Source organism: Triticum aestivum, chromosome 2D (assembly GCF_018294505.1).
Source record: "Triticum aestivum cultivar Chinese Spring chromosome 2D, IWGSC CS RefSeq v2.1, whole genome shotgun sequence".
Taxonomy (NCBI): Eukaryota; Viridiplantae; Streptophyta; class Magnoliopsida; order Poales; family Poaceae; genus Triticum; species Triticum aestivum.
The window spans coordinates 12,505,928-12,577,841 of record NC_057799.1 but is presented as its reverse complement, the minus strand read 5'-3'; the positions used below and the strand labels follow the sequence as shown (position 1 = coordinate 12,577,841).

Genomic DNA, 71,914 nt, shown 5'->3' with positions numbered 1-71,914 from the left:
TTGCACATGCTATGTGGGTGAAATGATGATACCATGCCAAGTTTCAACCTTTTCAGAGTTCATTTGTAGAGCTTTTCAATTTCATGGCCATTTAGCTCAAACAAATCAGTAAATGCATTAAAAATAGCAAATTATGTCAGAAAGGGTTGAAAGTTGATGACGTGGCTTTGAATGGTGCATGCTGAACGCAAAAAAGTCCGGAGTTGTAATAAGTTATTAAAATTTTGAATTGCCGGTGTAACAGATGAGTTTTCGTCCGAAACCCTCATACTTCGAAAGAGATTGTCCAGTTTGTACACGAAGTGCATTCAGTTTTTGCCGTGACCCTCTCTACTTTTTGCACATGCTATGCGGGTGAAATGATGATACCATGCCAAGTTTCAACCTTTTTAGAGTTCATTTGTAGAGCTTTTCAATTTCAGGGCCATTTAGCTCAAAACAAATCAATAAATGCATTAAAAATAGCAAATTATGTCAAAAAGGGTTGAAAGTTGATGACATGGCTTTGAATGGTGTATGCTAAATGCAAAAACGTCCATAGTTGTAATAAGTTATTAAAATTTTGAATTGCCGGCGTAACAGATGAGTTTTCGTCCGAAACCCTGATACTTCGAAAGAGATTGTCCAGTTTGTACACGAAGTGCATTCAGTTTTTGCCGTGATCCTGTCTACTTTTTTGCACATGCTATGCGGGTGAAATGATGATACCATGCCAAGTTTCAACCTTTTTAGAGTTCATTTGTAGAGCTTTTCAATTTCAGGGCCATTTAGCTCAAAACAAATCAGTAAATGCATTAAAAATAGCAAATTATGTCAGAAAGGGTTGAAGGTTGATAACGTGGCTTTGAATGGTGCATGCTGAACGCAAAAAACATCGAGAGTTGTAATAAGTTATTAAAATTTTGAGAGTGAGGGTGTAAACATGTAAAAATATACATAAAAAATACATTGATCATCAATGGTCTTTTTGTGTACAATCTGAATTGTCGATATGAGTCATCAACGGTTTAGAAACCAGTGAAGACTCATATTGCAGCCAAAAATTCTACACATACAGTTCAATGAAGACCAAGTGCTTGTGATAGTTTCAGAAGTAACATATTTAAGGTGGTAAAAACCTTGTTAGGGGAGCGAGGTGGGACTAAAAACAGCCTGTCACAACCTCTTTAGTGCCGGTTCATGCCAAGAACCGATACTAAAGGGGCTGGTCGGGCCCCAGCATGACAACAGCTAGCCACTGCCTCTTTAGTACCGGTTCGTGCCATGAACCGGTACTAATCAGCGCCGCCCGCCTAGCCGTTGGAACCGGCACTAATGGTCACATTAGTGGCGGCTCAAATACAAACCGGGACTAATGAGCTGAACATTAGACCCTTTTTCTACTAGTGTCATGATCCAGGAATCATAGGCTTTCCCTTAAACCCATGCCGGCTAAGTGTTCCTTGAACACATTGCGTGGTAAGCCTTTCGTAAGCGGACCCGCAAGCATATCCTTTGTCCTTATATGCTCGAGACTTATAGTGTGATCCTGGATTTTATCTTTCACAACATAATACCTTATCTCTATTGTTTTGGCAGCATTACTCGACTTGTTGTTGTGAGCGTAGAATACTGCGGGCTGGTTGTCACAGTACATCTTTAGTGGTTTTTGAATACAATCTACCACTTTCAAGTCGGGTATAAATTTCTTTAACCATATCTCCGGCCCTGTGGCCTCATAACATGCTATGAATTCTGCATACATCATGGACGATGCAACTATTGACTGTTTGGAGCTTCTCCACAAAGTAGCCCCTCCAGCGATAGTGAACACGTATCCTGACGTGGATTTTCTATCATCCCTGTCCCCCACAAAATTTGCGTCTGAATACCCTCTTATCTCTAGGGAATCAGATCTCCTATATGTTAGCATGAGGTCCTTCATGCCTTGCGCATAACACAATGCTTACTTTACCATCTTCCAGTGCTCTATGCTTGGATTGTCTTCATATCTATCGAGTACCCCAGTGATAAAAGCTAAGTCATGGCGAGTGCACACTTGTGCATACTGGAAGCTTCCAACAGCCGAAGCATATGGTACTGCTTTCATTTGATCGATCTCGTACTGGTTCTTGGGACATTGGAATTTCCCAAAACTGTTGCCCTTGACTATAGGAGCAGGTGTGGTTTTACTCACATGCAGATTATACTTTTTAAGAACCTTTCCTAAATATGCCTTATGCGAGAGTCCTAAAACTCCATTTTTCCTATCTCGGTTAATTTCTATGCCCAAAATATATGATGCTTCACCAAGATCTGTTATGTCAAAATTTGAGGACAAGAACTTCTTTATTTCTTGTAGCAGACTAACATCGCTGCTAGCAAGCAAGATATCATCCACATACAAGATTAGGAAAATATATTTCCCATTTTTAAACTTTGCATAAATGCAGTTGCCCTCAATATTCTCTTTAAATCCAAAACTTTTAATTGTTTCATTAAACTTTAGATACCACTGTCTAGAGGGTTGCCTTAATCCATAAATAGATTTCTTCAGGCGGCATCCCATATCTTCCTTGCCTTCCATGATAAAACCCTTGGGTTGTTCATGTAAACCTTTTCTTTTAAATCCCCGTTAAAAAATGTCGTCTTTACATCCATTTGATGTAACTCTAAATCAAAATGTGCAACTAATGCCATTTTGATTTTGAAGGAATCCTTGCATGAGACTGGGAAAAAAGTCTCATTGTAATCTATCCCTTCTCTTTGTGTAAATCCTTTTGCCACAAGTTGTGCTTTATACTTTTCTGCATTCCCTTTAGAGTCATACTTAGTTTTGTAGGCCCATTTGCAGCCTACTGTTTTCGCTCCTTTAGGAATATTCTCTAAGTCCCAAACATCTTTGGAACTCATCGATTTCATCCGTTTTCCATTGCCTCCAGCCACTTTGATGAGTGAGGGCTTCTCATGGCCTCTTCATATGATGTGGGATCTTTTTCCGTAAGAACTATTTCTGTGTTATAAACTTTATAATCAGTAGAAGTAGCTGACTTTTTGTGTCTTGTAGACCTTCTAATGGCCTCAATTTCCGGCACATCTTCTAAAAGTGGCTGCTGCTACTCCCTTTGATGCTCAACAATGGGTTCAATCGGCTCCTGATGGATAGGTTCCAGATCTTCTCATATAGTTGTCATGGGTGGAGTTACAACAGGTGCTTGCACCACAACCTCTGGGATTGTCGGTGCAGGTACTGTAGGTAGTGAGCAAAATGGCTCCTGAATCATCGGATTAGGTGCATGTACCCTCTTCTCCTCAAGATCAATTTTCTGAGCTACCGTGCTGCCCCTCATCATTTCATCCTCTAAGGAGACTGCATGTCTTGTTTCTACAAACTTTGTGTATCTGTCTGAACAGTAGAAATGAACCTTTGATCTATCAGGATAGCCAATGAAGTGGCAACTGACTGTTTTGGGATCTAACTTTGCAATATTTGGATTAAACACTTTTACCCAGCTGGGCTCGCCCAGACTCTCAAGTGCTGTAGAGAGGGTACTCTTCCTGTCCACAGCTCGTACGGTGTTTTGGGCACCGACTTGTTTGGTACTCTATTGAGACCGTGAATGGCGGTTTTAAGCGCCTCCATCCATAATCCCAATGGAAAGGTGGAATAACTCATCATACTGCGCACCATATCCATAAGTGTACGGTTACGCCTTTCAGCTACTCCATTTTGCTGAGGCTCGCCCGACATTGAATACCGGGCCACTATGCCAGTCTGCTGTAAGAACTTTGGAAAAGATCTTACTATCTTTATTCTTTTATCATGCTGATTTTCAACTTCAGCTTTGAATATTTTAAATTTATCCAACGCTTCAGATCTTTCTTTGATTGGATAAACATAACCATATCGGGAGTAATCGTCTGTGAATGTTATGAACGAGTCATAGCCATCCACACTTTTCACCGGAAATTGTCCACAAATGTCAGAGTGAATTATTTCTAGTGTTCCTGTGCTATGATTTGCACCCTTTTTGATTTGTTTTACATACTTTCCTTTAATGCAATCTATGCATTGCTCTATGTCTGAGAACTCTAATGGAGGAAGATTTCATTTTTAACTAGTCTTTCTATTCCCCCCCTCGAAATATGGCCCAAGCGACAGTGCCATAATTTTGACGAGTCATGAGTTCTCTTTGTTTTCTTTTGTTCTTTATTCGACGTGGGAACATGCTCATTCACATTACACATAGAATATACTTTTTCACGTAGTGATCATAAATAAAGCTCATCGTGTAGGAAAGCAACACCCACATGAGTATTATTAAACCATATGGCACACTTGCTATGTCCAAAGTGACATTCATAATGATCTTTATCCAAACATGAAACACTAATTAAGTTTCTGTGACATGACAGAACATATAAAACATCTCAAAGTAGAAGCATGAATCCATCAGCTAACTCCAGGGAGATGTCGCCGACAGCTTCAATTTCTGCTTGAACTCCATTTGCAACCTCAATGCATCTTTGGCTTCTTTGCATAGTCCGCGTCGAATGGAATCCCTGTAATGAATTTGCAACATGAACGGTTGCACCTGAGTCAATCCACCAAGTAGATTTCAAAAACTGTGTATACAAGGATTCATTTACAAAGGAAACAATGTTGTTACCCCTCTTTGCCATTATGGACTTCAGCCAAACAGGGCAGTCTTTCTTTTAGTGCCAAGTCTGCTTACAATGGAGACATGTGTCTTTGTCCACTGGAAAAGACTTTTGCTGATGCTGATGCTGCATGGAAGCTTTTCCATGTGGCTTGAAAGGGGAACCTTTGCCACTAGGAGACAAGGTGTTGACTACGATGAGATTTTCTCACTCGTAGCGATGCTTAAGTCTGTCTGAATCATGTTAGCAATTGCCACATTTTATGAAATCTGGCAAATGGATGTCAAAACTGCATTCCTCAATGGATTTCTTAAAGAAGAGTTGTATATGATGCAACAAGAAGGGTTTGTCAATCCTAAAGGTTCTAACAAAGTGTGCAAGCTCCAGCGATCCATCTTGGACTGATGCAAGCATCTCTGAGTTGGAATATACGCTTTGATGAGTTGATCAAAGCATATAGTTTTTTACAGACTTGCGGTGAAGCCTGTATTTACAAGAAAGTGAGTGGGAGCACTACAACATTTCTGATAAGTATATGTGAATCACATATTGTTGATCGGAAATAATGTATAATTTTCTGGAAAGCATAAAAGAGTGTTTGAAAGGAGTTTTTCAAAGAAAGACCTTGGTGAAGCTGCTTACATATTGAGCATCAATATCTATAGAGATAGATCAAGACGCTTGACAAGTTTTTTCAATGAGTACACACCTTGACAAGATTTTGAAGTAGTTCAAAATGGAACAGTCAAAGAAGGGGTTCTTGCCTGTGTTGGAAGGTGTGAAGTTGAGTAAAGACTCAAAACCTGACCACCGCAGAAAATAAAAAGAGAATGAAAAGTCATTCCCTATGCCTCAGTCATAGGTTGTATAAAGTATGCTATGCTGTGTAGCAGACCTATTGTGTACCTAACCATGAGTTTGTCTAGAGGGTACGATAGTGATCCAGGAGTGGATCACTGGACATCGGTCAAAATTATGCTTAGTGGAATAAGGATATGTTTCTCGGTTATGGAGGTGACAAAAAGTTCATCATAAAGGGTTACGTTGGCGCAAGCTTTGACACTGATCCAGGTGACTCTAAGTCTCAATCTGGAGACATATTGAAAGTGGGAGCAATTAGATAGAGTAGCTCCGTGTAGAGCATTGTAGACATAGAAATTTGCAAAATACATACGGATCTGAATGTGGCAGACCCATTGACTAAACTTCTCTCACAAGCAAAACATGATCACACCTTAGTACTCTTTGGGTGTTAATCACATGGCGATGTGAACTAGATTATTCACTCTAGTAAACCCTTTGGGTATTGGTCACATGGCGATGTGAACTATAGAGTGTTAAATCACATGGCGATGTGAACTAGATTATTGACTCTAGTACAAGTGGGAGACTGAAGGAAATATGACCTAGAGGCAATGATAAATATGTCATTTATATTTCCTTGTATCATGATAAATGTTTATTATTCATGCTAGAATTGTATTAACCGGAAACTTGATACATGTGTGAATACATAGACAAAACAAAGTGTCCCTAGTATGCCTCTACTTGACTAGCTCGTTAATCAAAGATGGTTAAGTTTCCTGACCATAGACATGTGCTGTCATTTGGTGAACGGGATCACATCATTAGGAGAATGATGTGATGGACAAGACCCATCTGTTAGCTTAGCATGTTGATCGTTTTGTTTTATTGCTATTGCTTTCTTCATGACTTATACATGTTCCTCTGACTATGAGATTATGCAACTCCCGAATACCGGAGGAACACCTTGTGTGCTAGCAAACGTCAAGACGTAACTGGGTGATTATAAAGATGCTCTACAGGTGTCTCTGAAGGTGTTTGTTCAGTTGGCATAGATCGAGATTAGGATTTGTCACTCTGTGTATCGGAGAGGTATCTCTGGGCCCACTCGGTAATGCTCATCACTATAAGCCTTGCAAGCAATGTGAGTAATGAGTTAGTTGCGGGATGATGCATTACGGAACGAGTAAAGAGACTTGCCAGTAACGAGATTGAAGTAGGTATGGTGGTACCGACGATCGAATCTCGGGCAAGTAACATACCGATGACAAAGGGAACAACGTATGTTGTTATGCAGTTTGACCGATAGAGATCTTCGTAGAATATGTAGGAGCCAATATGAGCATCCAGGTTCCGCTATTGGTTATTGACCAGAGATGTGTCTCGGTCATGTCTACATAGTTCTCAAACCCGTAGGGTCCACACGCTTAATGTTCGATGACGATTTGTATTATGAGTTATGTGATTTGATGGCCGAAGTTTGTTCGGAGTCCCGGATGAGATCACGGACATGACGAGGAGTCTCGAAATGGTCGAGAGGTAAAGATTCATATATTGGAAGGTTGCATTTGGACATCGGAATGGTTCCGAGTGGTTCGGGCATTCTTCCGGAGTACCGGAAGGTTACTGGACCCCCCGGGAGAAGTATTGGGCGTATTGGGCCTTATTGGAGGAGAGGAGAGAGGCCACGTGAGAGGGGCCCCCCTTGCCCAAACCGAATTGGACTAGGGGAGGGGGCCGGCCCCCCTCTTTCATTCTCCCTCTCTCGCCCTTCCCTTTCCCTCCGGTGGAAGAAAGGAAAAGGGGGGGGGGGGGCGAATCCTACTTCAACTAGGAGTCCAAGTAGGACCCCCCCTTGGCGCGCCCAACCTGGCCGGCCTCCTCTCTCCCTCCCTCCTTTATATACGTAGCCAGGGGGCACCCCAATAGCACAAGAGACAATCTCTTAGCCGTGTGGGGTGCCCCCTCCACAGTTACAGACTCGGTCATATCGTCGTTGTGCTTAGGCGAAGCCCTGCGTCGGTAACTTCATCATCACCGTCACCACACCGTCGTGCTGACGGAACTCTCCCGCGGCCTCAACTGCATCAAGAGCTTGAGGGACGTCATCGAGCTGAACGTGTGCTGAACGCGGAGGTGCCGTACGTTTGGTGCTTGGATCGGTTGGATCGCGAAGACGTTCGACTACATCTACCGTGTTACTAAACACTTCCGCTTTCGGTCTAGGAGGGTATGTGGACACACTCTCCTCGCTCGTTGCTATGCTTCTCCTAGATAGATCTTGCGTGATCGTAGGATTTTTTTTTTGAAATACTACGTTCCTCAACAGTGGCATCCGAGCCAGGTCTATGCGTAGATGTTATATGCACGAGTAGAACACAATGAGTTGTGGGCGATAATAGTCATACTGCTTACCAGCAACGTCTTACTTTGATTCGGTGGCATTGTTGGATGAAGCGGCCCAGACCGACATTACATGACCGCGTTCATGAGACTGGTTCTACTGACGTGCTTTGCACACAGGTGTCTAGTGGGTGTCTGTTTCTCCAACTTTAGTTGAATCGAGTTTGACTACGCCTGGTCCTTGTTGAAGGTTAAAATAGCACATTTGACGAAAACTCTTTTTGGTTTTGATGCGTAGGTAAGAACGGTTCTTGCTGAAAGCCTGTAGCACCCACGTAAAACTTGCAACAACAAAGTAGAGGACGTCTAACTTGTTTTTGCAGGGCATGTTGTGATGTGATATGGTCAAGACGTGATGAGATATAAGTTTTTGTATGATATGATCATGTTTCGTTAAAGTTATCGACAGCTGGCAAGAGCCTTATGGTTGTCTCTTTATTGCATAAGATGCAAGCGCCATATAATTGCTTTACTTTATCGCTATACATAGCAATAGTTGCAAAAGCAATAGTTGGCAAGATGACCATGTGACGACACGTTGATAGAGATCAAGATGATGGAGATCATGGTGTCATGCCGGTGACGATGGAGATCATGATGGTAGTTTGGAGATGTATATCAAAGGCACAAGATGATGATGGCCATATCATGTCACATATTTTGATTGCATGTGATGTTTATGTTTTATGCATCTTATTTTGCTTGGTACGACAGTAGCATTATGAGATGATCCCTTACTAAAATTTCAAGGTATAAGTGTTCTCCCTGAGTATGCACCATTGCGACAGTTCTTCGTGCTGAGACACCACGTGATGATTGGGTGTGATAAGCTCTACGTTCACAGACAACGGGTGCAAGCCAGTTTTGCACGTGCATGATACTCGGGTTAAACTTGACGAGCCTAGCATATGCAGATATGGCCTCGGAACACTAAGACCGAAAGGTCGAACGTGAATCATATACTAGATATGATCAACATAGTGATGTTCACCATTGAAAGCTACTCCATCTCACGTGATGATCATACATGGTTTAGTTGATATGGATCACGTGATCATTTAGATGACTAGAGGGATGTCTATCTAAGTGGGAGTTCTTAAGTAATATGATTAATTGAACTTAAATTTATCATGAACTTAGTCCTGATAATATTTGCATATCTATGTTATACATCAATTGCTCGCGTATAGCTTCCCCGTTTTATTTATGATATGTTCCTAGAGAAAACTAAGTTGAAAGTTGATAGTAGCAATGATGCGGACTAGGTCCGTAATCTGAGGATTATCCTCATTGCTGCACAGAAGAATTATGTCCTTGATGCACCGCTAGGTGACAGAACTATTGCAGGAGCAGATGCAGACGTTATGAGCGTTTGACAAGCTCGGTATGATGACTACTTGATAGTTTAGTGCACCGTGCTTTACGGCTTAGAACCGGGACTTCAAAAATGTTTTGAAATGTCACGGAGCATATGAGATGTTCCAAGAGCTGAAAATGGTATTTCAGACTCATGCCCGAGTCGAGAGGTATGAGACCTCTGACGAGTACTTTGCCTACAAGCTGGAGGAGAATAGCTCAACCAGTGAGCATGTGCTCAAAATGTCTGAGTACTACAATTGCTTGAATCAAGTGGGAGTTAATCTTCTAGATAAGATAGTGATTGCCAGAGTTCTCTAGTCACTATCACCAAGTTAATGGAACTTCGTGATGAACTATAATATGCAAGGGATGATGAAAACGATTCCCCGAGCTCTTTGCGATGCTGAAATCGGCGAAGGTAGAAATCAAGAAAAGCATCAAATGTTGATGGTTGACAAGACCACTAGTTTCCAGTAAAAGGGCAAGGGAAAGAAAGGGAATTTCAATAAGAATGGCAAGAAAGTTGCCACTCCCATGAAGCAGCCCAAAGCTAGACCTAAGCCTGAGACTGAGTGCTTCTACTGCAAAGGGACTGGTCACTGAAAGCGGTACTGCCCCAAGTATTTGGCGGATAAGAAGGATGGTAAAGTGAACAAAAGCATATATGATATACATATTATTGATGTGTACTTTACTAGTGTTCATAGTAACCCCTGGGTATTTGATACTGGTTCAGTTGCTATGATTAGTAACTTGAAACAGGAGTTACAAAATGAACAGAGACTAGTTGATGGAGAGGTGACGATGTGTGTTGGAAGTGATTCCAAGGTTGATAAGATCACCATCACACACTCCCTTTACCTTCGGGATTAGTGTTGAACCTAAAATAATTGTTATTTGGTGTTTGCGTTGAGCATTAATATGGTTAGATCATGTTTATTGCAATACGTTTATTCATTTAATTCAGAGAATAATTGTTGTTCTGTTTATATGAATAAAACCTTCTATGGTCATACACCCAATGTAAATGGTTTATTGAATCTCGATCGTAGTGATACACATATTCATAATATTGATGCCGAAAGATGCAAAGTTGATAATGATAGTGCAACTTGTTTGTGGCACTGCTATTTAGGTCATATTGGTGTAAAGCGCATGAAGAAACTCCATGCTGATGGGCTTTTGGAATCACTTGATGCTTGCGAACCATGCCTCATGGGCAAAATGACTAAGACTCCGTTCTCCGGAACAATGGAGCGAGCCACTGACTTATTGGAAATAATACATACCGATGTATGCAGTCCGATGAGTGTTGAGGCTTGCGGCGGGTATCATTATTTTCTGAACTTCACAGATGATTTGAGCAGATATGGGTATATCTGAAACATCAGTCTGAAACATTTGAAAATTTCAAAGAATTTCAGAGTGAAGTAGAAAATCATCGTAACAAGAAAATAAAGTTTCTATGATCTGATCGCAGAGGCGAATATTTGAGTTACAAGTTTGGTCTTTATTTGAAACAATGTGGAATACCACAGCGTAATGGTGTGTCCTAATGTCGTAACCGCACTTTATTAGATATGGTGCGATCTATGATGTCTCCTACCGATTTACCACTATTGTTTTGGGGTTATGCATTAGAGACAGCTGCATTCACGTTAAATAGGGCACAATCTAAATCCGTTGAGACGACACCGTATGAACTATAGTTTGGCAAGAAACCTAAGCTGCCGTTTCTTAAAATTTGGGGCTGCGATGCTTATGTGAAAAAGCTTCAACCTGATTAGCTCGAACCCAAATCGGAGAAGTGCGTCATAGGATACCCAAAAGAAACTATTGGGTACACCTTCTATCACAGATCTAATGGCAAGACATTTGTTGCTAAGAATGAATCCTTTCTAGAGAAGGAGTTTCTCTCGAAAGAAGTGAGTGGGAGGAAAGTAGCACTTGATGAGGTAGTTGTACCTTCTCTCGAGTTGGAGAGTAGTTCATCACAAAAATCAGTTCCATTGATGCCTACACCAATTAGTGAGGAAGTTAATGATGATGATCATGAAACTTCAGATCAAGTTTCTACCGAACCTCATAGGTCAACTAGAGTACATTCTGCACCAGAGTGGTATGGTAATCCTGTTCTGGAAGTCAGGTTACTAGACCACGACAAACCTGCGAACTATGAGGAAGCGATGATGAGCCCAGATTCCGCAAAATGGCTTGAGGCCATAAAATCTGGGATGGGATCCATGTATGAAGAACAAAGTGTGGACTTTGGTTGACTTGCCCGATGATCGGCAAGCCATTGAGAATAAATGGATGTTCAAGAGGAAGACATACGCTGATAGTAGTGTCACTATCTACAAAGCTCGAATTCTCACAAAAAGGTTTTCGACAAGTTCAAGGTATTGACTACGATGAGATTTTCTCACTCGTAGCGATGCTTAAGTCTGTTTGAATCATGTTAGCAATTGCCACATTTTATGAAATCTAGAAAATGGATGTCAAAACTGCATTCCTTAATGGATTTCGTAAAGAAGAGTCGTATATGATGCAACAAGAAGGTTTTGTCAATCCTAAAGGTGCTAACAAAGTGTGCAAGCTCTGACGATCCATCTATGGACTGATGCAAGCATCTCGGAGTTGGAATATACACTTTGATGAGTTCATCAAAGCATATAGTTTTATACAGACTTGCGGTGAAGCCTGTATTTACAAGAAAGTGAGTGGAAGCACTACAACATTTCTGATAAGTATATGTGAATGACATATTGTTGATCGGAAATAATGTAGAATTTTCTGGAAAGCATAAAGGAGTGTTTGAAAGGATTTTTTCAAAGAAAGACCTCGGTGAAGCTGCTTACATATTGAGCATCAAGATCTATAGAGATAGATCAAGACGCTTGATAAGTTTTTTCAATGAGTACATACCTTGACAAGATTTTGAAGTAGTTCAAAATGGAACAGTCAAAGAAGGAGTTCTTGCCTGTGTTGGAAGGTGTGAAGTTGAGTAAAGACTCAAAACCTGACCTCGGCAGAAAATAGAAAGAGAATGAAAAGTCATTCCCTATGCCTCAGTCATAGGTTTTATAAAGTATGCTATGTTGTGTACCAGAACTATTGTGTACCTAACCATGAGTTTGGCAAGAGGGTACAATAGTGATCCAGGAGTGGATCACTGGACAGCGGTCAAAATTATCCTTAGTGGAATAAGGATATGTTTCTCGGTTATGGAGGTGACAAAAAGTTCGTCGTAAAGGGTTACGTCGATGCAAGCTTTGACACTGATCCAGGTGACTCTAAGTCTCAATCTGGATACATATTGAAAGTGGGAGCAATTCGGTAGAGTAGCTCCATGCAGAGCATTATAGACATAGAAATTTGCAAAGTACATACGGATCGCACCTTAGCATTGTAGACAGAGCATTGTAGACATAGCATTGCAGAGCATTGTAGACATTGAATATGGCAGACCCGTTGACTAAACTTCTCTCACAAGCAAAACATGATCGCACCTTAGTACTCTTTGGGTGTTAATCACATGGCGATGTGAACTAGATTATTCACTCTAGTAAACCATTTGGGTATTGGTGACATGGCGATGTGAACTATATAGAGTGTTAAATCACATGGCGATGTGAACTAGATTATTGACTCTAGTGCAAGTGGGAGACTGAAGGAAATATGCCCTAGAGGCAATAATAAAGATGTTATTTATATTTCCTTATATCATGAGAAATGTTTATTATTCATGCTAGAATTGTATTAACCGGAAATTTGATACATGTGTGAATACATAGATAAAACAAAGTGTCCCTAGTATGCCTCTACTTGACTAGCTCATTAATCAAAGATAGACATATGTTGTCATTTGATGAACGGGATCACATCATTAGAAGAATGATGTGATGGACAAGACCCATCCGTTAGCTTAGCATGTTGATCGTTTAGTTTTATTGCTATTGCTTTCTTCATGACTTATACATGTTCCTCTGACTATAAGATTATGAAACTCCCGAATACCGGAGGAACACCTTGTGTGCTATCAAACGTCAAAACATAACTAGGTGATCATAAAGATGCTCTACAGGTGTCTCCGAAGGTGTTTGTTGAGTTGGCATAGATCGAGATTAGGATTTGTCACTCCGTGTATCGGAGAGGTATCTCTGGGCCCACTCGGTAATGCTCATCACTATAAGCCTTGCAAGCAATGTGACTAATGAGTTAGTTGCGGGATGATGCATTACGGAACGAGTAAAGAGACTTGCCATTAACGAGATTGAACTAGGTATGGTGATACCGACGATCGAATCTCGGGCAAGTAACATACCGATGACAAAGGGAACAACGTATGTTGTTATGCGGTTTGACCGAGAAAAATCGTCGTAGAATATGTAGGAGCCAATATGAGCATCCAGGTTTTGCTATTGGTTATTGACCGGAGATGTGTCTCGTTCATGTCTACATAGTTCTCCGCATTACGAGCCATTGCTAAAAGTGATCTGCACACTTAATGTTCGATGACGATTTGTATTATGAGTTATGTGATTTGATGACCGAAGTTTGTTCGGAGTCCCGGATGAGATCACGGACGTGACGAGGAGTCTCTAAATGGTCGAGAGGTAAAGACTCATATATTGGAAGGTTGCATTTGGACATCGGAATGGTTCCGAGTGGTTCGGGCATTTTTCTGGAGTACCGGGAGGTTACCGGAACCCCCCGGGAGAAGTATCGGGCGTATTGGGATTTATTGGATTAGAGGAGAGAGGCCACATGAGAGGGGCGCCACCCCCCTTGCCCAAACCGAATTGGACTAGGGGAGGGGGCCGGCCCCCCTCTTTCCTTCTCCCTCTCTCTCCCTTCCCTTTCCCTCCGGTGGAAGAAAGGAAAGGGGGGGGGGGGGAATCCTACTTGGACTAGGAGTCCAAGTAGGACTCCCCCCTTGGCGCGCCCAACCTGGCCGGCCTCCTCTCTCCCTCCCTCCTTTATATACGTGGCCAGGGGGCACCCCAATAGCACAACAGACAATCTCTTAGCCATGTGCGGTGCCCCCCTCCACAGTTACACATCTCGGTCATATCGTCGTAGTGCTTAGGCGAAGACCTGCGTCGGTAACTTCATCATCACCGTCACCACGCCGTCGTGCTGACGGAATTCTCCCTCGGCCTCAACTGGATCGAGAGCTCGAGGGACGTCATCGAGCTGAACGTGTGTTGAACGCGGAGGTGCCGTACGTTCGGTGCTTGGATCGGTTGGATCACGAAGACGTTCGACTACATCAACCGCGTTACTAAACGCTTCCGCTTTCGGTCTACGAGGGTACGTGGACACACTCTCCCCGCTCGTTGCTATGCTTCTCCTAGATAGATCTTGTGTGATCGTAGGAATTTTTCTGAAATACTACGTTCCCCAACACGTTGCCGGCGTGTTCCCTTTGCGGTGAGCGCGCCATCGTCAAACGGTCTGGCTGCGGTGCTCTTTGCCCCTTTCGGGGTAGGTTCTTCTTCCCGATCGCCTTGACTTGCCGATGCGCGATGGGATCGAGAGGAACGGCGCGGCCATGACGTCGGCGCTACTTTCTCCGGTGAGGATTCTCTCTTAGCCCTGTTAGTTAGGGTTCTTTGGGGAGGGGAAAAACTTTTGCTTTGATTTCTTTCTACCTGAAAAAACTAAGCCTAGATGGCTCTGAAACCATTGATGGATTCTTTGGATCGGGGTAGGCTAGAGATTCCGGTAGTCCTACCTTCGCCTTGGCTCGACGAGCTCGAGCCGGTGGCCATGGTGGTGCTGTGGTGGTGATGGCATAGAGTGGACGAGGTGGCGGCGGCTGAGCTTCCCGTCAGCCTAGCGCAACCCTAGATCGGATTGGGGTGTTGGTGGTGTTGTGGTGCACGGTCAACTTCGTGATGCGTGCCCCGGCACCCCACCTCTTTATATAGCGCTGGCGACAGGGGCCCACCAACCATGGTTTGGTCGGGCGCCCCTGATCAGGGCGCGATGCAAGGGCCCGTTCGTACCGTTGGGCTTGAACGGGAGAGAGATCAACCTAACAGCTGCCCCTTTTCCCTGTGTCGCCCTGTCCCTGGCACACCGACATGTTGATGCCGCTCCACTTGTTGTCGGAGGCCAGTTGTGCCCGTTGTTGAGCATGCAGAGCATGAAAACACACGTTGAGCTATTCGATGCATACGATGGCCCCGTGGGAATGTACCGTCGACAGGAAGAGAGCCAGGCAGCAGCAACGTCCCCGTGCCAAGAGGACCATGGCATTGGCAGGACCGCGAACGCTGTTGCCGGTGAAGACCTGGTCGGCATGAGCGAGGTTGGATGCATTCTTGCCTACTTTCTTAAGATGCAATTGTATACTGGTGGCCGTGTGTGATCACCGGTTATTTTCGGCCAGTTTTGAGTTAGTTTTTGACAAGTTTTCAGTTGGAATGAAATGAAACTTTCGGCCATTTGGCCCATTTCAGTGATTTTAGCACTAGGTGATTTTTCTTTCAAGAATTGCACCGCCGCCGCAGGTGTACACAACTTTTTTTCCATTTAATCCATGGTTTTAAATAGCGCGGTATAACAGAGCGATAGCAATGCCATTGCGTTTAGAAGAGGTCCTTCCCTAAGGGACTTAGGTCTAAACACATAAACAAACATTTTTTAATAGCACTCAAAACATCACCTCCAAGTATCTATGCCATTTTGTTTTTGCAGGTGAGGTATCGATTTGATTGACCAAAAAGGTTCAAACCACATGACGGAGATCCTTTCATGAGTTGCTGCCCTTTTACTAGCGACATGCGTAGCAATCAGATCTCGGTGTGAGAATCCTGACAACACCATAAGGAATGCTTGATTATTGTTCTGACTGAGCATCCAAAGGACTGGTATGTTGGAGTTTGAGTGGCTCTCGGAATATTGCGTTCATCGTGCGGAGCATTTCCTTGGGCGAGGAAAATCCGTCAGTCTGACAGTAGAACAAGTGAACTGTCCTGCAAAACCTCCAGAACACCTCCTTGCATACCCTAGGAACTACACGGTCTTCTCTAACAACCATCCTTAGCAGGTCTCTCCGACATGAGGCTATAGACTCCTGTACCGCCTCTTGAGCAGCTTCTATGGACATGGAACCTCCACTCTGAAGAACAAGCAGTGAGATGATGTTCAGTTTTCCCTCACTGGACTCCCTCTGCAACAAGTAGATCATTTATCATATTAGAAACTACCCAGTGTCAAGATTAATCTGCATGACAGTGATAACTCATTGCTATGAATATTTTGTTAGAACAGGAACGGAAAATACCTCGAAGCCCCTAGTATCATTCAGGAGACGGCCACAGTTGCCCTTTATTCTAAGCAACTCATGGTACTCCGGGTCTTTGATTATGTACTCCTCGAGTTTTTGTTGGACAAAATATAGTGATGTTAGCATAATGGGCCCCTCTGCGAATGAGTTAACCGCTTCTATCATGTATTCCTCAACTGTTGGCACATATTGATTCCGTTGCCATTCCGCCTCAGTCGCTGCAGACCTCAAGTAATGTAGCCACTGCAGATGAATATAACTTTTTAATATACGGTGTTTCCTATTTATTTTGTACGTAGCTAGCCTTAGCTTCAACATGGTACGTACTTATCAACTTGGGTCTCGATATAATGCATCTCACAATCAGAAGGTCACACAAGAAACTCACTGTTTCATTCAGGTGTTTTGTAACATCGCGCTTTTGCACTGCGGAAGCCATTTCTCCAATGTGCTTAACTGTACTATAAAAAGCAGAAAATACTATTTCTACTTGCTCAGAGCAGAACTCAACTTCGTCATGGTGATCCCACCTAAGACAACCATTGGAAAAACAGGGAGGATGACTCATTAGCAATGCATAACACGCCAACACAACTTCGGAAAGTGTAGACAGTGAAATAAAGTTAAAGGATTGTACTTCTCTACTAATGCTATGAGGTTTTCTTGTTCTTCTTTCGATGCTCCAACATCAAAGAAGTCATCAGTAACAAGTACGAGCGCAATAGTTTTCGCACATGCAATGCGAGCATCAGAGAGTTCATGAGTGGATAGGGTGGCAGCAGCAGAGAGATAACAATTTATCAGACTCCCCTTGCGTAGAAATTTAAGCTGTTCCAGCCTGTTTTCTTTCTCCCAACTGCCAGTGCAGAAAGTAATTCAAATAATCTACAAATACATTTGTGAAAGCAAGTGATGAAATGACAGTCAAATTACCTCTCGAGGTGGCAGAGTTCATCCTGGTATATAGATTGAGAAAAACTGAAATCTTCAACGGCAAAATCTAGAAGATCTTGATTGACATGACATGGCCTGAATCATAAAAATATTTTCATTTATTTAACATATATTGACATCATATCACAGGCATATTTTTTTTTTGAAAAGAGAGCCTTACATGTTTTTTCTCTTTAGCTGCTGAGTAACCCTAGAATCAAAATGTTCAATGTTCCTCTTATGGTCTAGAGGTTCTACTGTCGCATAAAAGGGAAATTTAAGAGTATATTCTACCTGAAATTACAAAGAACCAAGTTAAATTTCAACTGAACTGCCAAATGAAATGCAGATTTTAACTTTCATGCACTTACCTCTCCAAAAATTGGCATTCTTTGTGTCCCATCACAGCGCAATTTCTCTGCCAATAAGTGGCCTGACCAGTTGCTTATGTTCTCCAGGATCAATTCATTTTCTGACAAACATACTTTTGAAGCCTTGTATAACTCCAATAAAGATTTTGTATGATTTAAATATCCTTCAAGTGAGCTATGGAAAGTGGAGGCTTCAGCAACATGGGACAAGTCATCTGTGCAAGAATAATTTTGAATTGTAGTGAGTTAAATCAAGGCCAGAAGAGAAAGATATTAGGACATGGAATTTTGATCAAAGTATATATGTACCTGACGACACATCATAACCATTCATCCGTAAAAGGCGAAACGCCATTGCACATGTTTCTACATCTTGCATGATCTCCTCGTCTCTCTGTAACCAGGAACTGCAAAGTGAATACAGTCAAGTTGACATACTAGCTACTAGGGTATCAGGTATTTACTCCGGATTATTACATGTATGCCTTGTCCAGGATGCTGTTTGTGTCACTCGAAAAATGGCGAGATATTCCGATCTTTTCGAGCATATCCACCATTGAGAGCTGATAATATATATTCTGTGGGTACGCTGTTGGTACTGTAAATGTATAATGGCATTAAGTATATAGCAACAATCTGCACCCTTGGAGATGCCCCACAAAGTAAAATAGAGAAATACACACCTGCACCACCAAATATACTGACAATGGAGTCGAGGTACTGGAGAGCTTTATTATCATAGTAGTGCACTAATGCAGCAGCAGTTGCGGCAGGAGAGTTGAACAACGACCCATTCTTTCGCTGGAACTTCATCACTTGATTGTAGTCCAGCAGGTTTACTAACCCTTCTTCAGCAACATAGGCCAAATATGCATCTTTCCCACACGATTTCTCCTCACTTAATCTAAATAAAATCAAGTATAAATCTGTTATTATATATGTTACATCAAAAGAACGTATAATTGATACTCTACACCCTTTTCCCGTGTCAAACTTGATTCCTACAAAATCACACCAATAGGCATGGCACCCTTCTCCTTTTCATTTCATACCTTGTCAGCTCCATCTCACGGAGGTGAAGTATCCCATTGATATCAGCTTCTGTGACTGGAATTATCAAACCCATCCCGAAAGCATGGTTAAGCATACCAGGGAAAATGAGATTGAAGCCTACTGGAGAAACAATTTGATCATCCATGACAGTGGAGAAATTCCTTCCAATAAATTCTAATCCTGCGAGTGTCATTTTACGCGTGTGAAGATCTTTCAAAGAAGAAAGTTAAAAATACAAGTATTAAGACAATACACGTACCTCTCCTTATGTGGTCGGAGCCAACGTTCCACTTATGAAGTGCAATGATACAGGCCAATGTGGATAACATAATATCCTTGTTGGCTAATAAGCCAAATTCATTGATTCCCCAAGACCCACTAGAGTGTTGATTTTGCAATATCCATTCAACACACTGAGGGAAGCATGGAGCCTGCGGATCGAAGTCCGGCAATGGCACCATAGCCACCCATGCCGTGTCATACGCAGACGGCGAGAGTTCAGGGTTTTTGAGATGCTTTCGTATTCTAGCATCCCGTTCCTAATTTATATTCATGAAAGCAACACAAATCTCATCATGGCACGAACTTCAAATGTTTAGTCGAAACAAGAGTTGGGAGAGCGATGGTCATACCACATCACTGCGCGGTCCTATGGTTTCTTCTGCCAACATTGCCTTGAGGACATATGCTGTCGGATGGAATATATGCCACAAATCGATTAGATTGGATATGACTCTATGTTTAAATATAAATATCAAGTAGCAAGCTTAAGTACAAAAGTAACTTTAAGAAAGCCCAGATTTCAAGCATTGGTAAACAGAGGACAGTTATATTTCTAATTTAATTTTTATTATTTCTGGTGTTCGTTGTACACTTGTACTGCCAGGATTGATGATGAATAGATTGGAAGTTTTCTCATAAAAAAACAGAGTATTGTTATATTGCGTATCCCTTGGGCGGAAAATAAGCAACGACTACCTCATGTTGTGCGAAAATGCTCCGGCCAAAGAAGACCATAGTTTTAAATAGCGCGCTAAGCCTCTTAGCGACGGACCTTTTCTAAATGCTATAGTGTGCTATAGCGAAGCTATAGCGAGCTATTTAAAATGTTTGTTCATTTATTTGGATCAAAGTCTCTTAGCGCAAGACCTTCTGTAAATGCTATAGCGTGCTATAGCGGAGCTATAGCGGGCTATTTAAAACAGTGAAGAAGACTCCATCCAAGCAAAGCTATGGACTCTTACTCCCTAGCAGAAGGAGAAGAAATGGAGAGGTAGCGCACCTGGTTCGGTGCAAGGAAGGTTGGAGGCTGAGCAGGCGAGGCTGACGCGCGGAGGCTTGCTTCTTCCATCATGGTGCATCTGCAACTCACACTTTGACGCAGATGGTGGAGCAGCCGCCGGGAGGCGGACGGCCTGGTGAGGTGCAGATGGCAGGAGGATGGAATAGGCACCAACTCGTGCAGGATTCGCCATGGGAAATGGGGCGATCACCTCACTGGCTCAGGGTTTTAATATAGCAGCAAACAGAGGGGTCGGCTGAGAAGCTAACTGTGCCTCTGCGCCAACTTCAGAAATATGGTGAATGGGATTCGTTGATGTAGCTCCGGCCGCCGGTGAAAGGAATACATGTTTTATAAGGTGGTAAGCATCCTGCGACTCTTCTTCAGCTAACGCATATTTTTCTGCGCCAAACCGCTGAAAAGTCCAAGTATAGAAGAAATTTGGACTTGCCATACATTCCTTGTATGTGACGTCTAATAGTGATGTTCCAGCTGTTCGTCGACCACTTTGACAACTTCAGGAATATGGTAAAAATGGGAAATGCAGATGTAGCTGCATGCAGTGACCAAACGATTTGACCTCGCAGCTTGACTGCAGCTCTTGCATTAATGATCCATGGTGAGAGATGTTTGTGGTAACATAATATATTACTATTACATAACGCTTTTTAACAATAAATTAGTCTATAAGCTAATAAATGAAATTATCTATGATAGTATTAAGTACAGTATAAATTACTTTCCACTATGACCAGCCTTAGCCCGTCCACGTCGCAACGTCAGTCGCACGAGTTTGAAAAATACGAGGACTAGCTGGTCGAGCTGATTTGAAATATCTCCTTACTTCAAGCAGTTTGTACTGAAGCTCAGGCCAAAGTGAGAAAATTCACACCAATGTTCCTCGGTACGCACGCCCATTCATCCTTGGACAATCTGGCTAACACGCATAGAAAACGGTGGCCCTGCTGAATCGCGTGGAAGACTGCTGAAACATGTGTGGAAGACTGCTGAATTGGCTCCAAGACTTTTCAACGAACTGTACAGTAATAAATCTCCATACAAGATTTTTCAATTTAAGTCTGTAGTTTTGACAATGACTTCATTTTTCTTTTGACATGACAGCGACTTTATATACACAGCAGACAACTGATTTGTCCACACAGGGTGACCATTATGCGTCGACCAGATAGACCGAATGCACATTCCTTTTCCAACGGTATTGCTCTTATGAGTTGTGACCATTCAAACATATTTTGAAGATTCCACATGCATATTGCAAATAATGGAAATTGATGGTGGGTCAAACATGCATTATTTTCGGCCCAGCAAAATGCATCTAGCTTCCCCATACAGGACAAAGAGGAACTAGATGTCAAGAGGCATGAGAGGAAAAATGCTCCACCGTGTCACCATTCCAATAAAGAAGTCGCTGAGAAACAACAAGATACATGCACATGACTTTTCTCTTACCTCTTACACAAGTGACATCACTTTCTTTTTTTGACAGACCTGAACAGTGTACATATAGTAGTTTTCCCAAGGGAAAAGATATGGCTTTCTCAACCATACCAATTGTTTTTCACTAAAGGATGAACTTAATTGACTCAAAATAGAGCATCAAGTGGATACAAACACCATGAGCACACATCCGGCCTCTGCATAGTTAAGATGCATATAGTCAACACCAACGCACACACACAGAAAACACGCCGGCAAAGAGCAAAGTCATATAGGACCAAAGCTATGCCTAAGCGAGATTTTTTTCCCCTAAAGGGATCTAAACAGTGATCAACAAACTACAACGTTGACCATATCCGCACCAACCATTTCTTGACACCACAAAGACAAGGATGTTCTTCAACAAAAACACCTTCAAGAAGAGGAAGATGCACAAGCGTCACCATCCCCGGATCCAACCACCAAAGGCTAGAATTTTAGGTTTTCACCTTGAAGAACCACTCTGAGCATATCTGAGCAATGATTCTTCAAGGTGACAATGCAAAAACATCATAATTACCAGGTAAAACCAAATCGAGCCACTTAGGTTTTTCAACCCAGAGCTCAAGAAAGGGTAATCGAGAAGCACCACCAAATTGAAGTCAAGCACGCGTTATCACCACCACTTTCTCAACAATCACAACCACTACATGCGCTGGGCTAGAAATCCCACTGTAGCTCTCGCACAACCATACCCTCTGCACTAAGCCACCATCCATAGATTGCTTCTCACCATCGAAGGGACAATGGCCAGAGTGAGAGCTGCCAAAATCCACAAAAGAGTCTTCCGATTGCATCTCACTACCTTGCCAGGACAAGCTGTCGGTAGCAGCCACCAAATCTGAAGAGAGGAATCCTCAAGACGACTCTTTGATGGCCACTGTAATCTGCAATCTGACTAACCCACTCCACTATCGTGTGGGCCCAATAGCCAAACCGCTCACATATGTTACCGGTGGACCCCATAATTATGTATACTAAATTACTATATATTTCGTGTACTTTACTAGGGGTGTAGAATAAGCTAGTTTTGAAGAGCTCGTCGTGGGAGGTCCATCAGTAGCGCTATTCTATGCATGAGTATAAAATGCTTATTCTACATCCCTAGTAACACTATACATAATCTAGTAAAACATTGTGCAAAATGTAGTAATTCCGAAATAATTTATTTATAACCCAAGTTACTAATTTACTACATTACAAATTAAATTATTTTATGTACATTTTACTAGGCGTGTAGAATAAGCTGCTCCCTCCATTCCATATTAATTGTCCCTCAAACAGATGCATCCAGCACTGACATATGCTTGTTTTGAAGAATACGTGAAAATATATTTTAATTTCTAAATGCGGTTTAAAAGTTATAGGTCTTATAATTTTTTTGAACCAGAGTAAACTGCATGGCGTTCTCTTATCTCTTAGTCCTTCCGTTTTTATTACTCCGCATATTAGGTTTAGCTGAAGTCAAAATTTATAAAATTTGACCAAGTTTGTAGAAAATAATATGAACATTTACAGTAACAAATTTATATGATGTGAAAATATATGCAATGATGAATCCATTGGTATAGGTTTGGTGGTGTATATATTCATATATACTACCTCCGTTTCTAAATATAAGATCTTTTAGAGATTTCAATATCGGAGCAAAATTTGTGAATCTACACTTTAAAATATGCCTATATACATATGTATGTAGTCGTATTGAAATTTCTAAAAGGGCTTATATTTAGAAATGAAGGGGGTATTTTTCTACAAACTTGTTGAAAGTATATAATGTTTGACTTTAGACAAACCCAATATGCGGAGTAAATAAAAATGGAGGGAGTACATATATAAAAACTCATCCCTACTGAATACTACCTCCGTCCTAGTTTATTGGTCCCCTTAGTATTTTGTATCAGACTTTGACCATAGATTTAACTAAGAAAATAATAATGCATGTCACCGAAAATTACATCATTGGATTCGTATTTGAACAAGTTTCCAGTGATATTATTTTTGGTTACATGCATTAACATTTGGTTAGTTAAATCTAAGATCAAAATTTAGCACAAAATGCGAAGGGACCAATAAATCAGGATGACGGAGGTAGTGCGTAATTGCAGCCACAGGGGTGGAGACAACATGAGGCATATAACTTGTTTCTATTTTTAGTCATCGCGTTTCTGTTTTGGAGTGTTAGCTCTATTTGTTTGAAAGTGCAGCTCTCGATCGAGCTGCAACTTTTATAATTTATTACTAGGACTAGGATATTTCAATAGATTGGACCGGACAGATGCATGGGATGTGTTGTAGAGAGGCTAGCTAGCTTATAAAAGGCCGGCCAGTTGTTGTTGTTGTTGTTGTTCTTGTTACCAAGCAAGCAAAATAGCAAAATACTAGGAAAGCATCGATCATGGAGATGGAGCTAAGCCTAGGCGTAGCCACGTCCCTGTTTTTGCTTTCTGTCATCTCAGTGGTGGCCTTAAGCTTGCTTAGCCGCAAAAGACTGGCAGCAGCAAGTGGCAAGAAGAAGAAGAAGCTTGGGCGGCCTGCTCCTGGGCCATGGCGTCTACCCTTGGTGGGCAACCTCCACCAGATCGTAACGTCCAAGCTGCCGGTGGTCCTCCGGGACCTGGCGGAGAAGCACGGGCCGGTGATGTGCCTCCGGCTCGGGCAGGTGGACACGATCATCATCTCCTCCCCGTCGGCGGCGCAGGAGGTGCTCCGGGAGAAGGACCTCAACTTCGCGTCGCGGCCGAGCCTGCTGGTGTCGGAGGTGATGCTGTACGGGAACCTCGACATCGGGTTCGCGCCGTACGGCGCGTACTGGCGGACGCTGCGCAAGCTGTGCAGGATGGAGCTCTTGAGCGAGCGGAAGGTGCGGCATTTCATGCCCGTGAGGGAGAGCGAGACCCTGGCGCTGGTGAGGGCCGTGCACGAGGCGGGCCAGGGCGGCAAGAGGCCCGTCAACCTCGCACTGCTGCTCGTCTCCTGCTCCAACGCGATCACCGAGCAGACGGCCTTCGGGCAGGTCGCCGGGCGCGAGCTCCAGGAGCAGTTGCTGGCGGCCATTAACGTTGGCATGACGATCAGCAGCGGGTTCAGCTTCGGGGACCTCTTCCCGGGGCTGGGGTTCATGGACACCGTCACCGGGCTTACACGCCGGCTGTGGCAGGCGCGCCGTCAGATGGACGCCGTGCTTGACAAGATCATCGCTAAAAGCGACCAGAAAGGTGATGACCTTCTGAGTGTCATGCTTAGGATCAGGGACGGGGGAGACCCTGAATTCCCCATCGAAACCACAACCATTAAAGCAATCATAGTGGTACGTATTTACATTTCCCGTGGTGAATCACTCGCAAATGTCCTAGAGCAACAATTTGTTTTAGGGTAAACATTTTTTTCATATTCGCGAATATGTCATGCCGTCCATTTCTTCGTGTAGGATATGTTCTCGGGAGGGACTGACACCACAGCGACGGCGGCTGAGTGGGTCATGTCAGAGCTCGTGAGGAACCCGCCGGCGATGGCCAAGGTACAGGCAGAGGTGCGGCGAACATTCAACGGCAAGACCCCACAAGAGCACGAGGGGCACATACATGAGCTACACTACATGAGGATGGTCATCAAGGAGAGCATGAGGCTAAACCCGGTGCTGCCGCTGCTGGTCCCCCGAATCTGCCGGGAGACCTGCCATGTCGGGGGTTTTGAGATCGTCGAGGGTTCCAGGCTCATGGTCAACTCATGGGCTATCGGTAGGAGCCCAGAGAGTTGGGACGATCCTGATGAGTTCAGGCCAGAGAGGTTCGAGGACAGTATGGCTGATGACAAAGGACCCAGGTTCGACTACCTTCCATTCGGAGGTGGGCGGAGAATGTGCCCCGGCAGTACCTTTGGGTTGGCCGTGCTGGAGCTAATCATGGCACGCCTTCTCTACTACTTTGATTGGAGCCTCCCAACCGGTGGGACTGAGCTTGACATGGACATGACCGTGGGCATAACGGCGAGGAGAAAGAACCAGTTGCACGTAGTGGCATTGCCGTATAAGGAGGTTCCACTGCAAAGCTGATTCATATCTTTGTGGTGGACAATTTACCCAGTTGTGCTCCTTTGCGTCATGTACATTTCATGTTTGTCCCGGGGAAATGGACAAATAAATAAATTGGGCAATCGCCTAACTACTACTAGTACTATTTTAGCGCGGGGTTACTCCAGCAGATTTGGACGTTGGTCCAGTAAAGGGAATGGTGTTGTACAACTGTATCATGTAATCTCTATGGGCCTTGGGTGGTGGGCTCTACATTTATCGTTTAAGAGATTAAATTGTGCGTTAAATTAAGACTTTGTGCATCAATTGATGCGAAGGCCTGTGGTCTTTCTCCTTCTAAGATAAGTGTTTCCAATATACTCCATTCGTTCGCAAATATAAAATGTTTTGTATATTTTAATAAGAACCATACACGGACTAAAATGAGTGAACAAATACAATAAAATGTGTTTATATGCATTCGATTCCGATCTTTTTAGAACATCTTATATTTGTGAATGGTGGGAGTATTTGGCAACTCGTTGTCTGGTCTTACTAAAATTTTGATATTTGGGGTAATGTTGGGGCAAGTGCTATTTGTTGGTCCTTGTGCTTTTCTAGAAATGACATCTTTTTGTATTTTTTTTGAGAGAAAACTTTCAATCTATTCATCTCCAATCATGATAGCATAACAAACACGTGAAATAATGAAAATTACATCTGGACTCATAGACCAGCTAGCGACGACCGCAAGAACTGAAGCGAGCCGAAGGCGCGCCACCATCATCGCTCCTCCCTCATCGAAGCCGGTCAAACATTGTTGTAGTAGACAGTCATGAAATCATCGTGCTAAGACCCCATAGGATCAATGGACCAGAACAGCAACCATCGTCGATGAAGAGTAGCATAGATCGAAAGGATCCAATCAGAAGACACACGAACGCAGACAAACGACAAACAAATCCGAGCAGATCCGCCAGAGACACATCTCTACGTGTCGACCGACGGTGCTAGACGTACCACAGGAACATGGGCTAGGTGAGAAGAACCTTATTCTATCTTCAGAAAGCCGCCGCCTTCTCACCTCATCTTCCTGAGCAGGAGACAAACCCTTACAAAACAAAAAGTAAATCTAAAAACGGAGGCCTCCCAGTGGCAAGCGACGGGATCCACCGCACCTCCATCACCCTAAAGCCACTAGAGATGAGGCGGATTGGCAGGCCGGCAAAAGGCGGAGAAACCTAAGTTTGTTTGGGATAGGAGACGATGGCTACTTGACGTCCTTTCGTATTAAGTGACCTAATTTTATATTGGTGGTTATCTAACCATCCCCACTTGCTCCATCTATGGACCCTACTACAGCTAGCATCTAGTGTGTCGGGCAGCTGTCAAGGTGAGGCCGAGGATTAACCTCTTTTTCCAACAGCTAATCTGAAGCCGAGGTGTCCAAATTTAGAAAAGTCACGTGCATATAACTTCGTCATTGTCAGTTGTGACTTGGACGTGCGAATGGTGAGTTGCGTTCGGAAAATCTAGGAGCGAATTGTGTGTTTTTGACTTCTGGTGTTTCCAGTCATGTGTTTTTTGACTTCTGATTTTTCCAGTCATGTGTTTTTGACTTCTGGTTTTTTCACTCTTGGAGCGAATTGGACTCTTCTATTATTCCACTCATGTGTTTTTGACTTCTGACTTCCTGGTCAAGTTATTTGGAAGATTGACGGTTTTGTGTTTGTCTGGCAGCGCTTGAACTAATGCATGTCGGTCATTTTCCATGCATGTAAAAAATGTAGGCAATAGCTTAGCTGTTAAATACTGCAATACATTACCATTCAGAAAATTTGATGCGGCCAATTTCCAAGGCAAGCTGCTCCTGTGGTGCTTCAATGTGGCCTATTTTCCATTTTGAATAAAGAAGGTGAGAATAAGCGAGTTGGAATGTAATTATCAAAAGTAGGAAAAATCACCCTCATTCAAGATGTTCGGCAATCCCAGCCTCAATCGATTCCAACTCACTAGCATGACCCATACCAATACTTGGAAGACCAAAGGCCGCAAAATTAATATTAATATGAGCATCACATATATCGACCTCCTATAGTTTATTTTCCAGGACAGCAAGGGGCCGAGTCCTGGAAAAACGAATATTATGTTTAGTTCCAAAGGAGTGGTCCATGTCGTTCAAAATAATGATCGTAGTTTGTGTCCTTAAACAGTGGGTACATTAACAAAAACCTGTCACAGACAGAGAAATACGGACGTGAGGACCAACACATTAGGTCTAAGTTATTATGTAGTAAACCAAGTGAAGTACTAGAAAATCTATAGTTTGAGTTTTTTCATCATCAACGATAAAATGGCTTTCAAACTGTTGAAACATAAAAGTATGCACCGGGTCACAAAACGCACTATGGGAGACGCCGTGTTGGGACGACGCAGCGGCGACAGGTGGCGTCACGGGCATCGGGTATGGTTCCGCGATGAAGGTTCGACTGTGGGAGTAAGGGGAGGGAGAAGAGGGAACGGGCCGAGAGGGCGAGGAGCTGCTACGGGCGGTTAGAGACGACCAAAGCGAAGGATCGGTGACTGAGGGGTAGGAATTGGAGTGGGCTAGGGAGTTGGGGAGCAGACGAATTGGAAAATAGAATTTAAATAGCCGCGTGAATAATGCCACTAATCGGTCGCTACAAGAGGCGGTCAGTGTTTACTAGTTATCACTAACTAGTCGCCAACCCGTGCATTCGCACGGCCAGTTATTTAGTATTACATTGTAATATATATATAACATAAAGTTATGTGTTGTGTACATTTACACTGGGACGTGCCATCTAATTTCTTTCAAATAAGTCATATAGTATTTTCAACATGGGGATTCATAGGCTAATGCATGTATTCCACAAAGGAGTTAGTTGGATAACTTGATATTAGATCTTTATACGATTTTATCCTTTATATCTTTGAGGAAGTTTGATATCACTTTTATGTCATTTCAAAAGCATGCAGAGCAGTCTAATATATATTGCTTACTTTCTTAGGTCTACTCTGGTATATGTATATGCTTGGGATTTTTATATGTGTACTATCTCAAAGTATTATCCTTTTTACATATTATAGTCATCTCTTCAAAACATTAAAATACATGAACTATGGAATTCGAAGTTAATATGTTTTCATTATCAATAAAAACTATTTTTCCTGTAAACAAACTCATTAGAATTAAAACAATAAGAAGAATATTTTCAGATATTTGATATCCTTGAAACTCCATGTTGAATGTTGCGAGTTAAAAAACCAGGCAATGATAGAACCAATAAGTTGAGATTAAACAAACTGACAACTTGATAGGATTCGAATTTGAAGAAAGCCACAACATCGAAAGAGCTTTGGTTCAATAGCAATGAACCTTACATGTAACGGATTTCTATTACATGCACATGAATCACATGGAATATGCATAAACTGAAAAGTTGGGTCGTACATCATGGCCTTAGGTGACAAATTTACTTCCATCTCCGCATGTACTACATGGAAAAATATTTTGCGATTATTGAAGAAAAAAACCATGCATGATCGCTTAGTTAATACGGAAACCTTAAGAGCGCCCAGTCATTCCAATCATGAATTTTATAGCAGTCCGTAATTTAAATGCAAATAAAAATCTTGAATATTGGGTGATCATTGATTTTCTACAACCATTGATAGTTGCAGGCATACATTGTGAAAAAATAATTCCAATCCGAGAAACTGTTCTATAGACAATTCCTTATTTAATAGTCAAAGCAGGCTTTCTAAAGCACAAAATCATAATTTTCATATCCAATATTAAGTACGAACATGGACCATATCAAGATTGATCCCTTGTCCACGGGGTAGCCAGAGTAAAAGCTTTGTCCGACCCATTGCACATATATGCTGACCTGTATTATAGAGGGGTCTGAAATTAATGACGCACTGGAAAGAGCCAATATAAGAAAAAAAATATGTGCGACTTGAACAGCCTCAGCATGGCCGACCCCTCTCTGGTGACCATTACAATGGGTGTTTTGCTCACACAATACATCATACACATAGTGAGCAGGTCCAGGGATAGATGAAGGAGAGTGATAGTTAGAACTGCCCAAAGGACAGGGGCATACTGCAAAGACATACATTGTTGTGCTGGGAGGTCTAACCTTGCCGGAGGTTTAATCCGTCCACGTCAGAGCCGTGGATGGGGAAGTTCATCCCTCGCACGACAGAGTTCTGGTACTTGGAGAATCTCAACACCTGAATCAATCGTGGAGTTTTTTTCCTTTGGAGGGAGAGAGGAAGCAGACCCAGTTTCTAAGGATGAGGCATATAAGGCGTTAATAGAAAGGACTTCCAGATGCTACATGCTTAACATCACGGCATGAATCTTTGTGGATGGATTTAATCTTATCATATTAGTAAAGAAACAAAATCATGTCCAATGGAGGTAGGGTGGCGGTAGGGTGCTGAATGAACAAAACCAATGGCTGGGGGTCAAGTGGGCCCCACAAGCCACCCATTCGCCCCCAAATCCTTTCTTCCCCGAGCTGAGCCCCTCTCCCTCTCTCTCCCCCATCCTAGGGCTCCATCAAATTCATCTCCATTGCTTGAGTTTACTCCGGTGGATTGAGGCCATTTTCATCACTCAAGGTACCTCACACTCTCTTCTTTTTAGTTGGTTGGAATCAACTTATTTGATGGCATTGATTTCTTTTATGCAAACCCTAGTTGTGCTACTTTTTGTGTGAAATCAATGGATTTGATGAAAGGTAGATCTAGATCTAGGGTTGTATATGTGTGATTGACCATGTGTAGTGTGCTAACTTTGTTGTTTGTAGCTAGATCTATGATTATTGTTTTGGTTATTTCTAGGGTTAGGGTTAGTGTTAAGCAAAGTCATTTTTTAGTTGTGAGAGTTAAGCCATGATATTTTGTTCTTTAGTTGTTATTTGTTTTGTTGCTTAAATGTAGTGGATAGAACTTTTATCGGTCCATGGGATGCACAATGGAAATTGTCCCATATTATGTTGCCGCCTATCGTTGACATTTTCTAAAATTTATTTAGATGGGTAGTCTCGTGAATCTCCATTATTTGGATAAGGAGACATTTATGAATGGCAATGACGATGAAGGGAAGAACACATGGTATTTGAGTATAGCCCAACCTATGAGGATGTAGTTGTGGAAGTTAGAAGTGTGTTACATTGGATGGACCCAAGTGACGAGGTTAAACTTATTGGAAGGTATGAGGTTGGAGTGGGGGTGAAGTCTCGGTTGAAGAGTATGCCTATCACCTCGGAATTGCATTGGAAGGTGTACAAGGGTAAAGTAGAGCAATCACGAGACAACTCACTTGAATTATTTGCCACCAAGGTTGATGCTCCTCTGCTACAAATTGACTTGAACCGGCATGCCTCCTCCCCAATATATGATGCTAGGGTGGAGGTGTATGTCCCCAATTCTTGTAGCCAACCACCAAGTAGTCAATCAAATGAAGTGGAGATGAATGATAGAGCCATAGTAATTCAAGACCTGGAGATTAATGATGTGGCTCCTGTTGATGATGATGATGCTTATGCGGAAGAAGAAGAGATTCATTACAATCCAATAGGTAATTTGGATGTCATTGTCCATCAACAAGACATGGATCGTAGCCTCCCTTATAACCGTATGTGTGGTTATGTCTCTGATGGTGAGGGTCCTTAGGAAGATTTGGACGAAGATGGATTCACGGTGCAAGAAAATCAATTCTTCAAGGAGGTGCACGGCAAGGAAAGAGGACGCCCATTGTTTCGTGATCTTAGCCTTGCCGAGCATGCCATTGTTGATGGTGGCATGAGACTGGGGTTGATTGAACCAACACCGTGCCCGAGAGTCGGTGATCCAAGGCCGAAGGATGAGGACGAGAATGCTCATTTGAAAAAAGGCATCAAGTTTGGGTGCTTCCAAGAGTTTAAGATGTGGTTGAGTGACTACGCCATTCGGAACCATAGGCCATTTGTTGTTGGTCATTCTAACCGAGAGGTGAGGTACACCGTGAAGTGTGACAAAGAAGGATGTAAATGGAAGGTTCGTGGAAGAAAAATTCATGAAACGGGGCAATGGGAGTTGGAAAGTTGTGTAGCTACTCACGAGTGCATACCTCCAGACAAAGCTGACCGAAGCAAGGGCCACCGTCAACTCACGTCAGAGTTTCTCGGCTACAAATTATTGAATGAGATATCCCATGACCCAACCGTGAAGGTGAAGTTTCTGATGAGTATTGTTGAAAAAATGTACGGATACAAGGTCAACTATGGGAAGGTATGGAAGGCCAAGTCAAATGCTATTAGGATGTTGCACGGTGATTATGCGGCCGCATACAATATTCTTCCGAGGATGTTGGGAGCCATTGCACATAAGAACCCAGGCATGGAGCATGGGGTTGAGGACATTGATGGAGTGTTTCATCGTGCCTTCTGGAGTTTTGGGCAATGCATCGAGGCATTTAAGCATTGTCGTCCGGTGTTGTCTATAGATGGCACTTTCTTGACCGGCAAATACAAGGGCACACTAATGGTGGCAATGGCTCATTCGTCCGATAATAATGTGTTGCCGGTGGCCTTTGCTTTAGTTCCTTCCGAGCATGACGACAATTGGGAGTGGTTCATGGGGCATGTGAGGACCAAGGTGATTGGGAAGAGGCAGGTATGCATTATATCGGACCAGCACCATGGCATTCTCAAAGCCATAGAAGTTGTCATTCCTAGGCTTCCAAAGCTTCATCACCGATGGTGCATGAGGCATTTCGTGGCGAACTTTTCCCGGGCATGCAAGAGTAAGGAGTTTTGCAAAGACCTTACCCATGTTTGTGTGGCATTCACCGTCAGTTCATTCAAAATCCGGTATGATAAACTCTTCAAGGCTTTGGCAAAGAACAAAGGTGGAAGAGCATTCTTGGAAAGGAATTATGGGGAGAAGCATAAGTGGTCACGCGCTTACGATGAAGGAGGTTGGAGATACGGTGGCATGACGAGCAACATTATTGAATGCTTCAACAATGTGCTTAAGGGCGTGCGTTCTTTGCTGGTGACTGCAATACTGAAATACACATTCTTCAAGCTAAACGAGTATTTTCTTAGGCATTCCGAAACCACCGCCAAATGGATAGGTGAGAAAAAAGAGTATCCCGACAAGGTTGATGATTGGTTGAGGTTTCAAGCAGGGAAGTCCTCGCATCAACAAATCATTAGATTCAATGACAAAGAAATGATCTATCAAGTAGACGAGCCAGGTGGCACAACACGAGACGGTGTGGCTTACGGCGGTGTTGCGTATAAGGTGGACCTCAAGATCCGGTGGTGTCAGTGTGAGAGGCCTCATAAGTACCACTGGCCATGCTCGCATTTGATGACGGCGGCCAAGGCGAGAAACTTGCATGTTTCTGATGGGAGGACCGTGCGGTTGCAGGAGTTCACATTGGAAGCCACGAGGTTGACATGGGCGCCTCGATTTCATCCTTTCCTTGACCAGTCACAGTGGCCTGAGTATGATGGCCCACATATTGTGCCTGACCCTGAACTCATGGTGCCTACAAAGGGAAGAAGAAGGAAGAAGAGGTTTAGGAGTGACATGGATGATCTAGCTGGTTACACCGGAATGAAACAGTTTGGTAGCGGTCATTTCATGGAGCCACCGGACATCAACAACTGTGGACGATGTGACGATCCGGGACACAATGTTAGGACATGCACCAAAAAATCAAGGACCGATGCCAACACGAGCTCTAGCCAAACGGGTGTTTGTAGTGGAGGTTCCGGTGGCACACGAGGAGGTAGGACTGGTGGCCGTGGAGGATGGACTAGTCTTAGAGGTAGTGCACGAGGAGGGACTACTATTGGTGGGCGTGGAGGACTGGCGAGTCTTAGAGGTGGTCGTGCTTCCGGTCTTACTAGGACGAGGAGGATCGATAGAGGAAGGCCTATAGACGTTTTGCTTAATCCGGATGGTTGAAATGATATGAATGGTACTTGTTGTTTTGTGTGATCACTCTTATTTCATTTCCTCTATTCATTATGTTGATATCTTTCACTAACAACCACTCTTATTTTTGTAGGCATGTCTTCATCCGGTTCCATGACGAGGCTGCCGTGTGCTGATCGTGAAGACATGCCGAACAAGTGGCAGAACGCCAAGCTGGACGAGGTGAAGGAAAAAGATATGAAAACTCCATCATGTTGGTGTGGAGATGTTTGCAAGGTGAAGGTATCCACCGACCGCAAGAAGTCATGGACTGAAGGGAGGAGATTCTTTGTGTGTCCCAACTATGCACATGATCGGGCGCTTCCAACAAACGCCTATGACGTACCACCGGTATGGTCAAAGAGCAATCTCAAATTTTGTCCAACTTCAACTCATAATCCTAACAAAAAAATTATTTATCCTATGCAGTCACCGCCTCCTCTTTGCAAGTACTTCACATGGATAGATCAAGATGTTCCAGAGGATGTCAAAAAGGACCAATATCGAGATTGTCTTAGGAGGCAACGGCTGTTTGAAGAAGCTTTTCAGAGAGGCTTGGATGAAGAGCATCGTCAGAAGGAGAAGATGGAACGAAAGAAACGCGAGGAGGAGAGGGCATGCAAAGAGAAGGCTGCTCGTGAAGAAGAGAGGGCAAGAAAGCTTGGAAGGGCTTGTGATGCACAAGAGGAGGATGAGGCACGTTACAAGAAGGGAAAAGGGCCCATGTTTCCTTAGTGATCTTTAGATGCATCTTTTGAAGTTGTATGTCTGTGACTGTCCGATGGTATTTCGTATGCCAAATATTTGATGATATTGCGATGCTTGAGACTATTTTATTCCACTATGTATGAACTATTTGTGATCGTGTATGAACTATTTGTGATCGTGTTGAAAAAAGTGTTAGACAAATTGTTGCTGAAATATTGTCAGCTATATATGATTGTTGTTTGTTTAGTTTTCTACTTTGTCTAACATGTTGCTTTTTTTCATTTTGCAGAGATTTGAACCCTACCGCCATAGTCTGCTGCGGTAGGCTGTGGCCACCTACCGCCAGAGCCTGTGGCGGTAGGCCCTGCTACTCACGCACCGAGCCAGACACTATGTCTGGTGTCTGATGCGACGCGAAGGGATCCTACCACCATAGTCTCCGGCGGTAGGACTGCGTAGCCTATCGCCAGAGCCTGTGGCGGTAGGCCCTGCTACTCACGCACCGACCCAGACACTATGTCTGGTGTCTGATGCGATGAAGGGATCCTACCGCCATAGTCTCCGGCGGTAGGACTACGTAGCCTACCGCCGGAGACTATGGCGGTAGGGTCCTGCCCTCACACCAGCAACAGAACAGCAATGAAAACATCAGTTTTTTCAGATCATATATGCACAGTTTTCACAGCAGTTCATCATATGCAATAGATATGGCAAAAATAGTAGAAAACAAGACCAACAGAACACTAGAAATATAAGTCCTCAAGTCCAACATAATACTTGAAATAAAAGTCCTCAAGTCCAACATAATACTTGAAATAAGAAGCAACAACCGGTACATAGTTCAAATGACACACATCATTTCCACAAGTTCAAATGACCAACGTCATGCCCGGTAGCATCCTAAGTACCCGGAAAGGAGCCCCTAATAAGCCGGAAGAGACGCCCTAACCTGCTTAATACGTTCGATTAGTGCAGCACGCTTTGGATTAGGCTTTGGTTCATACTCTGCAGAACCCGCCCAATGGACCATGCAACCCTTTTCCTCGCGGAACCAGGCCCGTCGTGCACGTCGGGTTGGTTTCTCCAACACTCCTTGTTTGATTTCCCATCCAATGAACTGTCCGGGCTTTGCCATGTCCACCTCCTCAAATTCGTCAATGCTTACGGAGAACGCTATCTCCAGTGCCAAAGCCCATCTACACTCATCTTCATTCTCCCGCAACTCATTAACTATCTTCCATTTTTCTTTCTCGAGCTCTTCAGGGAACTCACAGAACACATACTTGTTGAAATCACTCTTAGCCGCGTAAGCCTCTTCACAACTGCTAATCCATTTTCGAAGCTCCCTCAGCATCCTACGGCGCCTTTCTACTTCACACTTCTCATATGCTATCTGCACCTCCGGGGTCCTTTTTTCCATGCTACATTGGATTGAAAAAAACAAAACTAGGGTCAAATGATATAAGACAAACACAAAGCATAACTTATTTATAATGACCTAAGACACAAAGTTCTTAGTGGTTCAAATGACATAAGGTACATAACATAAGATCGAATTCAAATGTCTTGGCTTACATCAGATAAGTAGAAATTCAAATGACATAGGTTACATAAATGATAAGGGTACATGTCATTATAGTCCAAATGACACTAGAAGATCATGTGTTTCAACCCACTCTATTCGTCCATCAACACGACATCTTTGTCGTACGGCCCCGGGTTGCAGCAAATGACATCATTTCTTTCACAGACCCAAGCCCAACGAGAAGCCCGACTAGCTATCAGCGAAGATGGTTGCTTGACTAGCCAATCAATTATCTGGCCGGGGTTTTTCAAGTCCATCTCATGCACTTCATCCCTTGTACCGCACAATGCAATTTGCCTTGCCAGAGCACGTCTATGAAATTTCTCTTCCTTCTTGAGCTTGCTTATGTTTTTCTGTTTAGCTTCATAGAACTCAACATTGTCATCGTCACACTCGCTCACATAGTATTTTGAAAAGTCACTACAAGCCGCATTCAACGCATCGACGGCTTCGACCCACAGCTTCATCTTTTCCTCAATGACTTCGCGTTCACGCTTTGCCGCCGCCTCCGTGGAAGTCTCAAAGAAGATGATCGGTGCCATCCTACAAGTCGAGGGGTAACTATAACGGTCATCGTAAGCTTAACCTTAAGCACTAACCCCCACCCCACATTTTCTCTTCTCACACCCAAAAACCAAAGGCATCATAAGCATAACCCTAAGCACTAACCCTAACCACAACCCTAGTTTGTACTATGAAGTGTCAGATCCACTAACTTGCGACCATAGTAAGCACATATATAACCTTACAAATCAACTTGATAGTTGATTTAACACAAGATGACACAAACTTAAGTCATTAGCATAACCCTAAGCACTAACCCTAACCACAACCCTAGTTTCTACTATGAAGTGTTAGATCCACTAACTTGGCACTATAGTAAGCACATATATAACCTTAGAAATGAACTTGGTAGTTCATTTAACACAAAATGACTAAAACTAGGGTTTGCAACAAAGCTAACAATGCACCCAAATGATATGATTCCAACCAACAAAACTGAGAGGGGTGATAGAGATACCTTCAAAGATGAAAATAGTCCGGATCCACCGGACAAATCTCAAAGAATGAAGATGGATTTGGGAGGGCTTCAATGGGGAGGGAGGTGAAAAATAGAAGACCAGCTCAGGGAGGAAAGATGCTAAATGGGTGGGTGTGGGGGTACCTTATCCTTTTCTAGTGGCTGGTGTGAGGGCAGGATCCTACCGCCATAGTCTCCGGCGGTAGGACTGCGTACCCTACCGCTAGAGACTATGGCGGTAGGCTCCTGCCCTCACACCAGCAACAGAACAACAATGAAAACATTAGTTTTTTCAGATCATATAACATCATATGCACTGTTTTCACAGCAGTTCATCATATGCAATAGATATGGCACAAATAGTAGAAAACAAGACCAACAGAACACTAGAAATTTAAGTCGTCAAGTCCAACATAATACTTGAAATAAAAGTCCTCAAGTCCAAAGCAAACTAAAAGCTCATTATAGTTCAACATGGCCAAACACTACTTCAACATGGCCAAACACTAGTTCAACATGGCCAAACACTAGTTTAACATGCCCAAACCCTAGTTCATCGTCCCATTCTTCCTCTCTTAGAGCACCCCTCACTCACGGTCTTCTTGCAGCGACGAGGAACCGGCTTTTGGAAAGGTGACGGGCTGTATGGATCATCATGAGGGTGTCCTACCCTTTTTGCTTGGGAGGCCAGTGGTGCATCCATCATTTGTGACATGTTCATCTATTCCGGGGCTTCGTCGTCCTGCAAGTCCACCTCCTCTTCCTCCTCAGATTCACCGGAGTCGCTGCCACCACCGGCGTGGCTAGAAGAAGCACCGACGTGGCTAGTATTAGCACCGGCGTGGCTAGAAGAAGCGGCGGCTCCACTAGCCTGCACCATCGATGTGCTCGGAGCATGCACATCTACGGCACCCGGGCTTGCGCATCCAAGAATGGTGACTAGCTTCCGGCAACGTATCATGAAACGCTGCAACAACAACAACAACAAAGAGACAAATACTTTTTAATGCAACAGACTAAGGACTTATGAAGTAAAAAGACTTGTGAAGTAAAACATTTTTAATGCAACAGAGTAAGAACCTCGAGTGCTTACTTTCACCGTTTCCCTCAAGGTAGCATCCGACTCCGGAGTCCCGGGTTTATGGATTAGTGCATTCGAGCCTTCGATGATACTCCTATTGAGCTCAAAAGTCTGAAAATTGAACGTAAGCTCAAAATTTGCACAATCAAGATAATATGAATCCACTCTCCAAATAGGTTCACAAGACTTACCACTCTATCAGTCAGGGGTGCGTACTCTCTATGAGAACCTTGTGTACTTCTCACTATGGCGTCATACTCATCATCTGATTCATTGTTTGGATCATGATCTGCGAGATCTGCGTCAGTCCACCTTGGCCTCAAACGCACCCGAAATCGCCTCCCGTTGTCATACCACTTTAGATGAGTTTCTTTGTAATTCCTTATGTCCGCCAAAGTCATATCCGTCTCTCTAGAACCGAGCCTCTGCCCCCACATCTCGACATACCTAGCATGGTGTTGTCCCCACTCAAGCACATTCTGATTATTCTTTCGGTTCTGACTGCAAACAATGACAACAACAAAGCATGCATAAGAAACAATTTAAAACATTGTATTGTTGGTTAACACAGCCTCGGTTAGGTAACTCACTTGTGAAGCTCAAGTCCACCCGTGCTTGCTGGCTCCGGTGGGGTGCGTTGCCTCATACCAAATTGCATGGCCACTCGATGTGGTAGATGCCACTCGACAGCATAAATGCATATGAGAGGGCACCTGATCCGCCAAAGATGAGAGTCCCTAGTGCACATCTGGTTCAATGTGAAACCCCTGTTTGCCTCATAAGGCCTCCAGTTAACCTATATATCAAAGAGCTATTAGTTCGGCCAATGCATTTGATGAAAGCTTAAAGAAAATATTGAATTGGTATACCTGACGATATGTGAGGCTGTCCATCTCGTTGGTGAAATTCTTGTACAAGGACTTGTTCTTGCCTCCAAAAATTCTAACCCGGTCCCAAGAGAATGCCACAGTGGGGAGTCGAAAAAAATCATCTTCTTCATTAAGGCCTACCCACACGTGCGGTGAAGGATGCTTTTCAAGATGCCCAACCGGCAAACGCTCCCACATCCAGACCGAGAGGCCCCAAATACATCCACCCATGCATGGCCTCGAGGTGGTTTTCCTACATGTGACGTCGAGCTGCAACCCAAAAATCAAACTGGTTAAATGTACTAACATATGAGTTGAAGGAGTGATCTTTGTAGGAATTCATGAACATACTACCATGCTTAATGGATATTTGCATAACTTGTTACCAGACGGTACAAGTAGGCGAGCCCAGCAGACCCCCAGCTGTACTTCTCGTCCCAGTCGGCCAAGAAGTCAAGAAACATCCAAGGAGCAACGTCTCCAGAGCAGTCTCCAAAGACCACCTGTGATAGGAGGTGCCACACGTACGCTCGAGCATACTGCTCCACGATCTCCTCATTGGCTTCTTCAGGGCATCCCGACCTATGATGCTCGAGCCAAGGGAATGGGACGCCGTTTGTCCTGTTGTCAGTCCTTCCCTGGGCACTAAGAGAGGTCGGGCAGTCACCGATGAGAGCAGTAACCCTCGCACGCCAGCTCTTGCCGTCCACTCGTCCGGTGAGAGCCTTGCCGTCAATGGGAAGCCCGGTGATCATGGCAAAGTCCTCCAACGTCACCGTCAGCTCGCCACAAGGGAGATGGAAGATGTGTGTCTCCGGCCGCCAACGATCGACAAGGGCGGCGAGAGCTGAATGGCACATCGACGGCGGCACGCGCTTGAACTGAAGAACAAATGGCAGCAGCCCGGCACGCTCAAAGTACGGCTCATAGCGCACGTCATATTGCATCTGGTTTTCCGTCGTGTGGCTCCTAAAGCGGACGACAGCAAATTTCTGTAACAATTGAGAAAATATGTCAGAAGCTTCCTTCATTCAAAAAATAGCATGAAAATGACAAAAACTCATTGTTTCTCAAAATTGTTACCTCTCCACGCTCGATAGCACGGGCACGATGGTCCATGTCAAAAGCAAGGTCAAGCCCAGTATACAAACGTCCATTGTCCTCATCCTCGGCCATCCTAATAAATATATAATTTTTTCACTTATTAGACAACATCGTATATACATATGAATAAAAAAAAGTAAAACCAAACATCTTCAATTATAAACTGCAAAATATGAAAATACCATACAATTAGTATGCATTCTCCATCACAACAAAAAGCATCTACATGAAATACACACATGTTCACACTATGCATTAACCACCTACCAATTTTGCAGAAAATTCATCCTCACAATTTTACAATGCATTAACCATCTAAGAATTTTGCAATGCCTTCATCCTCACAATCTTGCATTCATCATACAGAAAAATTTATCATACAATTCATATCTACATAACAAAAGAAAATTGACCAACATATATGCATTCACCAACATATCCTCACATATCTCGCTATGGTTTCACCCACACATCCTTTCATAAGCCTACTACTAAATCATATACTACTAAACAACTAAAACATCATTAAAAAAATCAACACCAAAACCTAGGTTGCACCTAGTGCCAAAAATAGCTTCAAAAATAAAAAAGCATTTCAAAAACTGATTGGAGGGAATGGAGGAGCTTACCGGCCTCTTCGATTTTCCCCAAAGATCCGCGAAAATGGTGGAGGGAAGAGGGAGATCGAGGGAGGGGATCGGGAGGAGGAGAGAGGCGCCGCTCGCCTCTGTTCGAGCCGAGGGGAGGAGGAAGAACGGGCTGGTGGTGGGGTAGGGCCCGCTCGCAGCCACCAAGCACGAAAGGCACCTACCGCCTCCCGATCTGGCGGTAGGGAGCGACATCCTACAGCCACGTCAGCGCGGCAGACGGCGCTGTCGATGTTGACGCGGTCCCTACTGCCATCGCCTGCGGCGGTAGGGTGTTCTAGCCTACCGCCAGATCGGGTGGCGGTAGGAAAAGGGTCAGATCCGAAAAACTTTCCAAAGAGGGGTCAGATGCGGCTAAACGTGCGGAAAAGGGTCAAAACAGTGAATTTGGCCCCCGGGTGCACATGTGCTGCTAAAGACTGCACGTGATTTGACAAACGCCTCCTGAGTTGAAGTCACTTATACGACTATTATTAGTTTGTCACAAAAACATATTAATGCTGAATGATGTGCCGCCAAGCAGTCGAACGGAATACATTGGAAGTGCTCAAAATTTTTCTTCGGCACATGTTTCTTGTTTGTCCTTTATGTGGAGTAGTGCATGTTTTGGCGTCTTTCATGTTTCAACCATCTCCAGCTGGTCAAAGGCACATGCGACTGACCACCTGATTTTTTTATGAACTCTAAAATTGAAAAAGTAGTAGAACATTAGAAAATTCGTGATTTTTATTCAACAAACATTGATGCAATTTTTACATATGTACAAAATTTCATGAATAAAAGACATTCCTAAATGCTCTGAACGGAAAAAAACAAATTCTTAGAAAAGACTATTTTTGAGCATTTTTTTCGTAGCATTAGGTAAAACTTCATCAAATTCCCACCTATGTAAAACAATCAACAATGTTTACAGTAAAGAAATTCAGAATATTTTTATTTGTTTACTATTTTTTGGTCTCACTGTTCATGGCAGGTGCAAGCAATGAATTCTATATACTTAAATAGTTGATGCCTAGTAATTCTAATTCTCTCAACATGCAACTATGCCAACTCATGATGCCAGCACCACGGATGAAAAAAGACTTCACCTTTAGCATGTACATGCATGCTAGACATATTTAATAATGACCCCACTTTTAACATGGCCTAGACACATATTTAACAAAACTATAATCAAATATAATATCCTATGTATTTTAGTTCTAGCTTTATATTATTAGTCTAAACACTAATGTTTTTATATAATTAGATCTCAATGAAATAATTTCAACCAATTCACGCATCAATCCACGGGATGCCATAAGCGATGAATATAGCAACTTATTCAACTGGCAAACAAGATTCTGATAACCGTCTAATATATTGAGAGAGCAGGGGTAACAGTCACGCTCCCTCCCTCCCCATGGTAAATGCATGGATTTTAGAAATCCTTGGGATCGGACAAAGTTTGCCCAGATTATGCAAATTTTGATTATTTTTTCTTTTAAAATTTCGCAGAGGATACCGTTCAGTTTATGCAATAAAATTATGAGAAATAACCGTTTTCTATATATACTTAAATACTTGATTCCCATTAACTCTGTTTCTCTCAACATACAAATATGCCAACTCACCAAGCCAGCACCATGGATGAAATAAGACTTTACCTTTAGCATGTACATGCATGCCAGACATATTTAATAAAAGACCCTACCTTTAACGGGCCCTAGACACGTACATATTCAACAAAACTACAATAAAAAACAATAACATATACACAGGATGGTCCGGTCACAGGCGAGGTAGAGTAGTACATGGGACACGGCCCGGCCTACTTGGAACCCGAGGCCGCCATCTCGCATGCCTTAACCACATCGGAGCCCATAGACATGACGTGGCTGGGTGGTCAGGCCCGGCGCTTGCGACTCCGCGGCCTCCCGCGCCTGGTTCCTTGCATAACGGGTACGCCGCGCGTCCGCAGCATGCTTGTCGTACGCCATGCCGGCATTTACCTCCGGCTCGGAGCCTGACCCTGTGGGGATGGCACGCCACCGAAGGGGTTGCGCCGCCATTCCGGGGTTCGGGCGCCAGACGGGCTGCACTACGTCTGATGAGGTAGGAGTTTCGTGCCTCCCTCCACAAGCCCCACTAGACCCAATCGCCATTTGCGGAGACGCAATCAATGCATGCGCGATCGGGCGCACTCCTCCCGAGAGCGGCAGACAATCATGCGGACGTCCATCTCCTCCAAGGGGCCGCAAGGGACAATGTTCCAGTCAACGCATCCGGACCTCTCGGGGTCAGATCTGCTGTGCTAGCCATGCCTGAGATGGACTGAGGTCACCGGAGAAGAGCTAGGGGGCAGAGGGGACTATAGTGTAGTGGAGTGGCTATGGTTTGGTAAAGACTATGGATAGGGCTGTATTTAGTGAGGCCGTGACGGGCCATAGTGGGCTGGATCCGACATGGCGGACGCGTCCAGGCATCCCCATATCCGCCTCACATATCGACTGGATATGGGTGTTGACGGTCTGCCCAAGCATTTGGCTGCGTTTCGAGCGTCTGGTTGGGCAACAATTTTGCGCCCGAGCGGTGACAGGGCAGCCCGTCCGGACATTTGGGACGGATATGGGACGTCCGGTTGTAGATGCTTTTATAGGGCTCAAGAGATACCCAATTATGCCTCCGAGTACTAGAGAAAACATTCAAAGTCATGGCACTCGGCATAGACCTTAACCGAGTGTCCGTTAAGATACGCTTGGCAATGTTTACTACACTCAGCATATGGGTGGACACATGTCGTCTCGTTTCCTTAGTTGACGGCATGGTAACCTATGCCTAGCGTTTTTGCCAGCATTCAGCAAATTTTTAATCCATTGGTATTATTCATCTTTATGTTTTCCGTTGTACTCGGCAAACTTGTTTTATCTTGATATTTTTTCATGCGGTAAATTTGATGAGAGTATTTTCGGTTGAGATGGAGTAAATTTGATTATTTTTTTCGGACATGATCTTTACCTAGGACTGTGATTCCGTGACATGCGCATGACAGGTGTTTTCCAAGGCTAGGCTTACAAAAGGCCATCAAACCTCGCCAAATTAAGTCCACTGAAGCAATCCTCATGGAGCTAAGCGCAGCCACCCTACTGCTCTCCCTCCTCTCACTTGCGATTCTCGTGGGCTTTTTTCGCCGCAAATCAACACCAAGTCGGCGAGCTCCAGGACCACGGTGTCTGCCTGTTATCGGGAGCCTCCACCACCTTCTCACGCCGCAGCCACAGGTCGCCCTCCGAGACCTGGCCAAGAAGCATGGCCCAGTGATGTACCTCCGGCTGGGCCAGATCGACGCCCTGGTGGTGTCCTCCCCGGCAGCGGCAAAGGAGGTGCTCCGAGACAAGGATCTCAAATTTGCGTCCCGGCCGAGCATTCTGGTCTCGGAGGTCATGGGCTACGGACAACGCGACGTCGTCTTCGCTCCATACGGCGCGTACTGGCGGACGCTGCGCAAGATTTGCACGGTGGAGCTCCTCAGCGAGCGGAAGGTGAGGCAGTTCGCGCCGGTGAGGGACAGCGAGACCATGTCCCTCGTTAGGAACGTCCGCGAGGCCGGCCGAGGTGGCAAGCTGTTCAACCTCGGCAGGCTGCTCGTGTCCTGCTCCAACTCGATAACCGGAAAGACGGCGTTCGGGCAGACGTGCAGCTCCGAGCTGCAGGAGCAGTTTCTCTCGGCGATAGATGTGGCGCTCAAGCTCAGCGCGGGGCTCTGCGTCGGGGACCTCTACCCGTCGATGTGGTTTGTCGACGTGGTCACCGGGCTGACAGGCCGGCTATGGCGAGCCCGCCGGCAGCTGGACAAGGTCCTGGACAAGATCATCTCTCAGTCCGAGATACGGCAAGGTGATCACCTTCTGAGCGTTTTGCTTAGGATCAGTGACGAGGGGGAGCTTGACTTCCCGATCGACATGGACAACGTCAAGGCAATCGTAATGGTTAGTGAAAGTGAAACGCTCTCAATTTTCTACAGTACGCAGTATACTTTTCCATTGTGTTTGTTCTTCATGTACGTGATCTATTTTTTTAGGATATGTTCACGGCCGGGACAGAGACGACATCGTCAATCTCCGAGTGGGTCATGTCGGAGCTCATGAGAAGCCCGGAGGTGATGGCCAAGGCGCAGGCGGAGGTGCGACGAACGTTCGACAACAAGAGCCCACAAGACCATGAGGGACTCGTAGGGGAGCTGCACTACACAAAGATGGTAATCATGGAGAGCATGAGGCTGAATCCAGTGGTGCCACTGCTGGTTCCCCATGTCTGCCGAGAGACCTGCGACGTCGGCGGATTTGAGGTCATGGAGGGTACCAGGGTGATGGTAAACACGTGGGCGTTGGGTAGGAACCCCGAGTACTGGCATGAGTCTGAGGAGTTCAGGCCCGAGAGGTTTGAGGACGGCACTGCGACCTACAAGGGGTCGCGGTTCGAGTACTTGCCGTTCGGGAGCGGGAGGAGGAACTGCCCCGGCGACACCTTTGGACTGGCCGTGCTGGAGCTCATGGTGGCACGGCTTCTCTACTACTTTGACTGGAGCCTCCCGGCCGGAGTGAAGCCGGGTGAGCTGGACATGGAAATGATGGTTGCCGCAACCTCAAAGAGAAAGAACCAGCTGCACCTAGTGGCAACACCGTGCAAGGCATGCAGTTTTTAATTAAAACTTAACTTATGCACGTTGTAGTATGGAATGATAATGGTCGAGTGGTGTACATGGTGTGGAGATTCTGTGCGGTCTCGGCAGGAAGTCCGCGGATTTGTAGCTGCGTTTTCATCGTCATGGGATGGCATGACTATCAGATGGTTTACTGTTCCAATATAAAATAAAATAAAATAAGTTGTCCAAGATTGAGTACCACAAAAAAATCTCCCGAGGTTTGGAACTTTGCATGCATGTATCCATTATTGTTACTAGCAAAAGAGTCCGTGCGTTCCAACGGGAGAGAAAACATAACACACGCTCTTAACCCAACAACCATCACTCAAGACCACAATAGGTCCATTTCCTTTATTTTTGCGAGGCATCATATTTGTGTTGCCGCTTATCCTCTTTCTCACCCTCGCCGGCGAAGGCCTCAGTGTTCACACAAAACAACAAAAAACGTGTTTGAATATGGTTAATCCAAAGGCGTCTCTCTCTCTCTCTCTCTCCCGCGCTTTCTCTCACTCTCGCGATGAGGAATCTGTTGTTTTCCCCTGCGATATTTTTCAGAGGTATGCATGTGTAGTTATCGATGTTTTCTTTTCCCTATATGGTTATAGTGGGGTGTTTATTTGCAATCCGGATCACCGCCGGTACAAAAGAAAAACAGATCTTGCGCTATAAATTATAAGTTTGCTACCAAAACAATATTTAAAAAATATTTAACAGGTAAAATTAACATCATATTTAGATTCCACACAATTTTCTAATAAAATTTCATATATAATATGTTAGAATCAAAGCTACGGTTTAAAAGATACAGATAATTTAAAAAATCATTTGTTTGATTTAAATATATTCCAAAATAATATATAAAAGTACTTAACAGGTAAAAATAATCTCATATTCATATTCTACATATTTTTCTAATCAAATTTCATATATAACATGTTCAAATCGGAGTTACGGTTTAAAAGATATGGATGATTTAAAAAAGCATTTGTTTGACTTAAATATGATCCGCGGATGAATTATCTAAAACATGAGGGGGGTTTCGAAAAATGTAAAATAACAGTTCGGGTGTGACTTAAATCCGGACGGCGGGTTGATTTCAAGAAAACACAGGGACTTTTGTGTAAAATATGAAAAAAAAACTATTTGTTTTAACTTAAAACATGACTGCGGGTTGAATTCTCAGAGGGACTTTTCTGAAAAATGCCATGATGGACGACCAGAAACCCAATTTGCTTTATTATTATTAGGTAAAGATTGGTGCTAACAACTTGTGTCACAGGTTCACAGTCACCTAGAAACTTTTGAGTTTTTTTAACACGGTACAGACGCAAGCGCTCATATACACACGCATACACTCATCCCTATGAACGCGCACACACACATCCTACCCCTATGAGCACCTTCGAAAGACTGAGCCGGCATATCATCTTGAAATTTACGAAGTCACTGTAGGCACCTCGTTGTCGACGGGAACGTCTCCTCCCACTGAATGCGCATCGCCGGAAATTCTGAAATAAATCCAGAAATAAATGCGAGCACCAGGACTTGAACCCTTGTGGGCTGGGGATACCACAGTCCCTCTAACCATCCAACCACAGGTTGGTTCGCGAAACTTTGAGTTTGTTTGAACATATCACGAGATAATGGAAGGACGATAGCGAGGGCAATCAAAGGGCTTGTCAGTTTCCGCGAATTATAAAACGAAGGTCCCAAATATCTTTAGGTAAAATAGTTTGCTTTTTAGGAATTTAACCTTACAAGTAATTTCAGTAATCAATCTATTATATACTAAAAACACATAAACAAAATAGAGAGCTATAGTAGAAAATCTCATAAAAGGGTGAAACATCTGGCCATCCATCCTGCAGACCCTCTTTTATGAATAGACTGCACCCCTCAGATCTCCAACTTAGATTAGAACTAATTTAATCTAATGAAAAATTCAACGCTTTTGCTATTTGTCGGTCACCTTGAATTAAGATTAGTTTGAGTTAATTTTTCTGGATAGGGTCATAAGGAGAATGCGGACACGCGTTCGCTGGCCTGAGTATGTTTTTGTCATGTCCAGGCCCATGGTTGTTCCAGCCACAACCACATGCAAGTAAATCAAGGCCCAATGATAGGAAGCAAGATCGTGGGTGTGTTTGTGATATAGTGATGTCCAATTCTAATGTGGATTTCACATTTCACGACCTAAAATGAATAGCCCCATCTCATGTGAGGGGTGGACATGAGTTAAGAATTAGTTATGGTTAGCCATGCCTCTGGAGGAGATGAGTTTACCGTGTCAACGGTCCACTCTTGTTTCGACCTTTTGCATGGCCAAGTTCCAATTTGCAAGACTTAGGTTATATGCGTCGTAAGAAGGCCAAGTTAAGTGATGGAGACTGTTGTGAGTTTGCAGTTCATAAGATTGGCAATCTTGTTGCCCTCTAGCTGAGCAAACCCCATGGCAACCACTTTGCTCTTCGGGTAGTAAGTTTTCATACCAGACATTTGCCTTGAAGCAGTGAAGGGTGATTTTCATGGTGGATAAGTTGCCGAGAAGATTCTTGCCACGAAGGAACTTGTTCCACCCCGCTCGGTTGAAAACAGTGCGACCGTCTGTGCCCACTGCGTAGGCACGGATGGTGACGGAGCCCCTTCTAGTAAGGCGTAGTCCAGTTATGCCTTCTTCGTCTGGCTCGAAGCCACAACTCATAGGTAGCTTCTTACGCAATTTCTAAAAACATTAGATATAATAAATGAGCATGTCATGTGCAATTATGAACAAAGCATACCACTTCAATCCATATATATCATCAGATTCAACACTAAGCATATCATCACATCACTACACTATGCATATCATCAATTTACTACACTAATTAAACATATATATCAATAAATGAGCCCCTTCTCGACCTGCATAGTGTACCCCCCCCCCCCAAGAGCTTCGAAGGTCACGGTGTCTCCGGTGAGCTCACTGAATGCCAATATCACATTTCATGGGGTGATCTATGTAATAAAAAAACAAACAAAACCACACACAATGCATTAGTGGAAATAGTAACAAAAAACGGTTAGAAGGTTCTTATAATTTGTTACCGCTAGAGGAATAAAACTAGGCTAGAAGTAGATGCCGAACAGCGTGGTAGTAGAAAGGCTTGTTCGGTACCGTGACTTGCATAGTCGACATGGTGGTTCTTGCTCCATTCTACACAAAACACATATTGAACACTAAGTTGAATTATAAATGCAAGTGTGCCACTCCAATTCAAAAGCATGGTCTTGATTTTAGTTTTCCCGCCCAACCAATTCAACTTACTCACACCCATTCTCCTATGTTCCAAATTCGAAATGGTATCTGACTATGAATATTGCAAATGACCTAATATATCAATTTGTACTAATAAATCACATTAGTAAGAAATCAGTTTCTAGTAAATATCGTCTACCTAATAAATCAATGCCAATGCCATGCCAACATCATCTACCTAATAAACCAATTTCATAGCACTAGCATATCAAAATTTTCTGGCTATTAGATCCGCCACCGGAGGGAGACGCTTGGGGAGGGGAAGAAGATTTGCGAGGGGAAGAGGGGAGATCTCACCTCCTTGCTGGAGTTGGCGGCGGTCGTGCAGTTTCGGCGGCGAAGAGCGGTGTGGTCGGGCGGCGGCGGCGGCGACGCTGGTCGAAAGGGGGGGGGGGGGATGATGAAGAAAGGTGAAAAAAATGAGCTCGATCATAGTGAATCGGACTTACTGGTTTTTACCGGACAGTGAATTTCTTTTTACTGTTGTGGGTCTAATGGATAGTGCTATTGTAGGCCTAATGGGCCATGCCATAGAAAATGGTAGCACACGGGAAAAACTCAGAAAATAACTATGGCATGCTAGAAACATTGTACGCCAGCGGTATGCTCATATCAATGTCGTACCAATTTGTCCGACACCACTACTATTTGAAAAAATAGTGCTGACGTTGCTGGGAATCATGGCGCCACTAACAAAAGTTGTGGCTAGCACTTTTACCACTAGTGAAATTTGACCCTATTTTGATGACTGGCCAGGTACAACATGCATGTTTGCACTGAAAAAAGAGGTGTTTAATTATCTCGTCATTAGTATGAAAGCTACACTTCTTACTTCATGGCAAGTTACGACGTGCGAGGTTGTCTTTGGTTAGCATAACTCCCTTTCGAACATAGCACATGAAAATTTTCTCTTTTAGTGAAATCTTCAAATTCACAATTTTTTTTGTTATTATACATTCGTACCTCCGAATACGTAAGCGAATGGTACATAGAGTCGACTGTGAATGACCCAGACGTAGTGAAGTTTCAGAAAAGGGCCAAAGCTCAGTATTTGATCCCGTGGTTCTATGAACCTTTGGATATCACATCGAAAGATACTACAGTGATACGAGTGCTTGCGGTCATTAAGCGCTCGAGATGATAAGAACATCCACAACCGGAATTGCCTAATTTGGGTCCCAATACGTCTGAGGACACGGCCAGAACAATGACCGGGCGGGCCTCAAGTTTTGCCATTTGCTACCACAATATATATTTTTAAAACATCAAATGCATGCAAACACATGCACGTTGTCATCTTGGCCAAACGTAGTTCAGTGTAAACAAATACAATTTGTTCGTACTTAAGAATACATAATCGAAACATAGTTCAAACGTAAATATTGTTCATTGTGCATAATTGATAAACTAATAGAGAAGTTTATTGATTTCTAGTGTGACCCACATATGCTCCACAAGATCATTCAGATGTTGCATATGTACCATTGCTCTCGTAGTTGTCAATGCATCTCCAGAAAGTTGACAATGCTCTCCGGCTCTTGTTCCGGGAGACGAACATGAGTTCTGGGCTCAAAATCATGCATGCATGCTGCCCCTTCACCCTCATCCTCGACAATCATGTTGCGCAAGACTAAACAATATGCCATGAGCTGCCAAAGCGTCTCCGCTTTCCACATCATTACAGCTCCAAGAACAATACCCCCAACAAGCTTGTAGCACTCCAAATGCCCCTCTCCACATCCTTCTTAGCTGCCTCTTGCATTGTTGCAAACCGGCTTTATTTGTTGCCTTGGGGATTAGACAGGGTCTTCACAAACTCTGCCCACTGAGAATAGATACCATTGGCAAGGTAGGGCACCATGTTGTAGTTGTGTCCATTGACGGTGTAGTTGCATGGTGTATCTTCCCCATCACAATGTCTCTTGAAAAAAGGAGATCGTCGGAGCACATTGATGTCATTGCACAACCCTAACATGCCAAAGAAAGCATGTCAAATCCACAAGTCTTTTGATAACACTGCTTCAAGTATGATGGTGGCTTATTTCACGTGACCTGGGTATTGCCAACGCAAACCTTCTAGGTAGTTCTTCCATTGTCATTGCATGCAATCGACTAAACCTAACATACCTCTAAATCCTCTTGTTGCTCCAATTACCAACAATGTTTCTATGTCCTCCACAGTTGGCTCTCTTAGGTAATGTGCTCCAAACCCCTTCAAGACAGTGTGTGCAAATTGCACCGTGGTCTATAGGACCGTTCTCTCTCCCATCCCGATTTCAGTATAAATTGCATCGGTGGCCTTCCCATAAACAAGCATCCTGATAGCAGCTGTGCATTTCTGCAGAGGAGAGAAAGAAAGTTGTCCGCAACAATCCTTCCTAGGTTTGAAGCTGGCATCTACCTTCTCCACGATTGTCACTATATGCAGGAACAAAATTGTGCTCATTCAGTAGCGACGTCGAAAGAATCTTTCAGGAAATGTTGGGTCTATCATGGTGTAGTCCGTGTACAGAAGCCTTGCATTTCTGTGCCACGCGAACTAGTGGAATGATCCACGTAATATGTTCAACAGTTGATAAACTTTTTAATGTCAATTTTTTTAGATGAGAATATTTGTGAAGAAGTCATGACGTAATATTTGAAATTATATGTACTATTTAGTCTGTGTCATCTATTATGATTTTAGCTCCATATGATTGTACATAACTTCATATAATTGTACAATTATTTATGACTTTAAGTCAAAAAAAGTAATTAATGGCATATGGTGTATGAGTACTTCTGTAGATGGATGATTGTAAACTTGTGGTCAGTAGTCCCGAGTGTACATTATGTGACTTGTATAGATAGTTAAGTCGATGTCACTTGTGTAGGAGGTAAGAAAAGTCATGTGCATATATCTTGTCGTTTGTCAGCGACGTATTTGGTGACATGATAAATCTTGCACAAGGTAGAGCATTTTTCCTCTCACGTGTTTTGACATCAGGTTCCTCTTTTTCCTTCATGTGTGGAAGATAGTCCGCCTATCGTTGAATGGTCATATGCATGTGGAATCTTCCATGTCTTCCGTTGAATGGTCTGGCAATTTGTAATACGTATGCGGAATTTTCTGAGCTATACCATTGAATGGTCCGGCAATTTGCAATAGGGGCCACGTAGACTATTCTGAGGTGGTATGGTCTGGCAATTTGCAATACGTATGCGGAAGTTTCTGAGCTATACCGTTGAATGGTCATAAGAGCTGTACCGTTGAATGGCATAATTCCGTTAATTTGAAAATTCATGTATAGAGCTTATCACTCTACAGTTGGTTGAAAAATCAGCGAACAGCGAACTGCTAGTGGGCTTACAAATAGGCCGAAATGCGCGACATGCCGAAGCCACCCACGTCCTAGTGGTCGTTGAAAATAATAAAGATGGCTTCAGCCACTAGCAGCGGCAGCAAGACTCTGAGTGTCCTGCTCTTCCCCCACTTTGCGACTAGCCACATCGAGCCCTTCACCGAGCTCGCCCTTCGCCTCGCAGCGTCTAGGCCAGACGCCGCCGTGGAAGCGATCGTCGCGGTCACGCCGGCGAACGTTCCGGTCGTCCAGTCCTTCCTGGATCGCCGATGGCACGGGCATAGCGCAGCAACCGTCAAGATAGTGACGTATCCGTTCCCAACGGTGGAGGGCCTGCCCAAGGGCGTCGAGAACCTCGGGAAGGCGGCCACTCAGGCGGATTCTATGCTCATCAACCTCGCTGCCTCGAGCGATACCTTGATGCGCCCCGCGCAGGAGGCGCTCATCCGGGCGCGGTCTCCAGACGCGATCTTCACCGACATGCTCTTCACCTGGAGCAGCGACATCGCCGACGAGCTCGGCGTGCCATGCGTCGCATTCAATGTCGTTGGCGCCTTCCCGATGCTCGCTATGCGCCACCTCCTGATGGAGGACGCTGCGATCGACGGAGATGACATGGTGACGGCCCCTCCGTTTCCGATCCCTCCTATACGGGTCCCGAGGACCGAGCTGCCGGACCTATCGATAAGTCGATACATCTTCGACAAGGTTTATTCCATGCAAGCTGCATGCTTCGGCCTCGCCGTCAACACGTTCTCTGGCCTGGAGCAGCAGTACTGCGACATGTACTTGGGCCAAGGGTACGTCCAGCGCTCCTACTTTGTAGGGCCTCTCTCGCTGCAACTGCAGTCCTCTGACTCTGATCAGAGCGCCACGGATGCTGGTGATTCACAGTACATCGATTGGCTTGACACAAAGCCAGACCATTCGGTCGTGTACGTGTCCTTTGGCACGTGTGCCCTCGCATCGGAGGCTCAGCTTGACCAAATTGCTCTTGGGTTGGAGGCCTCGGGGAAGTCGTTTTTGTGGGTGGTCAGGGGGGCGGACAAGTGGGCTCCACCCAAAGGGTGGGAGAAGCGTGTGGACGACCGGGGGATCGTCATCCGATCCTGGGCTCCACAAACCGCCATACTAGCTCACCCGGCAGTGGGGGCATTCGTGACGCAGTGCGGGTGGAACTCCGTCCTAGAGGCGGTGGCCGCGGGCGTGCCTATGCTCACATGGCCAAAGGTGTACGAGCAGTTCATCACCGAGAGGCTACTCACGGACGTACTAGGAATCGGGGAGCGACTGTGGCCGCACGGCGCTGGCTTACGAAGCGAGGATTACGAAAAACATGAGGTGATCCCGGCCGACGATGTGGCGCGGGCGTTGCTCACATTCATGCATCCTGGAGGGCCTGGGGAGGTGATGAGGACCAGGGTTATGGACCTCGCCTCAAAGTCTCGTGCGGCCATGGCAGAAGGAGGCTCCTCGCAGAATGATTTGCACCGCCTCGTCAATGATCTCATCGCAGCAAGAGGATAGCCAGCTGGAAGGACGCCCATGGGTTAAACTCGTCGCACCTACGTACAACATTATGTGGCTTTCAGTCTGTTCTATTTTTCCTTGTACCAATCCACGACGTATGTTTTCGTCTAGTATTTGTTTTGTCATCTGGTATTTTGAACTCGTCTGTTATATCTTGTAATAATGAAATAAAATCTCTGCAGCCCTGTATTGCAAATTTGTTGACCTGTCCAGGTGTTGCTCTTGCAACTAGATGACACACCGCACACATTGCCGCGCAAATTAGTTACAATATACTCCCTCCTGTTTCTTTTTTACTTTGCATCCGAGATTTTGCCGATGTCAAACTTTGTAAAATTTGACCAACTTTATATTGAGAAATATCAACATCTATAATACTGAAGATGCATAATATGAAAATTAGTTCCACGATACATCTAATGAAATTGATTTGGCATTGTTAATGTTGTTAATTTTTTTAAGAAACATGGTCAAAGTTTAAATTTGACTTAAGGCAAAACTTATCTACGGAGTAAAAAGAATGGAGGGAGTATTTCAATGAGATTCGCTTGTATTCAGCTTAATAATACTAAAAGTAAAATTAAAAAATATATACTTTGATATATTTATTTAGGGTCCTGATAACGCCCACACGTCTGGCATATTAGACATCCGTCCACACACCGTGTGTGGCGTGACCAGGAGGTAGCCCACACGGGCTGTGTGTGGGCGAACATTAGAATTGACCACACGTGTGGGCGCAGCTACTTCGTGCCACACGCCCAACAAGTACTACTCATCCCCACCCCGCGCGTGTGACACGAAGCAAATATGCCCACACGTCCTGGCGCAGCTATGTTAGGTACCAGCGGAATGACGATTTAGTTGCCATCCGGGATGGCAGATGTAGTTATTCGGGACGGCAAACGTAGTTGTAAAAGCATGACAACTCTCTCTGTTTTGGTTAACTATAGTTGCCATGTCTAATTTATGGTAGTTGCCTCGTGTAATCAAACCATAGTTGCCGTGTGTGATTAACTACTTGCCATATATGGTCAAACAATAGTTGCCATGTGTGTTTACCTAGTTGCCACGTGTGGTCCAACCATAGTTGCCATGTATGGTTAATCACAGTTATCATGTGTGCTTATCTAGTTGCCACGTATGCGCAACTGCGGCTAGACAAGGTGGCGGCTGTGTGAGCAGAAACTAGTTCGCTCACACAGTGCAGCTGGCAAACCGCGTGCTGCGGGCGTGTGGGAGAACTCTCCTACGCCCACACACACGATGATGCATACGTGGCACTCAGATTTTAACAGATTCCTTTAGGGCCTTTAGGATTCGTACAAAATAGAATCAACGTGGATTAAGGCGTGTGGGCGATGTGCAAACATGCCACACATGTGGGCATTATCATTTGAGTTTATTTATTGAGGCGGACCTTTTCCGCATACATGCATGTTTGCATGTAAAGGTGTTTTTTTTTCATGTTGTGGTGACATGTGTGCATGGTAAAAGAAATAGATTATAGAAGACCCACAATGATGATGCTCGGTAAAAGAAATAGATTAGTGGAGCTCGAACTAGATTTCGCATGGACAGATGACTCTCAGGCTATATGGGGCCCTTTATTTTCAATCACTAAAAAAATCATCTTTCTATATTTAAAAAAAAATCTGAAAAAGAATACGCGGGTACTTATAGATGTACACTAGATCTGCGTAAAATTCCATCATAAAATACGTTTTTATGTGGCTTCTATAAAAAAATCAAGTACTTTTATAGCGAATATTATGTACTACCTCCATCCTAAAATATATGCTAGAAATACGTGATTTTGTCAATTTTGCGCCGGTTACGTCACGAGGTACAAGAAGATAGTGCAGGATACGGAGAATGAACATCCATTGCTCACTGAATTATGCACATTTTTTATTATTTATTTTTGAAATTCCCGAGGAGAAGGGAAACATCCGGAGATAAGAAGATGAGGGGATTCCCATTCCAACTGGAAGGAAAGTAACAAGCTGGTACAAGACGACGAGGTATACATCGAAGGAGACTTGCACTGGAGTCCAGCTCCATTGTATTTCGCGCCACAATTTCACGTGGTGCAGTTGTGAGCCACAACCACTGGTGCAATGGATATGCTGCTGGGCGCCACACGATTATTTCCACAATATGAGAGGAGGGAAGCAGCCGGATTAGCAGTCAGTAGAAGTTAGGGAAAGCAACACGAGGAGAGACTCCAAGTCTACGGGAGGCGACACACACTCAACTGGTCTAAAGCGGGCGCTAAATGCCTGAGGTCGTTGTTCACCTAGGATTGCTTCTGTCTTAGTTCTTTTCCTTTTTGTTGTTGTTGTTGGGTCGTCATTGTACTCGACATTGTATCTCTTTTCTTCTGTATTGTCACATGCAGTTCTCATTGTTCGAAAAAAAAAGACTCAAAGTCAATCTCGATCCATTTCCATTTTATTACAATTCCGCATGCTCTGTGCGCCACACGATCCATTCCACGCTATGATCATAGGAGTCTTGTTCGCTAGCTGGGGCAAGAAATATCAGTTTTGGTTGCTTTTGGTTTCCTGGATGTAAAAGCCAATAGGGTGGCTCACACAGCCGAGTGTCGCCGCCCTGACTACCGCGCCCAACCGCCCACAAAAGCCACACCGCCCTGACCACCGCGTCCGACCGTCCCACAAAAGCTACCCGACCCCGTCGCGAGCCTCCTGCCCAAGCACCTTATGCATCGGGGCCGCCGCCACCGCGGCCAATGCCGGCAGTCGATCTGCCCTTGTTTGAAGTTGGCGGTGCTAGGGCTTGGGACCCCTAGCGTCGCCCTAGGGGAGCGACGCGAAGGGGTATCGCTTCAGTTCTGTCCCTCATCAACCCATGATATGCTAAAAAAAACTCAAAAGTTCCTAGCTTGATGTGACACGAATTGTTTGCGGCAATGACAATTGTGGCTACATGCATGCATGAAAACTCGGGGAGATATTTTTGTGCCACTCAATCTTGGACAACATATTTTCATTTATTTCATATCCGAACACTTCACGATCTGATATATCAGAACAACAGTTCCTAGCCGAACAATAGACGAGCATGAAAACGTAGCATGACTAGCGACGAACGTCCTCCAGAAACCGCACAAACCTTACAACTCGACCTTATACAGAGTACGCACAAGTGTGCAGGCTCGATCGTGTGTAGGACTCCACTATTATTATTCCCCACAAGGTGCATAAGTTAAGTTCAAATATCAACTGCATGCCTTATACGGTGTTGCCACTAGGTGCAGTTGGTTCTTTCTCCTTAAGGTCATGCCAACCCTCATTTCCATGTCCAGCTCACTCGGCTTCACACCGGCAGGGAGGCTCCAGTCAAAATAGTATAGGAGCCGTGCCACCATGAGGTGCAGCACGGCCAAACCGAAGTTATCACCGGGGCAGTTCCTCCTCCCGCTCCCGAATGGCAAGTAGTCAAACCGCGATCCTTTGTAGGTTGCGGTGCCGTCCTCGAACCTCTCTGGCTTGAACTCCTCAGGCTCATGCCAGTACTCGGGGTTCCTACCGAAAGCCCAGGTATTGACCATAACCCTTGTACCCTTGGTGACCTCAAACCCGCCAAGGTCGCAGGTCTCTCGGCAGACATGGGGGATTAACATTGGCACCACTGGATATAGCCTCATGGCCTCCTTGATTACCATCTTTGTGTAGTGTAGCTCCGCAATGTGTTCCTCATGATCTTGTGGGTTCTTATCGTCGAATGTTCGGCGCACCTCAGCCTGTGCCTTGGCCATCACCTCAGGGTTCCTCATGAGCTCCGACATGGCCCACTCGGCTGCTGATGATGTTGTCTCCGTCCCAGCCGTGAACATATCCTAAAAAATTAATGTAGAGAAGAGATATGAGCAAAGAAGACAATGCAATACTAGTCAACTACGTACCACTAGAGTACTACTGTATGAAAATTCACTTAATAATTACTACGTACGTACCATTATGATTGCCTTGACGTTATCCATTTCCATGGGGAAGTCAAGCTCTCCCTCGTCCTTGATCCTAAGCAAAACGCCGAGAAGGTGATCACCCCGCCGCATCTTGGACTCGGACTGAGAGATCATCTTGTCCAGGGCCTTGTCCTGCTGCCGGCGGGCCCGCCATACCCTGCCTCTGAGCCCGGTGAGCACGTCGACGAACCACAGCGACGGGAAGAGGTCCCCGATGCAGAGCGCCCCGCTGAGCTTAAGCACCACATCCATGGCCGACAGAAATTGCTCCTGGAGCTCGGGGCTGCACTTCTCCCCGAACACCGCCTTCCCGGTCACCGAGTTGGAGCATGAAATTAGCAGGCTGCCGAGGTTGAATGGGTTGCCACCCGAGGCGGCGGCGGCCTCGCGGACGTTCCTAACGAGGGACATGGTCTCGCTGTCCCTCACCGGCGAGAACTGCCTCACCTTGCGCTCGCTGAGGAGCTCGACGGTGCAGATCTTGCGCAGCGTCCGCCAGTACGCGCTGTACGGAGTCATGGCGATGTCGATGTTGCCGTAGAAGCTGATCTCCGCGACCAGAAGGTTGGGCCGCGACGCGAAGGAGAGGTCCTTCTCCCGCAGCAGCTCCTCTGCGGCCGACCGCGAGGAGACCACGACGGTGTCGACCTGGCCCAGCCGAAGGTACATGACCGGCCCGTGCTTCTTGGCCAGGTCCCGGAGTACGACCGGCGGCTGGGCCCCGACGATCTGGTGGAGGTTTCCGATCAAGGGCAGACGCCATGGGCCCGGAGGCCGCCTACTCTTGGAACTTGGTGCTAATTTGCGGCTCAGAAAGGAAGCTAGAATCACCACTGAGGCGAGAGAAACGATGAATAATGTGGCTCCTGTTAACTCCATGACTGAGGGCGCTTGCAGTCTTGCTTGGTAAAGGAACTGCAAGAATGAGAAGCCTTTTATAAGCCTGGGGATGCCATGGTTTGAATAGGATCCTCTGGAACACCTCGCATGTGTCACGTCACACGCACCAGTACAAGCTCCTCCGTCCATGGACCATCTACGCAAGTATCCTAAATTCTACTATATCCGTTCCTAAATGTAAGTCTTTGTAGAGATTTCATTATAAACCACATACGGATGTATATATATGCATTTTAAGTGTAGATTCATTCATTTTGCTTCGTATGTAGTTCACCTAGTGAAATATCTACAAAGACATATATTTAGAAACGGAGGGAGTACAAAGTGCGGCTACAGCAAAGCAAATCTATAGACGCTGCTATTCTCAGCTCGAGCTCAAATGAGCCCATGCATATGAACATTAAAATCGTAAAATGTTCTACGAAGCGCACCTACAGCGCATAGCAAATACTTGTATAAAAATGAAAAATAAGAGAAGTCTGTCCCGCGATATGCTAAAAATTACGGACAGCAAATTACATGCTTACATACCTCCCGTGCTCTCTAAACTTATATGCTGTCCACTCCTCCCCGTGCATAACCAAAAAATGCAGTTGCAACTGCCGGTTTTCAGGACCAAAAGATGACGCTCAACAGCAGATCAAAAACTTAAATGGCCACAACTTTTTTGGACGTTTTTTATCAGTTTGGCTATTAGTTTTATGACACTATTCTAGTTTACCAATAGAAATTTCGACTACTCAAAAATGCCAAGAGCAAAGTTTCTATGCCCAGATTCATGTGCACCCGCGATGAAGAACAAATTCAAAGCAGATACGAGAAAATTCAAAAAAATCCATTTTTTTGAATGCTAGATAATTTGGTGCATGAGGTGTGCTCAAAATTTCAGATCATTTAGCATCTGAGTAGTTCTTAGTAAAAAAGACAAATTTGGGGTCTATATTTTTTTACTGTTCATGTATTATTCTAACTCAATTTGTCTTTTTTGCTGAGAGCTACTCATATGTTCAAATGATCTGAAATTTAGGACGCACCTCACGCACCAAATTATCTACCATGCAAGAAAAATTGGATTTTTTTTTAATTTTTTACGTATTTTTTGTGATTTTTTCCTTGACTGGGTGCAGATGAGCCTTGGCTCAGAAATGGATATTCAAAAAATACCATACTTCCGTTTAGAGCATCTACAATCGGACCCCTCAAATGTCCCATCGCACTACCCGGGCACTGCCCGGACAGGAGAAAGAAGAAAAAAAGGCACCCAACTGGCCCCCCACTTTGCCCCCACATGATCGGGTTGTCCACAAATCCACATATCCATACCAAATATGGGGACGGTATAGGAATGTCCGGGTGTGTTCGCTCAGCCCTCCACGTAGGATGCGGCCCACCCCAGACCACTTTTTTCTTTCTTTTCTCTTTCTCTATTCATCCCTATCAATCACATGCATTTGACCGGGCAAATTTGAGAACGATGTAGGGGACTTGGTTACATGCATTCATAAATGAAGCGTCAAAACGGACGCGCCCGGTAACTGACCGGGTCACCAGGCACGTCCGCGGACGTCTGGGGATCTATATTAGTCAATCATGGTTGTAGATGCTCTAAGCGTGTGCTAAAAAAACCCCACATCTCATCATTTTTTTTCCTGTAATTTAAATCTTTGTGTGTTGACAACGAGGACCCATAGGTTATAGGTGAGAGCCGGCAAGTAGGGCCTAGGGTATTTCGATCACTTCACCCCGGTCAATGGCCTTTGAACAAATGATAATGGTGCAGATTTGCATTTTTCTTAGCATATGCTTAACGGAAGGATGATATTTTTGAGTGGTTGAAACTTCTTATGACAAAACTGAGTACTATGACACAACTAGTGGCAAAACAGATAAAAATACCTTTTTTTTTTGTGCGGACAAAAGGATTGGTACATGAGTGGTATATTAGGGTCACCACTAGCAGCTAGCCGGAAACAAAAACATTGTCGCAAAAACCACAACCACCCAATCAGAAACTCCCAGCCGCCAAATCGCCCTCGCCGCAATTGCAGCTGGCCACCAGGATGCAAATGGAAAGCATTGGTACGTATCCAGCGCCGTCACCGCCCTTCCTGCGTCTCCCACTGTCCTCCCTCATGTGCTTCCCACCGCCGGTGGAAGAAGTCGAAGGTCATCCACATCCAAGAGCTTGCACAACCATGAACCGTTGCCATGGCGAGCAGGGAAGCGTCGCAAGACTTCACCTTCGATTCCAAGGCTCCCCCAAAAGCAAGTAAGCTTGCCGAGAAGATGCCACTGATGACCCACAAGTGTAGGGGATCACAACAGTCTTCGAGGAAAGTATTTCAACCCAAACTTATTGATTCGACACAAGTCGATCCAAGGAATATTTATAAGGCTTAGAAGTTGATTTTCAATTCAACCACACCTGGATTGATAATTTGCTTGGCACAATTTATTAGTAGAAATGTAATATAATATAGTAGTAGTGATCATCAAAAAAGCATTTGTGGTGCCAGGCATTTTTTTTATTTTCTACTGTTTTTCCATTTAATGTTCATCGAAAAAGCTTTTGAGCTCTTGGTCAAATAGCCGGTCTCCGGTTGCCAGGCGCTCGATTGCAATGTAACTAAGTATAACAACTTGTTCAATCTGTTTTTTTATTGGCAAGTTTTGCTTTTCAACGCAGGTGGGCAGCTGCATGTGCCTTTGACCAGCTGGAGATGGTTGAAACATGAAAGACGCCCAAACATGCACTACTCCACATAAAGGACAAAGAAGAAACATGTGCCGAAGAATGTTGAGCACTTCCAATGTATTCCGTGCGACCGCTCGGCGGCAAACGATTAGTAAGTGCTTGTGACAAACTAATAATAGCAAGTGCTATAGACGCGACACCTCTGAACTTGGAGATGAACTGATAAGGGTTCAAATTAACTGATAAGTTTGTATAATTGACTTCAAGTGCACTGCACTGAGGAGGCGTTTGTCAAAGCACGTGCAGGCTCTAGCAGCACATGTACACAACCCAGGAGGTAGCGGTTTTCTCAGCCAAGTCTCGTCAACTGACTGCAAAGTTCAATACAAGACAAGTCTCGTCAACTGACTGCAGCGGTGGCTGTCAGGACGTCAGGTAACCATTTTATAATTTGGCCCGTGTGGAACGATGGCCATGATTAAATGACATCAACGACCGAGAGAGCCGCTTAGTTACATTTTTTTATTCCCCATGTCCAATATTGAACTATAAACTAATTGTTCTCTGGCAGACCCTCCCCCTTCAAATATTTGAGAATAAACTAGTATAGGAGTTTGATGTATGTGATGCTCATATTAATACGTATCAATTTTTTGTCCTTTGTTCTTGTTCGAGTCCCTCTTACCTTTTTTCACATGAAAGGCAAGAGGGTAAGAATTATTCAGACCACTAGTTAATCAAATCAATAGCTCAGATCTATTGTGTACTCTTACCTCTCATGTGAAAAGAGGAGGTAAAAAAGAGCATGCTAAAATTTGCCTCTTCCAAGTATTGGTATCGGTCTTGCTATTGAGTTGGAATGCAGGGATGTCCGAACCGCTTGAATGAGGTTGATTTTTCCTACTTTTGATAGTTACATTTCAAGTCGCTAATTCTCACCTTTTTTAATTTAAAACTGAAAATAGGCCGCCTTGAAGCACAACAGGGGCAGCTTGCCTTGGGACGGCTTGCCACCTGTTACAAGGATCAAATTTTCTGAATGGTAATATATTACAGTATTTAACAGTATTGCCTACCTTTTTTACATGCATGGAAAATGGCAGACAGAGACGCTGGTCAAACCATTAAAAAATATTTTTCAAGCACCGCCGGACAAACACAAAACCGTCAATCTTCCAAATAACTTGACCAGGAAAATTCAGAAGTAAAAAACACATGAGTGGAAGAATAGAAGTGTCCAATTCGCTCCAAGAGTGGAAAAGCTAGAAGTCAAAAACACATGAGTGGAAAAATCAGAAGTCGAAAACACACAATTCGCTCCAAGATTTTCCAAACGCAAGTTGCCATTCGCACGTCCAAATCACAGCTGATAATGACAAAGTTGTATGCGCGTGACTTTTCTGAACTTGTACACGTCGGCTTCAGATTAGCTGACTAGGTTTTTTTTAAAAGAGGCTTGTCCCCGGCTTCTGCATCTGAGCGACGCATGCAGCTATATTATTAAAAGTCTCAAAGAAAAATAAAGTATTCAAAATATTATAGCTCACAAAACGGACAAAACGACATAAAAGAACTCAAAATTACAGGACTAGGGCCCTAAACTCCTATCCTGTTATGCGACCGCCATCCAAACTGATTGAATATAGCCTGTGCTACCATCTTCCATTGGTTGCACCCAGTAACCAGTGGCTCCCTGGAGTCCATAGGAGTGAGTAAGGACCACGGATCCATGCGGTAGCTCTGAAAATGACTTGCAACAAGATTAAAATATTTTGTCTGTTAAAAATCATATAGCCCACATTAGTGCACATATGCCAACTCGAATACGAGCCGCAGTAGTACGTTCCACCCCAGCTAACCACGTCCCAAATAACGATTCAATGCTAATTAGAGGGACGATGTTGAAGGCTATATGAATCGTTTGCCACAGTAATTTGGCAAGAGGGCAATCTATGAATAGATGTTGTATTGTTTCATCATGATCACAGAAACAACAACGTGAACTGCCTACCCATCATCGCTTTAACAAATTATCTTTGGTGAGGATCACTTGCTTGTGGACAAACCACATAAAGATTTTATTACGCAAGGGAACCTTAAATTTCTAGATATGAATAGATCTCGGGATTGGGCCAGAATTAATGAGATCCAAATAAAAAGATTTGACCATGAACACTCCGTTTCTAGCTAACTTCCACTGTAATGAGTCAGATTGGTCGGATAATTGAACATCCATCAATCTCCCTACCAAATGTATCCATGAATTCCATCGCTCCCCAACTAAAGATCGCCTAAACGGGATATTCAAAGGAACCGATTGTAATACTGTGCCTATATAATTATCCTTACGTTGCACAATATTTGGTCCTACGAAAGAACAAGTCTTTCGTTCTCATAAACCCCTTCCAGAATGGCGAATCTACCGGCCTCGTGGTGACTTGTGCTAGAGTTTTTGATTGTAGATATTTGTTGTGTAATATTTGTGCCCACATACCATCGTTCTCTACTGATCGCCTATAAAGCCATTTGCTCATAAGGCATTTATTCTTGATTTTTAGGTTCTTAATACCGAGACCTCCCTGATCCTTGGGTCGGCATAAGATATCCCAATGTGCTAGGCGATATTTCTTCTTGGCCTCATCTGACTGCCAGAAGAATCAAGATCGAAAAAAGTCTAGTCTCTTTCGTACCCCTTTGGATACCTCAAAGAAGGATAGTAGGAATAACGGCATACTAGTGAGTACTGAGTTAATGAGTACTAGTTGACCACCATACGACATTAGCTTGCCCAAATAACTAAAGGGCAAAGAACCTAATTCACAACCGAACAATTGTCTACATGTGTCTTGCTCCTCTTTGGCCCGACCAAAGCAGAACAGTTTGCTTTTGTTGAAGTTAATTTTTAGCCCCGATAATTGTTCGAAGAGACATAGAACTAATTTCATGTTCTGAGCTTTTGCAATGTCATGTTCCATGAAAAGACTAGTGTCATCCGCATATTGTAAAATGGAAACTCCCCCATCCACTAGATGAGGAACTAATCCATCTACTAGGCCATTCTCCTTGGCCCTGCCGATAAGAACGGTCAACATATCCGCCACTATATTAAATAAGAGGGGAGACATCGAATCCCCTTGTCTCAAGCCTTTATGAGTCTGAAATGTGCATTGCTTGCTGAAAAAAAGGCCACTTAACTTTATCATATGCCTTTTTGAAATCCACTTTGAAGATAACCCCATCTAGCTTCTTCGAATGAATTTCATGGAGCGTTTCATGGAGAACGACAACCCCTTCTAGGATATGCCTCCTAGGCATGAAGGCCGCCTGACTAGGTTGCACCACCGAATGGGCGATCCGTGTCAGTCTATTAGTCCCTACTTTCGTGATTATTTTGAAAGTCACATTCAGAAGACAGATCGGCCTAAACTGCTCGATACGAATCGCTCCTTCTTTCTTTGGCAATAATGTAATCATACCAAAGTTAAGATGGAATAGTTCTAGCTGCCCATTAAAATAATAATGAAACCACTACTAAGAAAAACCTTATACACAGCATCTTAGCAGTAGCGCTGGACACGCTACTGCTACATAGTAGTAGCGTTTTTAAATAAACCGCGCTACTGCTACTACTTTAGCAGTAGCGCGTTAGGCGAAACAGCGCTGCTGCTAAATTTGTACTGGGCGCAGATGGCTAGCCCCACTTAGCAGTAGCACGTACCACTGACCAGCGCTACTGCTACGGCCCGTAGCAGTAGCGCATTTCTCTGAAACGCGCTACTACTTACTTACCTTATCCTGCTGGAGCGGTTCACCCTCTCACACTCACTCCCTCTCACTCGCTCTCGCCCGCGCCGAACCCGTACGTCGTCCACCGCCGCCGCGCTGCTCCTCGCCGAGATACTCCCTCCTCCCTCCTCCCCCTCCTCCTCCGACCGCCCTCCTCCCGCCGCCCCTCTCCCTTCTCCTCCACCCCCCGCCCCCTCCCTCCTCCTCCTCCGGCCGCCCCCTCCCCCTCCACCCCCCGCCCCCTCCCTCCTCCTCCTCCTCCGGCCGCCCCCTCCCCCTCCTCCCCTCGCCCCCTCCCTTCTCCGATCCTACCGGCCTCCTCCCCCTCCTCCTCTCTCCTTCCTCCTCCCTCCATCTCTTTTTTTTTTTCTGTTTTTCACTGTAGTTTTTTACTATTGTATAATGTAGTTTTTTTACTCGTTTTAGTAAGTGTTTAAAATAATTAGTAAGTAAATTAATAAACTAGTTGAACTAGTTTAGTTTTTGTAAGAACTAGTTGAACTAACAGAACTAATGTATTTTTAGTAAGAAAATTAATATACTAGTTGAACTAGTTTATTTTTAGAAAGAACTAGTTTATTTCTATTTATAGTAAGTTTATATTTAGTAAGAACTAGTTGAATTAATAGAACTAGTTGAACATGTCACATTTGTTGTTATTTTTTTAGTTTAAGCAATTATTCCCGCATCGACGTCGATACCCGTCGTTCGCTACGGTTTTAGTTGTATTAGTGATGTTATATGTATGATACTATTCAGATGTATTAGTGATAACTTATAGGGTTTTTGTTTTTGCAGAAATCAAGGAGGCCCTCCATCATCCCCGCCGTCGTCCCCGTCACCGACCCCCTCCGACCTCGAGGTGAGACCAGCCAAACATGTATATCTTGTGTTGCTCAAATAGGATATGTGGTTGCCCAAGTGGCCGGTCATGTTCAGGTTACACCTCCGAGTGGCCTATGTTTTGCCGGAGTGTTGATTAATTTCCATTCCTGCAAATTTCAGGCGCTCACTATGTCCTGTTTTAGCAAAGGTCATGCCGGAATTTTCCGTGAATTTTGGCATGACTTGTGCTAGAATATGTAGGAAATATCGAGTGGCCTGGATTTTCTAGAAAGATAATTAAACGATATTTCGGGTTGACTGTAATTCTGTCGAGGCCGAAGAATCCTGACTGTTGCCCTGGGGGTCGTTTCTCCTTCTTCTCCGGGTGCTAGACAATTTGGTGTAATGCACTAGGCACTACTAGGAAAAGGGTTATAGATAATATGGACATTAATGTCGCACCACACATGTGGTGCGCCACTACTATATACTAATGGCGCACCATGTGTTGGTGCGCCATTAGTGTCCAAATACTAATGGCGCACCACATCCACGGTGCGCCACTAGTAACAATTTTTTTTTTCAAAACTAGTAATGGCATACCAGTGAATAGTGCGTCATTACTAGTTAAACTAGTTAAACTAGTAATGGCGCACCACATCCACGGTGCGCCACTAGTAATGGCGCACCAGTGGTCTACTTGTTGGAAAAATTTACAAATATGAATTTCGACTTTATTTGCAAAATCTCCCTGGAATTTGTAAAATGGGCATAACTTTTGCATACGAACTCGGATTAAAAAGTTTTTTATATGAAAAATCATCTACTCGAAAAGTTACATCCGAATTTAATAGGGGGAACCCCGTTAAACATTTTAAAAAATCCTCAAAAACCTAACAGAAAAAAGTTACGAGGCTTTTAAGATCTAGAGGGGAAAAAAGGGAAAAAATTTCAAACTTACTAGTGGCGCACCATTTGCTAGGTGCACCACTAGTAGCAGAAAAAAATGTGGGTTCGAACTTTTTTTTTGGAATTTTTTTTCAAAAAATGATACGTAATATGACCGGGAAGTTTGAAATATTTTTCAAAATTTCATCATACTCATGAACATGAACAAAGTCCTAGACATCAACAAGGTTTAATAGGATTGATATGATAGATATATCAACAAGTGCCTGTTAAGTGAGGTGGTGCTAGGGTTGGATAGAACTGCGAAGTTAAGCGTGCTCGGGCTGGAGTAGTGTGAGGATTGGTGACTTTCCGGAAAGTTTGACCATTTAGTGCGATTTGACTTGAGATTAAGCATAGTGACCCGAGATTAAGCCATAGTGACCCGAGATTAAGAAAAAACAAAAAAAAATGAAAAAAAAATTCTTAAAGAAATTTGAAAAAAATTTGTTAGTAATGGCGCACTTCTATGTGGTGCGCCATTACTAAGTCAGATAGTAATGGCGCACCGTGTGATATACTAATGGCGCACTCCCTGGTGCGCCATTAGTGGCGTGATGCTAGTGGCGCACCTGTAGTGCGCCATTAGTAGCCAAAACAGGTGCGCCACTAGCAGGCCTTTTCCTAGTAGTGAGGGGAAGGAGGAGTAACGACCATCACCGACGGTCGCAAATGTCAGAGAGGAATCAGTGAGGGAGATTCTCCACCATATATGAGAGGACGAAGAATCTCGACTGTTGTCATGGGGTAGATTCTCTTTCATTCCCGTGTGCTAGACAATTTGGTGTAATGCACTCGGGAACGAAAGGAGGAGCTACCATCACCGACGGTCGAATATATACACCACGTGAGCTGAGAGTTTTCAAGAAAAGACACGACAGACCGATAGTCAAACCGTGATGAATAATAATGTTCTAATTTAGTTTTTGTGTACATATATTTAATTGTACAGATTTAATCTTCGAATTATGAACATAGGAAATGCCGTACTCGGACGACGAAAGTCTCCCGGGGGAGTGCGACCGGTGCCACGACGATCGAGGTATGTGCGACAGGTTCCTTGACCTGGACGAAGATCGGCGCTTCAGCATTAAGCTCTAGGAGACCTTCGATGTTGAAACGGTACACAACGACGACAAGTGTTTTTTTCGTAATTAAGCACGAATTCAACTATTTCAACGTGTACTTTTCATCTTTTGCAATTCGACTAGCTTATCCCATGCGATGCAAGATGCTATGTCTTGTAGAGGATGGGTTTTGAAGACCATGAAAGTATGGAAACAAAAAAAAATTCACCTAAGGACCCATCATGGTATGGATTTTGAAGTAAATCTGTACAATTCTGGGAGCGTAACCCATTTTGGTTGCAAGAATTGGGAAGCACTTTGCGGGATGTATGGTTTTTTATGAGCGTATGCTTGTCACCATGGATCTTGGTGATACTGACACCGCCGAAGACAATTTGCACATTTGGGTCTTTATTGATACCCTTCCAATTCTTCCCCTATGTGAGCTTCTCAAACATAGTTATTAAGTAATTTATTTTGTTTATTTCAAAATAGTTGACAGCTTATTTCCATTGATAACTTACTTTCATTCTTCAAAGAATGTGCGGAAGATGATAGACAGAACCAACTACACCGATGGCTCTGAGTTAACTTATCAGGAGAAAAGTCATCTGGTCGCATATTGTACTGATCTTGAGAATTACAATGCCTTTTATCGAACTCCTCCAAATTATGGTCAATACGTGCCACTAATGCACGTGTTGAACCACGATAACTTCCATGGAGATATCCTGGTAAGATTTTTTACTATGACGACATCCGTGCATCTTTTGTATACTTCTAAAACTGAACTACATTGCTAACTACGAACTTATTACTATGTTTTTCAACAGAAAATCCCGATGGATTGTGTGCCTCATTTGATGTATCAGAATGGTCGCCTTGATGTTTTGAACATACAGCCAGGTTATCCTACGAGTCTCACCTGCCATATCGGATTTCCAAAACCGGTGAACACATGGTAATCAAAGAATGAAAAAAATGTATGGAAAGTCGTAAGGAGGTTCTTGGAAGCAAGATTGTGCGAAAGGCGAGAATTGGAGACAGGATAATCTCCTTTCTCCATAATGGAGAGTCAGGGGCTATCTTGTTTTATGCTATTTTACCTAGGAGAAGGTAGTAGGTCCTAGCTAATACTCATGATCATGTGCTAAGGTAGTAGGTCCTAGATAATGTAGTAGGTCCTAAGATAATGTTGTAGGTCCTATGAGGTACAATATGTTTATGAGAGTTGATGATGATGAGCAGTTGTGATTATGTTTAGTGACCAACTTGTATGTGATGTCTCATTGATGAAAACGATGATCATGAGAAGGTGTTATATGACAATTATGTATTATGATGATAAGTTGTTAATGATATGATGATGATGATGATGATGATATATTATATCATTGGGTGAAAGAACCGCGGATTAGTTTCAAGTGGATGTCCATCCACTTCAAACTAGTCCATGGTTCTTTCTCCCAGTGATGTAATAACTCATTATGATGTAAAATCATTCTCTAAATTGCTGCGGTATGAAAACTTGTATAAAGTTGTATGAATACAACATGAAATAAAAAGAAATACGGAATAATAGTAGTAGCGTGTTCTAGGAGAAGCGCTACTACTAATTACCAGTAGCGCTCATACTACAAAGCGCTGCTACTAAGTCGATATAGCAGTAGCGCGGTCCAACCCACGCTACTGCTAACCTTTAGCTATAGCGCCTTACTAGTAGCGCCGCACCCCGCGCTACTGATAGGCTTTAGACACGCGCTACTGCTAGGGTTTTCCCTAGTAGTGAACATAGGCATAAGATCGTCCTTAATAATATGCCAACATTTCTTATAAAACTCCGTAGGGAACCCATCTGGTCCCGGTGCTTTGTTCGATTTCATTTGTGATATGGCATCTAGGACCTCCTTTTCAGTTAAAGGCGTAGTTAGGATCTCATTTTCCTCTGTCATAAGCTGAGGGATATCTCCAATAACAAACTCGTTCAAGGAAACCGTGCTCTCTGTCGGAGGCCCGAATAGTAGTTTATAGTAATTGGAGATATACGATTTAAGGTTCTCATGACCCATTACGGTTCCTTCATCCTGCTCAAGCTAGATGATTTTCTTCTTTCTATGTTTTCCATTCGCAATCATATGAAAGAATTGTGCATTGTCATCCCCGTGGACAACCTTGAGAACCTTAGCCCGCAATGCCCATTTGAGCTCCTCTTCTCTAAGAAGATCTCATAGGTGTTGCTCCGCTTCGGATTTCGTGGCCTGCTCGGCCACATCCAGCAGGGTCACCTCTGCTTTTAGGTCCAGTGCATCTATTAATTGGATAAGTCTTTCTTTCTCTTGTTTGTAAATCCCACTCTCATTTCTAGCCGATCCCCTTAAAAATTGTCTTAGATGTCTGATCTTGTTTTGCCATCTCTCTACGATTGTTCGTCCAGCAATAGGCTTTGCCCATTCTCGTGCAACAGTGGCCAAGAAATTCTATTTTCCGAACCAACTCAGTTCAAAAGAGAAAGTGTTCCTATTACCAATATGTGGTCTGAAATTGCCCTATGCATTGCATGAACCGACACCAATGGGTATTTCTGTTCTCATTCAACACTAGCGAGCACCCTATCCAAGTTCACATGAGTCGGAGTAGGTAACGTGTTAGCCCATGTATATTTTCTACCTGTGAGTTCAATCTCCCTCAGACTGAGACTCTCGATAATCATGTTGAACATGAGGGACCAGCGTCCATCAAAATTATCGTTATTCTTCTCATCTCGCCTTCTTATAATATTGAAATCTCCTCCGACTAAGATAGGGAGAGTTTGATCCCTACAAATCTGTACTAAGTCAGCTAGGACATCGGGTTTGAGTACGGGTTGGGCTGCTCCATATACCGACGAGAGACCAACGGAAACCGTCTAACTTTGATCTCACCCAAAACTTGACCGCAAAGTCCCCCCTGACCATATTGAGTACCTCTAGCGTTTCACACCTAACCCCCAGCAATATCCCACCGGATCTTCCTCTAGGCGGTAGACAGTGCCAGTCAAAATCAATTCCACCCGACAGAGTTCCGAGAAACTGTGAGGTGAAATTATCTCTGCCTATTTCGAGAAGTGCAATAAAGTCAAGCTTTTGTTCAATCGATGTCTCTGCAAGGAACCTTCTTTTAGCCAAGTCAGCCAGACCTTTGCTATTCCAAAAGATTCCCTTCATAGATCATCATGGAATTTCTTTTTAAGCTTAGCCCTAGCAGTCCTCCGAACAGTCGAAGTCGGATACACCTTCCTCTTCCAGGATCACTATTCCAAAAGATTCCCTTCATAGATCATCATGGAATTTCTGTGGGCTTGTCCCCGGCACCGAACGTATCTATATTATTATGAAGACTAGGGAGAATACCGTCCGCCGGTGAAGGCTCTACACTGTCCTCAGTGTCCGACCCTTCGAATTCCCGTTCGACCTCCGATGTAGGCATTAAATCATTACATAAGTTTTCAAGGGCTGATATTCCTAATTGTTTCATATCTTCATTATTCATGGGTTTAACAGCCGCTAGGTTATGAATAATTTCAGAAGTCCCTCCACTTCTAAGTCTAAAAGGTAATTAATAGACTTTGCAACTTCCTTTTCATTCGAACCCAAAGAAACTCCTATGTTGTTGGCCTTATAGATAATTTCATGTTCGGAGAAATGCATAATACAACAACTTTTATTGAAGGACACACCTGTAGTTGCCTCGACATCGTGAAGCTTGGCCGCCCTCATGGCATGCCCAAACTGCAGGTCGTCAGCTTCTGGTTGTTCCTTGATCCGGCTGTTGACACGCCTGCCAGCCGTCACTGGGTCCATGATCCCACCAAAGGCGATGATCTCGTCCATAGACTTCTCCAAGGGTGCATGATCCCCACCGATACGACCACCCGTCGTAGCTGGTGAAGAAGGGGTGGGCGCGGTAGGAGCACCACCAGCAGGCAGTGACGGAATAGGTGAGCGCAGAGCCTCCTGCTCGGCTGCCCCACTCCTCGTCAGCCCGCCAAGGGTACCGGGGAGCACCACGGTAGGGGGGCGGACCTAAGGGCCTCCTGCCCACGCCCCTCCCCCACCTCGGCCCCCGTCTCGCTGCCCGAAGCCCCGGCAGCCTCGAACGCTGTAGAGGCGCCCGTCCTCTCCACCGAGACAGCG

General features: G+C 44.1%; 5 protein-coding genes across 5 annotated transcripts; 3 read left to right on the top strand and 2 right to left on the bottom strand.

Moving 5' to 3' along the window:
• Positions 1-15,738: 15,738 nt before the first annotated feature.
• On the bottom strand, positions 15,739-20,441 carry LOC123048259 (9-beta-pimara-7,15-diene synthase, chloroplastic). Its single transcript, XM_044471396.1, has 14 exons — positions 20,144-20,441; positions 19,494-19,549; positions 19,121-19,400; positions 18,861-19,041; positions 18,492-18,712; positions 18,286-18,406; positions 18,118-18,215; positions 17,809-18,023; positions 17,619-17,731; positions 17,438-17,533; positions 17,142-17,360; positions 16,893-17,034; positions 16,502-16,747; positions 15,739-16,387 (listed from the first exon to the last, which is right to left on the bottom strand). The coding sequence occupies exons 1-14, from the start codon at positions 20,334-20,336 to the stop codon at positions 16,055-16,057; spliced, it is 2,514 nt and encodes an 837-aa protein (XP_044327331.1). The 5' UTR covers positions 20,337-20,441; the 3' UTR covers positions 15,739-16,054.
• A 3,563-nt stretch (positions 20,442-24,004) lies between these two features.
• On the top strand, positions 24,005-25,960 carry LOC123048258 (cytochrome P450 99A2). The gene is made up of 2 exons (XM_044471395.1): positions 24,005-24,950; positions 25,071-25,960. Exons 1-2 carry the CDS (start codon positions 24,039-24,041, stop codon positions 25,692-25,694), a joined length of 1,536 nt encoding a protein of 511 aa, XP_044327330.1. The 5' UTR covers positions 24,005-24,038; the 3' UTR covers positions 25,695-25,960.
• A 17,815-nt stretch (positions 25,961-43,775) lies between these two features.
• LOC123048257 (cytochrome P450 99A2) lies at positions 43,776-45,515 on the top strand. Its single transcript, XM_044471394.1, has 2 exons — positions 43,776-44,642; positions 44,735-45,515. Exons 1-2 carry the CDS (start codon positions 43,776-43,778, stop codon positions 45,356-45,358), a joined length of 1,491 nt encoding a protein of 496 aa, XP_044327329.1. The 3' UTR covers positions 45,359-45,515.
• Positions 45,516-52,040: 6,525 nt separating this feature from the next.
• Positions 52,041-53,733, top strand: LOC123051078 (UDP-glycosyltransferase 73C4). Its single transcript, XM_044473839.1, has one exon. The coding sequence runs from the start codon at positions 52,073-52,075 to the stop codon at positions 53,522-53,524; it is 1,452 nt and encodes a 483-aa protein (XP_044329774.1). The 5' UTR covers positions 52,041-52,072; the 3' UTR covers positions 53,525-53,733.
• A 2,853-nt stretch (positions 53,734-56,586) lies between these two features.
• On the bottom strand, positions 56,587-58,416 carry LOC123048256 (cytochrome P450 99A2). Its single transcript, XM_044471392.1, has 2 exons — positions 57,510-58,416; positions 56,587-57,392 (listed from the first exon to the last, which is right to left on the bottom strand). The coding sequence occupies exons 1-2, from the start codon at positions 58,398-58,400 to the stop codon at positions 56,772-56,774; spliced, it is 1,512 nt and encodes a 503-aa protein (XP_044327327.1). The 5' UTR covers positions 58,401-58,416; the 3' UTR covers positions 56,587-56,771.
• Between the last annotated feature and the right edge of the window lie 13,498 nt (positions 58,417-71,914).

Coding starts and splice junctions, on each gene's coding strand:
- LOC123048259 (XM_044471396.1), bottom strand. CDS start 20,336: ATGGCGAATCCTGCACGAGTTGGTGCCTATTCCATCCTCCTGCCATCT. Junction 17,361..17,437: donor GAACTCTGCCACCTCGAGAG/GTAATTTGACTG, acceptor CTGCACTGGCAG/TTGGGAGAAAGAAAACAGGC. Junction 16,388..16,501: donor ATGATACTAGGGGCTTCGAG/GTATTTTCCGTT, acceptor TACTTGTTGCAG/AGGGAGTCCAGTGAGGGAAA.
- LOC123048258 (XM_044471395.1), top strand. CDS start 24,039: ATGGAGATGGAGCTAAGCCTAGGCGTAGCCACGTCCCTGTTTTTGCTT. Junction 24,951..25,070: donor CCATTAAAGCAATCATAGTG/GTACGTATTTAC, acceptor TTCTTCGTGTAG/GATATGTTCTCGGGAGGGAC.
- LOC123048257 (XM_044471394.1), top strand. CDS start 43,776: ATGGAGCTAAGCGCAGCCACCCTACTGCTCTCCCTCCTCTCACTTGCG. Junction 44,643..44,734: donor ACGTCAAGGCAATCGTAATG/GTTAGTGAAAGT, acceptor CTATTTTTTTAG/GATATGTTCACGGCCGGGAC.
- LOC123051078 (XM_044473839.1), top strand. CDS start 52,073: ATGGCTTCAGCCACTAGCAGCGGCAGCAAGACTCTGAGTGTCCTGCTC.
- LOC123048256 (XM_044471392.1), bottom strand. CDS start 58,400: ATGGAGTTAACAGGAGCCACATTATTCATCGTTTCTCTCGCCTCAGTG. Junction 57,393..57,509: donor ACGTCAAGGCAATCATAATG/GTACGTACGTAG, acceptor TTAATTTTTTAG/GATATGTTCACGGCTGGGAC.